Source organism: Coffea arabica, chromosome 6c (assembly GCF_036785885.1).
Source record: "Coffea arabica cultivar ET-39 chromosome 6c, Coffea Arabica ET-39 HiFi, whole genome shotgun sequence".
NCBI lineage: Eukaryota > Viridiplantae > Streptophyta > Magnoliopsida > Gentianales > Rubiaceae > Coffea > Coffea arabica.
Window position 1 is genome coordinate 20,899,962 of NC_092320.1, and position 72,089 is coordinate 20,972,050.

The 72,089-nt window shown below is 35.0% G+C and overlaps 6 protein-coding genes and 1 pseudogene across 6 annotated transcripts; 2 read left to right on the plus strand and 5 right to left on the minus strand.

Moving 5' to 3' along the window:
- The first annotated feature begins 2,018 nt into the window (after positions 1 to 2,018).
- On the plus strand, positions 2,019 to 2,666 carry LOC140008674 (uncharacterized). The gene has a single exon (XM_072053518.1). It carries the CDS (start codon positions 2,019 to 2,021, stop codon positions 2,664 to 2,666), a length of 648 nt encoding a protein of 215 aa, XP_071909619.1.
- Positions 2,667 to 15,971: 13,305 nt separating this feature from the next.
- On the minus strand, positions 15,972 to 17,456 carry LOC140008675 (uncharacterized). The gene is made up of 3 exons (XM_072053519.1): positions 16,923 to 17,456; positions 16,798 to 16,844; positions 15,972 to 16,389 (listed from the first exon to the last, which is right to left on the minus strand). The coding sequence occupies exons 1-3, from the start codon at positions 17,454 to 17,456 to the stop codon at positions 15,972 to 15,974; spliced, it is 999 nt and encodes a 332-aa protein (XP_071909620.1).
- Positions 17,457 to 20,377: 2,921 nt separating this feature from the next.
- Positions 20,378 to 26,081, plus strand: LOC113694270 (amino acid transporter AVT1A-like). The gene is made up of 11 exons (XM_072053273.1): positions 20,378 to 21,086; positions 21,631 to 21,911; positions 22,352 to 22,566; positions 23,035 to 23,058; positions 23,148 to 23,328; positions 23,431 to 23,650; positions 23,752 to 23,896; positions 24,115 to 24,271; positions 24,672 to 24,715; positions 25,310 to 25,372; positions 25,828 to 26,081. Exons 1-11 carry the CDS (start codon positions 20,890 to 20,892, stop codon positions 25,918 to 25,920), a joined length of 1,620 nt encoding a protein of 539 aa, XP_071909374.1. The 5' UTR covers positions 20,378 to 20,889; the 3' UTR covers positions 25,921 to 26,081.
- Positions 26,082 to 26,284: 203 nt separating this feature from the next.
- On the minus strand, positions 26,285 to 26,713 carry LOC113693121 (MADS-box transcription factor 23-like). Its single transcript, XM_027211698.1, has one exon. It carries the CDS (start codon positions 26,711 to 26,713, stop codon positions 26,285 to 26,287), a length of 429 nt encoding a protein of 142 aa, XP_027067499.1.
- An 11,129-nt stretch (positions 26,714 to 37,842) lies between these two features.
- LOC113691923 (uncharacterized) lies at positions 37,843 to 48,116 on the minus strand (annotated as a pseudogene).
- LOC113691924 (MADS-box protein AGL24) lies at positions 47,373 to 47,801 on the minus strand. Its single transcript, XM_027210250.2, has one exon. The coding sequence runs from the start codon at positions 47,799 to 47,801 to the stop codon at positions 47,373 to 47,375; it is 429 nt and encodes a 142-aa protein (XP_027066051.1).
- A 13,052-nt stretch (positions 48,117 to 61,168) lies between the features above and the next one.
- On the minus strand, positions 61,169 to 61,597 carry LOC113693122 (MADS-box transcription factor 23-like). Its single transcript, XM_027211699.1, has one exon. The coding sequence runs from the start codon at positions 61,595 to 61,597 to the stop codon at positions 61,169 to 61,171; it is 429 nt and encodes a 142-aa protein (XP_027067500.1).
- Between the last annotated feature and the right edge of the window lie 10,492 nt (positions 61,598 to 72,089).

Sequence of the window (72,089 nt, forward strand, 5' to 3'; positions counted from 1 at the left end):
TTTGCACCTTGCACTTTGCATATTTGCACCTGGCACTCGTTTTTACACTCAAAGACATTTTCACACACTCTTCTTTTTTTTTTTTTCATTATTACTCGAGCATTCATTTCTATTTATTCGTGACCTCTTTGAGGATTCAACATTGGCTATCACAATTCATGTGATTAGGACCAATCGAGCCTTAAAAGAGATATTTTGTTCCTTTCGAACCAATCATTAGATTTAGGTTTGCATTCATGTTAAACACATCCAAAATGCAATACATCTTTTGGGTAGAAATTAGGAAAATTGTCACTAAATTACGCAACTACCTTAGGCTAGGGTAAAAGGGTGCCTTAGACTTTGTTTTTGCCTTCCTTTTTATCAACCGTGACCCCCGAACTCGTCTCTTTGATTTTCGTAGATTAGGAGTCATCTAAAAAGGTTTTTGCTTCATTTTTTTCAAAAACTGCTTTTTGGGTAAATTGGTACACCTCAACTCAATACCCAGTGGCGACTCCTACTTTTATGTTTAAAAACATTTTTAGATTATCATTTTGGCCAAACCGTCACATTTAAAAAGTCCCATGGCCTTTCCCTTTATTTCTCACATTCACACACTTCACACATTTCATGCACACTACGCATTATGACTTCAAACAACTTTACTTGCTTTACTTTTTCTCAAAAAATGGGGCGTGACATAGACAATTAAATGGATATATTAAGATGAATACTGGTTTAATTAGGGAAATTATCTTATATCTTGAGGTCTCATTCCATGAAATCTTAGTTCAACAACTAGACTATGATCCATATAAAATTAGTGATGATGAAAGAACTGATGGCTGTGGAGTGAATAATACAGCTAATGATGACCATAGAGGGGAAGGAAATAGCAATGGAGCTGATGGGGAAAAAAACAATGAATGTGATTCAGGGAGTGAATCTTTCTTCTCTGCAGTGGATTCGGATTATAGTATGATTGATATGACTGGTGATGATGATAATGAGTTCCATGAAAATGTAGATGACATTGCAGAATGGTTAGGTGTAGATCACCATAAGATTGGTGTGCAAAATAAGACAACCGAAATTGAAAAAGATGATAGTTTGGTGATGCCCGAAGATATAGATGTTGCCCCTGATTCTGAATCTGATTTTGAGATTGTCCATGAATCAGATGAAGAAATAAATACGAGTGAAAATATTGTGTTCAACCCAAAAGACATGGATAATCCACAGTTGAAATTACAAATGTTATTTAGTAGTATAAAAGAATGCAAGTTGGCTGTGACTAATTATAGTATTAGACAAGGTAGGCCATGTAAATTTGTGAAGTAGGATAGATTAAGAGTGAGGGCTAAGTGTAGAAGTGAAGGCTGCCATTGGGAGATTTATGCAAGAAAATTGGCAGATGAGGGTAGTGTGCAAATCAAGACAATTGAGGACACTCATACATGTGGTTTTACCTATGACAATTCATTAGTAAATTCTAGATGGGTTAGTAGAAAATATGCTGAGGAGTTTAGGACTAATCCAAAGGTGAATATGGAGCACTTTAGGAAGACAGTAATGAGGGAAAATAAATGTTCTTTCTCCAAAAAACAAACATATAGAGCTAGAAATAGGGCTTTTAAGATTATTCATGGCAGTGAAAGTGATCAATATGGCAAGTTGGGAGCATACATGAATGAAATTCAGAAATCCAACCCTGGTAGCTCCATCATTTTGAAGACTGTGGATGAATCTACAAGTGTAGCAACACAACAACAGAGGTTCCAAAAGCTGTACGTGTGTTTCAATGGAGTGAAACAAGGATTTTTAGATGGTTGTAGGCCTTTGATTGGAGTTGATGGTACATTTTTGAAAGGGTCAGTTGGGGGAGTTCTATTGATAGCTGTTGGATTCGATGCTAACAACAGCATCTATCCAGTTGCATATGCCATAGTAGAGGGAGAAAACAAAGAATCTTGGGCATGGTTCTTAAATTGCTAAAGGAAGATTTAAAGATAGAGAGGGATTATGAGCTGACAATCATGAGTGACAAGCAAAAAGGCCTAATTCGGGCCTGTGACCTTGTTTTCCCAAATGCAGCTCACAGGTTTTGTGTGAAACACATGCATGCAAACTTTTCAAGTGCTGGATTCAAAGGAGAAGCTTTCAGAAAAGCGTTATGGACTGTTGCAAAGGCAACTACACTAGCTGAATTTTCCAGCAAAATAGAGGAAATGGCAGCAATTGACATTGATGCAGCTAGATGGTTTGATGATAAACCCCCAACTCAATGGAGTAGAGCCTTTTTTAGCACTTATTCAAAATGTGATATTTTATTGAATAATTTGTGTGAGTGCTTTAACAGCAAAATAGTCGATACTAGGGAGAAACTAATCATTAAAATGATGGAATTGTTGAGGCTATATTTGATGCAAAGGATGCAGCAAAATAGAGACTTGGTTAGATCAAGATGGAAAGACAATGCATACTGTCCTAGGATCGTTGATAGAATACAAAAAAGAATGGAGAAGGCCACCCAATGCTTTCCTTTCAAGTCAAGTGATGATCTGTATGAGGTTTCCTGCCCATATGGTGATCATTATGCTGTCAACATCAAGGAGCAATCTTGTTCATGCAGGAGATGGGAACTGACAGGAATTCCCTGTTCCCATGCTATATCTGCACTTTAGAGTGCAAAAAAGGATCCAATGCAGTTTGTTTCCAGCTGGTACACAGTGGAGAAATACTTGAAGTGTTATGACGACTGTGTGTCTCCAATGAGTGGAGAAATAAATTGGGAGAACATTGGTGTAAGTGGTCCAAAACTCCCCCTGTACAAGAAACTAGTTGGAAGGCCCAAGAAACAAAGAAGAAGAAATGCAGATGAAGAGGAGCCAACAAAGGAAAAGCAATATACCAAGAAGAAAATGAGTAGAGTTGGGCAAATCATCAAGTGCAGATATTGCATGCAAAAAGACCACAATATCAGGTCTTGCTAGCTTAGAAAGGATGAGCAAAATGCTACTTCTACTGAAGTAGGTCTAGCAGCCTCCCAAATTCCAGAAAATACTTCTGCAAATGTTGAAGATGACTCCAGAGAATATAATGAAGCTGAAGTACCACTCACATGTACTCCCCAAATTTGTGAAAACAACTTAGTTGACACGGTATCTAAGGTAGATATTCGTTTTGCATTTTTCTGATATTGCTGTTACTACAATCATTCTTCAACTTATTACTAGTTTGTTTCATTGATTTTGTAGAAAAGAAAGAAGAAAAGAAAGGAGGCTACAACAGGAAAAAAAAGTAAACGATTTTGCTATTTTGATTATTTCTGCATTTGGTCACCTTCCCACATAATGTTTTTGTTGCTTTGGTAGAAAATGAAGGATCAGGGGAAGGAGGATGCAACTACACCAAATGAGGTTGTTGATGGTATTGGCACAACAGCTGCTCCATCTTCACCAAATTTGTATGAGGTTTTTGGCCTAAGAAGGTCTCTAGTGAAGTATAGTCAGCCTTTACACCCAAAAAAAAAAGGATGATGTTCCTCTCAAGATAAAGTCTGGACATTTGGATATTGTAACTGGCAGTGTTGTTGGTTATTCTGGACTGAAGGGGAAAAAAATGAAATAGTCCTACATTGCATTGGCAGATGCCTTAGATTAGTCTTTTGTTGCTATTTTTTTGTGTCCATGATAATGACACAATGACATGTTAGTCTTTTGTTGCCGTAGATTAGCTTTTGGCAGATGCCTTAGATTAGTCTTTTGTTGGTGATAGACAATGACATGTTAGTATTTTATTGCTTTAGATCAACTTTTGGTTTATGTCTATAGTCCACAAACAAGTGGCAAACTTGATGTTAATTTTAGTTGTTGAAATGGAAATGATGATAATTTGTCTACATTGAATGGTTTACAACTGGATCTCTCATTCATTATTGCTGACTTGGTATTCTTCTGGAAACACAACACAAGTAAATTGCCAAAGTCAAAAGTAAGACATTGTCATTCATTACCAAATTCTGCACACTATTACAATAATTCGCCCAGTTAAACAAACAAAAACAGGGCCAATACTGCATTACATATACTACTTCTACAATCTGCCATCTGCCCAGCTATTATTTCACTCCAACCTAAGCATAAACTTTCCCTCTTTTGTATGTCGACTCTTTCCTCCAACAACTAATACAATAACAAGCATAACTAACAAGAAGATAATGCAAATCAGAATTTTTTCCCTTCTACGCTTTTTTTCAATTGTTTCCTCCATTCGATTCATCTTTCTCAGCAAACCAGGTATGATGCTCCTTCCTCTTACACAGATTGGTTTGTCCAACCATTCAAAATATTTACATCTATTCGGTTTCTGTAATACAATTACATTTGTACATTATCAGAAATCGAACGAATTTTCACAATTGTCCTCCACAAAATATCCAACAAAATAACAAAAGCTTACCGGCCATCGTGGACAACCATAAAATCTTCTTCCAGGGTTGTCATCCTACCAGCAAGTGGTCAATTTTGCTTTTAATCCACACCCACACACGACACGGCAGTTGTTGGACGAATTCGAGGAGGCTTCCGAGCTTCTGGACCTCATTTTTTAGGGCAACTACACTTGATTCAACTAAGTTCTTAGTTGTACAAGCCAATCTAATTAAACACTTTCCCCCACTTAGCTCAATTTCATCGTAGAATGCAATTTTTTAAGCTAGGGTTTTCAATTGCAACTTTTTGTCGCCGGGCAAAATATCAGAATGGAGGAGAGAATGGGAAGATGAAATTGGGGAAATTTTGTTTGATTTTGACTGTTTGACTGAGTTTTGTGTATCACTTAACGGCCATGCGCAACGCACGTGACCTTCTCCGTCCAATTTTGACAAATTAACGTTTTCTGACCAAATGTGTCCAAAAAAAATTAATTCAGAGACCAAATGTGTACCACTTGAAAGTTGAGGGACGAAATGTGTCTCTGACATAAAGTTTGGGGACGAAAAGTGGATTTTTTCCCGATGGAAAAATTAGTTGACTTCATAAATTGGCGTAGTCCCAATTTGACATGCAAGTAATGTCATACGCACGATTTATATGTAATTTGGATCAGTTCGTGGTAATAACTATAATGATGAGGTGTAACTTATCACTATCATTAGACCCTGCTTGGGTTTCATTAGGTTCATGACTAAAGAATTGTGTGTCATATTAATTTGAGAGTTGGAGAAAAAGTAGTTAATATGTAAGTAAGAGTTCGATACCTATTAGTTTAAACTTTTGGATCAAAACTGGGTTTTGAACTTACATATTGGGTTCTTTAGTGGATTCTCTTAAAATATTTCTCCCTAACAAGTTGTACCGGAGTTTCTGGTTGCAAGTCCAGGTTATTGTATCAGAGTGTTATGAGTCTGGACTACTTATGGACAAGTGGATTTTTTTTAGAGTTGGACCACTAACAATTCTCTTGATAATAAACCGAAATGTCAAGGAGTTAGCTTGACGTTGGATCAAGTGCACTATGAGTTTGGCCAGGGATCTGGTTAAAGTTAAACCAAGAAGTCAAGGGTTGGTAGTGATATAGTTGGCAAGGGTCTGAAATCCAATTTGGATGTTGAAAAAGAGTCTGTCCATAATTGAAAGAAAATGTGACCTTAGGTGCTAAGATGGGTTTGTATTGAGTATAAAAGTGGGTTTGAAAAAAAAGGTTGGGTGACTTTAGGTGTTAAGATGAGTTTGTATTAAGTATTAAAATAGGTTTGAAAAAAAAGTTTGTAAACTTAGATTTAATGTGAGAAGTTACTCATGAAGGTGGAGGTTCTTAAATTCATGAATAAAGAATTGTGTCCTACACTGGTTCAAGAGTTGGAAAAAGAGCGATTAATAGTGGGTTAATATGTAAGTAAGGGTTTGTATCTAACAGTTTAAGTTTTTGGATCAAATTTGGATTTCTAACTTATATATTGAAATTTTTGACGAACTCTCAGAGGAATTTCTTTCCAGGAAATGCTGTTGAAGTTAAATTGTAGTCCCCAAGTGCTAAGCTGTAACAAAGAAGGAAGGTGAATCCATTGTGGAACCTAGGGTGCATTCAAATCAAGTCGAATTTGAGTATTGCTTTACTCGACCTTGAATTCAATCTTTTTATGGAATACTTGAACTCAAACTTGAACTTGAACAAGCATTCAAGGTGAAAGTTAGAGCTCAATCGATAGAAAGGTAGCTAATAATGAAAGTAGTAGCAACTTAAATGTAAAAATTAATTAATTTCTTTAGAAAAGTGGAAAAGTTTGTACATAGTAGGAAATGATACTAATAGAACGGAACATTTACTAGTGAAACACTATTTCATAGAAAGAGTGTTTTTACTGTAATGGTTGTCATTTTGCTAAAAAGTAAGCTTTATATTAAAAAAAAAAAAAAGGTCAACGGATGATGAGGTAAATTTTACAATATTACCGTTTAGATTATAATATCCCAATATAATTTACTTGAAAGGTAAACTTAGGTAGCAAATGATAGGTTCTCCTTATTAGCTACAGTAAGCCATCATTAGATTTGAGAACATATTCATTCAAACTACAAAGCATTAAATAGATACCATATATATATATATATCACATAACTTCAATACCAATTATTTACACACACAAAAAAAAGAAGATTAAAGCCACAAAATTCACAAAAAAGGAATATATACCTTGGAACAAAGTTACAAACTTGTTGGAAGTAAATTTGTAAAGCCTAAGCCATCAACTCTACATCACTCACATTTTGAAAGTTCACATCATTCTGGTATCCTTCAAACTCAAATCAAGCTACCAATTAACAAGGCGTCCTTTGTGGCAAATCTATTATACGATTGATTCAATCCACCAAAATGTACTTGCATATGAGTATCATCTTTGTTGACATTAACTATGATTCTTCGTGGAATATAAGTGTTTCACGCCTCTCTAGAATACATAAGCTTTTGAATGTTAGTATTTTAGATTCATAAAGGATGCCATATTCTTCATCTATAGTCGCAACCGTAGCTGAGTGGAGAGGTTCATGGGAATTTTATTCAAAAACTATATGGTAGAAAGCACCTGGCCTGGATTGATTTTCACCAAAGATGTCAATTACAACACAACTATATTGATCCGCCCACTAATAAGTGGATTTGGATATGTAATAAGTTTTGAATGGGGCTAAATAGACACCCATTTAAACCGATTTAATTGGTGCACAGCAAGTTGACTTGACATACTCATTTTTACCCATTTAAAAATAATTATACATTTAAACTCAATTTTTAATAGGTGTTAAGTAGATATATTTCAATTTCCAACCAATCTAATAAAAATAAAATGTCGCTATTTCATGTCAAGCAACATGCAAAAAATAAATAAAATTTGAAATGAGTCACAGATAGGTAATTGGGTATACCCATACCAATTTCTAAATGGGTATAAATGGGTTGATTTATTTTGACTCATTTACTAAATGAGTATAAATGGATTGACCAAATTATATCCATTAGCCCGTTATAACCCACCCAATTTTGACCCAATTGTTGTAGATGTTGAACATTAGATGTATACAATTTTTTGCAAGTTTATACGTCATATGTTTATCTAGAACAATTGTTTGACTGGTAATTGTCTGCCTAAATCTATCGTGGATGATGTCATGTGAGTAGGAATGGTAACGAAGCTGGGTTGAAACGGGGCACGGTTGAAACGGGGCTGCCCTGTTACCAAACATCCCCCTCACCCCTATCTCACTTCCCCATAGGTGTCTGCGAGTGATAATTTGCCCAGAACTTTAACATCAAAAGAACTTCACACTTCAGAAATCAAGAAAACAAATATCTATCTCAAGTTCTATTAGTATAAATTTGGTAGGAAACCAATAAGCTAGTCCATAGATCTCCTTAATTTTCCTGTTTGGTTTGATATTTTTAAGAGTTTTAGTAGAAAAAATATATTGTAGCAATTTGATATTTGTGAGGTAAAAAAATAATTGAAAAATATATTAACAAAAAACATAAAAAATTTTTTGAAAAAAAAATCACAATTTAAACAAGGGAATGGGCAATGGGTGTTTAATATTTTAAATAAAATTAGAAATTAATACAACTGATAATTAATTCAATATTGTGTGTGTATGTCTATATATACACATATTATATATATATATTATTTAGATATATGAAATAGGGGATGGAGCAAGGATAAGGTGGGTTCCTCCCTTGTTCTAAGCCCCATTTAAAGATGGGGAGAAAAATCGTCCCGCCTGCCCCATTCCATCCATTACCATCCTTTTAGAGTGCGCATCCATTCTTATCGTGATCTCTATATGTAAAGGACACGCTAACCCAAAAAAAAAAAGAAGCCAATCCATTAAAAAGTCCAACAAATCATGAATGGCACGACAATTAACATGACATTTAGCTACTAATTTTTTTACTCACTTGCAAAGTTTCAAAGTCTAAAATATGATGAGCATGCTACTTTTTTCTGTTTTTGAGCTACACATAGTACGTCAACAAATCATATTGTACTACATTTTTCATTTTTTTTCCCGAAACGTTAGATTACTTGTATTGATCTAAAAGATGACTTTACATTTCGAGCAACAGCTCGTTAAACTGTACTGCTTGTGTTTAGCAACACAGAGGAAAAGATCCTTCCTCATCCAACAAAATGCCTAAGGCATATGAGCTAACATTAGCATTAGTGTTACTATTATCATTGCTATCTAAGCAAAAGAGCACATTCAAAACAATGATTTTAAGCAAAATATATCCTTTAGGATCGTTGTCAGTCTGCCATCAGATGATTTACCATGCATGATTTGTCTCAGCACTTCCTTGTTTTGGAGTTGTATTTTGATATTGCACCATCCTCTTGCCAGCGCTTTGCACAAGAGTAGTCTGACTGCTGAAGCTATATCCGAGATCTTGTTTCCGTAGCTTCTGTCCTTTAATGCCCAGAATTCTGCTGCATCATGTGACATTGTATTGATAGCAACTCCAATACTGATACGAACGGCACCAACCTTGTGATGCAACCCATACAAAAAGGTTTGGATCTAGAAAGTAGAGACTCATGTTGAAGACGACAAACGCAGCGGATCACCTAAACCCGTTGATCACGTGGTCAACGAACCTCGGTATTTGTAGGAGACACCACAATCTAGCGCGGTCCTAGATTAATAAATCAATTGAATACCTAAGATATTCAAGGTGCTTCAATGAAGTTTTGAGAGAATTCTCAATGTAATTTTATTAATCATCAAAAAATTGAATGTAAACAATGACTTAAGGCTATTTGTAGCCGTGACTAAGGCCTAACAAAGTTTGGAAAACATGAAGGAAATTCGGCCAACCCTTGGACTTCTCTTTGGGCCGACACTAGCGACACAACATACGTACCGTAAGCTCCAGGGGCGTTACCCCGAGCCCCCACCAGGGCGCATCGCCCCCTGAACCCTCGACTCGCTAATCGGGCAGGGAGACCCCCGAACCAACTCAGCGTAGGGACTAAGTCGTTAACTAATTAAAAGTGCTATTGGACCTACGGCCCACATGGCCTAGACCTCTTTATTATACCCTACTAAACTAGTAATGGGCCATGGACCCCCTTAGCCGAATTATGCTAATCTTTAGTGATGGCCGAGACTAGAACAACGAGCCTAACTTCGTCGAGGCCCTTGATGGCCCTTAGCTCTCTACTTGACTCTCGAGCCACACGAACCAATGTTTGTAGTGTCTTATTCAATCTCTTTACGCGAGCTCGTGTCATAGGCCCCAATAGTACCTTCACTTGCTCCACTTGGATAGCTCTCTTGACCTCCTCATCAAATACCCAATAAAGCAAGTCTCAATAAGCTCGTTGTTGTCACTCTCAGCTTTATCAAATCCTGGTCCTCTTATGCCTCTTGTACCTCCAAGTCTGGCATTGTTTCTGTTGTACTCTGATCAGTTCCCTTCCTATTTACTTCCTCCATCTCCAGCCATTCTTTATGTGCTTTTTGAATAACACAGCACGGTTGGTGTCTACCTTGGTTCTCAAATTCCCTCATGTTCCTTTCTTTCCAGATGTGCCATAAAATGTTTGCAGTGAGACCAATGTGGCTGTTACCCTCTTGCCTTGTTTTGGCTTCTGTGATCTTGCTCACCACCTTGTGAAGTTGCACCTCTGGTTTTTTGCTCCATCCCATATTACTGGAGCTACTTTCCAAACATCATTTGCTAGGGGGCATTGCAGTAGTGTGTGTTATATCGTTTCTAGCTCTTCTCCGCATCCCTTGCACATTGGATCCCCAATTGCAGCTTTCCTGTGGATTGTCTCTCTGACTGGTAATGCTCCCATTAAACACTTCCAGATAAACACCTTGACTTTGTGTTTGATGTTGAGCTTTATGACATAATGAGAGATGTTTTATGCTTCCCAAGGAGGTCTGCTGCAATATTTACATACTAGGGAAATAATTCTACATTTTTGTGTTTTTTTGTTGTAAGTGAGAGATATGAAATCTATGTTTACAATCTCTCTCACCTTATCACCAAATCCGACCCTCCGCAAAATAATTCTACTTTGGTGACACACCCATCAAACCTTTAATTGCAAGATAAACACAATTTTATGATGCGCAAAATTTCAAAAGGCAGTAGAACCTGCCTTCAACTGTTTCAATCTAAAGACATTAATAAACTATCCAGAACCAAAGTTACGTCTATTTTAACCAAGTGAAGCCCAGTAATTGGGATTGCAGGATTGCAAACATGCTTTAAAAAAAGGGATAATTTGAGAAAGTTCCATTGAGGTTTTTGACAATTTCACTCGGCTCCCTTGATGTTTTAATAATTATATAGACCTCTGTTAGTCCAATCAAATGACTAAAATGTTCTTCACTTAATAGTTAATTCATAAAGGGATATTTAAAGCTGAAAAATACTTCTTATTATTCTACTTGTCATTTCCTAAGCTAAAAAAAAATCTCCATCAATTTTCTAATTTTCATCTTTTCCTCCCTCCCCCTCTGCTTTCCTTTTTCATATTCTTTTCTCTTTTCCCTTACAACTGCTTCTTCCTCTCACCAAATATCACGCTCCATTATTACCAACCACACCATTATCTATTTTTTACCATCTCCAAAATTTATCTGTATTTTTTGTCCTCCTGTCTCTTTCTTGCTATAAAAATTTTAGACCCTTTCTTTTTTTTCCCAATAGTTTTACTCTTTATAAATGTTAGCCAATTGAAGTTACCAAATTAGCAAAGGGCAGACTGTGGATTTTATTGTCCAACTAGGGGAAGTTGAAAAATGTGGTATTGATAAAGGGAAAAAAAATGAAATTTAGAGTTGGAACATAAAAAAGTGACTATTATGTTTGTTAAGCAAAAAAAATCTAGCAATTACTCATTGGTTCTCTCTTTTATTTACCTATTGATTGTTGTTTTACTATAAAGATAGAATTTTGTCTCTATTTTTAAGAGTGCTAGAGCAATTATGAATTATGTTCTTAGAGACATGGGGGCATTTCTTAGTTTAGTATTGGTAGTAGTTGTAGTGAGTTGTATTAGGCAAGAATTAGCAAGTAGTAATGAATTTTGAGATGAATTGGAATCACCGGACTTTGTTTGTTTTAGTGAGTATGACACGTACAAGAAATTAAAGATTTAAAACTTGTTTTATTTTATCTTGTTCTCTAAAGAAGGGTATTTTAGGATATTTGTGAAAAATTTTAGGTTATTGGGTTTATATTGTTATATAAACCTTAAAAGCAAGGGAGGTAGGGATAGTTTTTGAAACTTGAGGGGAGTTCTCTGTAATTGCTAGAAACCTCAAGGGAGGTTTCTGAAATTATCCCTAAAAAAATGATTGCAGACATGTTATTTTCCCCAGTAATTCTTGATGGCAAAAACTTTAATTAGTAGCATATGAAAATTTTCACTTGGTCTGAAGATATGGTTTCATATTCCACGCCTTCTCATCATTCCATTGCGATGAAAGGAGGACTTTAGCTAGTAGTACAAAATCTAATTTCCATTAAATCTCGAAAGAAAAGCAAATAAAAAATTTATTAAAGTTCTATTCATCAATTAAAAATATCAAAATACACAATAGGTCATGATTCTTAAGACTACAAGCCTAAGAATTATATACATCATCTACTAATATCCTGACTCGTGTTATGACTTGGACAAGGAATCCCTCGATAATTGTTGCGAGGCTCAACACGGCAAAGAAAATTCATTCAGGGCAGTTTCATTATCCTTGAATCCTAATCCAATCACAAATTGGTGAGTTCTATAGTTCGAAATCGACTTGGAAACCAGTTGATGTACAAACGCGAGTTTTCTTGGTGTCTTTTTCTTCTAAGAAGTGGACTTACATTGGTGACTCCTTTGGTCCCAACATAGTACTTCTAAGTGTCAAAGCTCAAAATTTGATGCCACGGTAATTTTTTATTTTTAGGGTTAATAACACTTTGGTTCCCATGAAAGTGGCACTTTACCCATTTGAGTAGGGGTGGCAATTTCTAATATGACACGATAGTACAACATTCGAACATGATCTGAAATTAGCAGGTATTAATATGACTTGAAATCAAGCGGATCATTGTTAGGTCAACCTATTAATGATATAACGAAAAAGGAGTCGGGATGGGCCAACTTACAGGTTGACATGTTAACTTGGTAAAAAATAGTTTTTTTTTGGAATATTATAAATTGTAGAAGCAACTCTTAAAAACTAAAAACCTACAAACCAAACTAATAAATTATCAACATAATGCAGGACGACTCGTTTATTTTCCTCCAACTCATTTATCTAATTGTCTTCCTCTAAATTTGAAACCCTACACCCGTACCGCCATACTTCTTGTCTTAAAACCCAATCCCAAAATTGCAAGTTTTAAATCATAGGTTTGGACTTGCAAGTATATTGTTTGAGTAGGCATTGATCTTTTTGTACATCAAGCATGTGCAATATATTGGTCAAAAGTTAAAAGAAAAAAATTCAAAAAATAACTTGACTTGGATTCAGTTGAAATTTGTTTAACATGATTATGAATTCTATCGTGAATATTTATATTCCTACCAAATAGTAGATACATTGAGTTTGGAATTGGAGTTGTACTAATATTTTTGAAGTTTAAACTTTGGCTTAATACTAGGTTGCATGGTGACAATAATAGAATTTCGTTTTCCTTGGTTCCAAAGTGGAGACAACTGATATGTTTATATTTGTCAAGTAATATGCTTATTTTCTTTCGACAAGAACAATTGATATAACTTGAATACAAGATTTTGTATTCTTATGTATTCTCATACTATGTTGACCAAAAATATTTTTCCTGAAAACTTCTAACTTCTTTTGACATTAATTTGTCGGTGAATCTTAAGTAAAAATTTCATCTTTGTATATATAAAAAAAGAAATTACTGAGAGTATTTATCTCCAATTTACAAACCTAATCTTATAATCTATAATCAAACAATTGATATTGTATGAATTTTCTTTCTTCTCTTGATTCTTATTTCATTTAGTATTGATAAAATATTCATTTTATTGCAGGATAAAGATGGACAAGATGGTAAGCTCTATCCATTATGCTAAGGTATATCGTTTTGAAAGTAGAAATGAGACTGGGACTGGAAACATGAAACATCATCTTATTGTTTGTCCTAAATTACTCACGAAAGGCATTGGACAAGCACTTTTTTTTTTGTAAATTTTTTTTTGTAAGCAGGAGAATTCAAATTCGAAACCTCTCACTTACACTCCCTCTCCCCTACCACCCAACCCAACCCTCCCCCAGACAAGCACGTTATTGACACAAAGCATGGCTCTTTCAGAAATCCTAGACTTAACAAGAGAAGTTTAGAGAGTTATTCATTTCCTTCCTCCATGATATGCCTTTCACATTTGTTGAATATGAAGGGATTAGGGAGATTTTTGAGTACTTAAATCCAGAGGCGAAGCATATCACTAGGAATCCGACCAAAATAGATATCCTAAAAATGCATGTAATAAAGTCTAAGAAGGTGAAAATTATGCTATTTGATTGCCAAAACAGAATTTGTTTTACTTGTGATTTGTGGATGTCGGTTGCTACCGATGGCTATATTTCTCTTACGGGAAAAGAGTCCCAATGACCCTCCAACTCTTACCCAAATAAAGTTTTGGCCCTCCAACAATTAAAGATACGTTTTTGGCCCTCGATCTAACAAAATAGCATATTAGTGACCCTTCTGTCAAATCCAGCAGTTAACTATGACGGAAAGCTTCATCTCGTGAGACGCGACACCAAATATGAAGGGCATTATAGTCTCTACATGATAGTTGACCAAGCAAAGAGAGAGTAAAAAGGTTGCTTCTTCTCTTACCTTAAGTTAGAGCAACAAAAATCTCCATCCAATCAAAGTTGGAGCTGAAAATGCGAAGAATGAACAGTTCCCCTCTACCGATGTGCAGATGTGAGAAAGAGACTAGGGTGATTACTTCGTGGACTTCAAAAAATCCTGGGCGAAGGTTTGCTGTGTGTGCAGAAGGTTGCTGCGGATATTGGGCATGGATCGATGAGGAGATGTGCCGACGGGCTACAGAAATTATATCTGGCCTTCTTCGAAAGATTAATGCAACTGAAAAGGACAGAGATGAATACGAAGAAATAGCAAGAAGAAATGAAGAAAGATAACAAAATTGAAGGAAAAAGTTAAAGAATTGGAGAAAGACATTCGCAGCAAGAAATAGGTTAATAAGTTGTTGGTCAAATTCCTTTTTGTAACATGGATATTGATTTGTTTAATTTTGATGAGTTGGGGCCAAAAAAATGGAAACCTTGTCAGTTTTCGGTAAATACAAGGTGCTTGCAAACACCTGGCCCTTTCCAAGTTGAAGTTTGCAGGGGAAGAAAATGATCCAAATTGTTCATTTTAATGTAAATTTTTTATTTATAGTTGTATGATGTATCTGCAAAGCTTGTAATCAAATCTGTGTTTGTGCTGGTTCTAATGAAATATCTGCTCATCTCTTTTTATTAAATAAAAGTGTTGTAGTTCATTTGTTTGACTCAATGAATTGATTTGGTATTGTGCTTAGAAAGAAGACATGATAATGGTGTAAGAAGAAGAAGCAGATAAAGCCATGTTGTATACATCATAATAATCACTTGGCAATGAGCATAAAAAAGAACTGCTATAATACAAAGTTGCTGCTCAGCATGTATCCAACAAGCAACTGCTAGACAAAAAAAAAACAGAGAAGAACTGCTAGACGCAAAAACATGTTCTGATATGGTAATGAATTGTCATCATCAGTTTACACAACATAAGACAAAAAGAGTTTATAAAAAAAAATGGGTCTATCATGGCTGAGTTCCTCTTCTAGTGGCTGTTCCTTCTCCCATTCCTCTGGTACCTTGTCTTCCTCTACCTTTGCCTCTGCCTCTGCCTCTGCCTCTTCCACTCCATCTCCCCCTCCAGTTGCCAACTGTGAATGGGGGTTCTTTACCCAAATAAATATAGTTCGCATTGATCGCTCCTTTTTCTGCATCAGTAAGCGGCTTTGTAGCTGAGTTTTTTCTTTGCTGTGAATGATGATGTTGTTGGCTCTATTGTGGATATTGCTGTCCAGTTTCATCGCTAGCCGGTTGCGTTTGTTGTTGCAAATTTTGAGAAGACTGGCATGGTTCCTTATTCTTATCAAAATTGCAAATGACACATGTAAATACATGGTGGATGCAGAATAGTGAAAAATTAACAACAATTGCATGCACTCACTGTCCTCTCTTTTTCTACTGATTGCTGCCTCTGCTGATTACTCGGTTGAGTCTCAGATGACTGTTAGAACCTTGTTGTGCTTCTTCATTGGGAGGCTTCTTGCACGTAGCTGCGTTATGACCAACCTCACCACATTTTCTACAATGAATGACAATCCTCCTCCTCAACCTTCTACCATGATCCCTCCCCTCAGACACATCCCTTCTCCTGGCCTTTTAAGGCCTACCAGGTTGAGTAACTGGTATTAGTGGATCCAACACAGGCATGATGGATGAAGGCCAATGATCCTCGCCACTAATTGGCTGCAAAACATTCTTATAAATCTTGAAGAAGAGGCCTCTGCTATAAGAACGATCCAGATAATTGTAAGGATCCTCTTCTAGCATGAAGATAGCAGCAATTGCATGACAGCAGGGAATTCCACTAACCTCCCATAATCTGCAAGTACAATATTTTTTTTGCATATCTACTGCAAATTGGGCCCCTCTTGGACCCTTGACTTGATAGCCATGCAGTGCATTCCAAATGGGCATCCACTGACTTGAATGCTTGACCCTAGTCTGAACAATCTCATTAATTAAAGGTTCAGTAGAGCCATTGTATTTCTCCATTGCAGCTCGTTTTCTTTGAATCCTGTCCATAAGATATTCTCTTATCAGTTCCAACATTGTGATGATAGGTTGGTCCCTTGCGTCTTTAATATGGGCATTGAAGGACTCGCATAGATTATTCACTATCATATCACTCTTCACGTGAGTTGGAAAGAATGCTTTGCACTAATGTCGAGGATGAGGAGCTTTCTTGACCCATTCATATGCATCCTTATCAAAAGTTTGAAGTTCTTCTATTGCTTTGTCGTACATTTCCACTGTTGTGCAATATGCTATATTCCACATCCTATCTTTAAGAGCCAAATCAGGATATTTTTTCTTGAAATTACGGTACATATGTTGCACACAGTACTTGTTTTTACAAAGTCATTTAAGTCGCTATTAAACAATTGAAAAATTATAATGCAAAAAAAAAACTTGATAAAAATACCTGTGCTCACATCCAGGTAGAACTTCACTAAGTGCCCTGTCTAGCCCCTAAAATGAAATCATGATACACTGTTAGCTTGTACCATATTTGATTCAAATTTTGAATTTCAAAGTTTCATAACATACCTTTTGTTGATATGATATAAAAGTATAGTGGCACTGATTTTCGTTTTCCAAGTCCTCACTTAGATATTTGAGAAACCAAGTCCACTGCTCAGTTGCTTCTCTCTCCACAACTGCCCAGGCAATAGGCCACCATCCATTATTCGGATCTGCAGCAATGGCAGTTAGTAACTGTCCTCTATAAATCCCCTTTAGATGGCAACCATCCAGGCCTATTATTGGCCTACAGCCATCCTTGAATCCCTTCTTCAGTGGTCCTAAACAGCAGTATAACCTCATGAATTTAGGATTACCCCCTGGTCCTCTAAATGGAGTAAACATTATCTTCATTGTACTCCCTTCATGTGTCCTTTTTATCTCAGCACAATACTCCCAAATTTTCTTGTATTGGGTTTCAGCCGACCCCTGTATCATTTTGAGAGCCAATTTCCTCGCATTAGAAGCCACCCATTTAGAAATTTGGGTTTGATACTCCTCATGCACTGTTTGCCTAATCTCCCGAGTTGGCATGCGAGTGTTTGATCTAATTCTCTCCATATATCTATTTGATAACCAATCGGCCTTCAAATTTTTATTTTTTCAGGCATGATTACAATTTTCATGCTTGTCATACATTGTCTTCACCACCAAATCTGCTGTGCCAAGTGCCTTTTCAACTGAGGCAAACACATACCATGGACATGGATCTTTACATATGACTCTCACCCTCTCTGGTTCATTCTTCTTTGTGTATACTGGCTTTCCCATCTTAATTCCATATTTTTGGATAGCAGCTTTGAATTGGGCTCTTGACTCAAATTTCAAATCCAACTCGAACCTTGTATCAATCCTAAATTTTTCCTAGGAAAAATCTTTATACCTACCAGCATACTGCTCAGTTTCTTGATCTTCTGATGAATCAGCATCACTACTTAGATGATCTGGGATTGTATCTTCTGCCAACGCATCTACTTTTGGTGCAGAATCTTGGGTCTGCTGTTGCTGTTGTGTTTTTCTTTTTCGCCTTACTTGTTTTATTTTCTGCTGTGTTTGCTGTTGTTCTGGGGACTTTTGTGTTTCAGTTTGTTGGGTAGTAGCCTGTTTAGTAGTACAATGTTCAGTAATAGCCTGCTCAGTTGCTTCTCCTCCCTGCTGTGAAGGTCCTCCAGTTTGCACCTCTTCTAAGGTGCTTCTACACTGAGTTGGCTTCAATGTCAAATCATCAAGAAGATCCTTATCTCTACAGTATTCTACATCACCACTAAATCTGTCACATTCATTTTCTGATCCAGAATCTTCATCATCTCCTCCATTTCCTTCATTTTCATTAGGCTGTTGACACCTCAATCCTTCTTGTGCTGTATCAGTTTCTCCAACATACTGCTGGCTGTGACATGCTTGTGCATCACTACTTTATCCTCTAGTTGAAGTCACTACATGCTGCTGCTCAGGTTGCTGCTCAGGTTGCCCTACATGCTGCTCAGGTTGTTGCTCAGGTTGCTGCACATGTTGCTGCTCAGGTTGATGCTCCTCATGAATAGATGCTTGAGCATCACCACTTTGTTCACCAATATGCCGGTTCTTGGCTGTTCTTCTACTTCGACTCTGTCCTCCAGTTGAATCTCTAATTAACAGCCTCCTCTTAGGAACTAGGTGAGAAACAGATTCCTCTACTACACTACCCTCCTCATCCAACTCTTCTATCAAAATACCAGTCTTCTTTTTCTGTACTGGTTGGATCACTATGGGAGACTTGCAACTATTAATTTCTTCAACTGTTAGATGGTTACAATAGACTTCCATTACCTTGTACTTATAAGCCCAAGCACAAAATTTGTTAACGTCATTATCAGTGCACAACTCTCTTAAACCATTTGTTAGATCCTTATTTGGTTCAAGGTAGTAATACATTATGGCAGCATTACGATGTCCCATTTTCTCCACCATTTTATTTAGTCGAATGGTTGACATTCTTTCGGCATCACAAAGGTCTACATAGTCCACCTCTCCATTAGCATACCATACATACTATTCCCATATAATTCTACCCCCATGATGCATCCGAATAGTAAACCATTCAGAATCAGGCTCTACAATGGCAATTGGGATAAAACAATCAACAAAAAACACACAGAGGCTGACATATGAAATACTGAATTGGTCAGTATTCAGCCAAAAAAAATTTACCCTAAACAAATAAAGTGTCCTTTTTCAACCATTAAAATACATCACTTTCAAAACAACCTCCTTTATCCGACATTGTCAATTTACAACAAACAAAGTAGGACCACAAATTGGACCACTTAACCTCCCAACATCACCATTACCCCAACATATAAACAAATAAGTCTCATTACACATGCATGTAGTAAACAAATAAGTTTCAGTACACATTACCCAAACATATAAACAAATCTTAAACCCAAATGGGTTAGTAAACAACAATTTCAATTACCATAAACAAGGTACGGATCAAAATAGTCATCTTTCCTCCGTATTTGCCACATCATTTCTGCCTACACAACCCCTTCCATGCCGGCAATTACCCCTTTCGCTGCAGGGTCCGGATTGAGTACTCTGATTTAAGTCGCACAGGGTTTAACAGCAAAGGGGGTGAAAATTGTTGGAAGAAAAATTGTTGGTGAAACTGTTTTTACTCTGTCTTGGCAAAGAGACTATAGCGCCCTTCATATTTGGTGGCGCGTCTCATGAGATAAAGCTTCCGGTTATAGTTAACTGCTGGATTTGACAGAAAAGCCACTAATATGCTATTTTGTTAGATCGAGGGCCAAAAACATATCTTTAATTGTTGGAGGGCCAAAACTTTACCTGGATAAGAGTTGGAGGGTCATTGGGACTCTTTTCCCTTTCTCTTACAGCCAATTTCATTGACAATGAATAGAGTTTACAAAAAGAATTTTGAATTTTTCTTATATCCCTCCATCACGCTCTCTCTGGTAGTGTTTTGGCTGAGAAGATATTTAAATTGTTGTCTGGTCTAACTAGTAAATATTATCTACTATTATACTGTATTTGGTCCTAATCTACTCATAAATAGTCTTATAATTTATTGTACTATAAACTTTATTTTTCAAATTCCAACTTGTTGTTTTTAATTTGATGATGGGAAGAAACTCAAAATTTTTGTTTTTTTTTTTTTACATTTTGGAATCAGTCCCTCAAAAAAAAAACCAATTAAAAATGTCCAATTTACGACATATGGTAATCGAATGTTGGTCTTATAGAATAAAATCGATAAAATCAATAAATTTTTTAAACCGAATTTCCAATGACCAGTCGATGAATACCCTAATTTATAAAATTTTACAACAACACTTCTTTCTTTTCTTTTTTTTTTTTTTGAAAAAAAAAATATAGAGTCACATGGCCTTCATCGTAACTGCTAGAGTCGTCTACAATGTTTCAATGTTCAGCCAGAATGTTCGGAGCCACTTCAATCATTTCACGTGCTGGGAAGCACGAGAATTTTGAAATCCCATCCCATAATCCTATCCTTCATATTCCTACATTTGATACTTAGCTGGCACCCGGCAGGTTGCAAGATCAGCGTCGAACACCCTTTATCTCCAAGCCAAACCAAACCAGTCTCGCGCCCGCACCATACAGAATAATAATAATAATAATCATTCATTCAGATTTCAGAATACCACACACATTGCAATCTTTGTCCATTTTCCTTACTTTGTCAGCATCTCAATCTCTTTCAACCTTTACGTAGTTGTGGTTTTGTCGTCATAACAATAATGTTCCAATTTCAGCCATCCACATGTTCGTCGATTTCCTCCATTAATTTGGTTAGACAAATACAAGTCAGAGAAAGCATCGTATACGGCGTCGGTTTCTTGTCATTCAATCATCTGATCTCTCGCGGATATTCTGGAGGTTTAAACAAAAGCAAGCATTTATAAGGAAAAGGGTCTGAGGATTTTGGTGTCGGGTTGAGGAATTAAGCGTATTTGGAGGAGTAGCTATGACGAAAAAGGCGAAAGAGGAAGAGTTTTTGTTGGAAAGTGGGGAAGAGGATGGGGATGTAGAAGAAGGGATGGAGTCAGAAGAAGAAGAAGAAGAAGGAGACAAAAGTTTTGCTGATGTTGATAATGAAAGTGGAGGTCGTAGTTTTTCGCCTTCTTCTTCATTTATTTCTCAGCAATGGCCTCAGAGTTACAAGTAAGTTTGTAATTTATGCGAATACAGCTTCGTACAGAAGCTCTGTTTCTTTTGTGCAATAGCAATTCGAACCTGAGGATTCATGGTAGAATTGATCAATTTGAAGCCTGATTACCTGATTTAGATTTACAACTAGTGGGCATGAGTAAAGTTTTGCTTTGGTACCAGGGAAAGTGGAGGAGGGGGATTCGTTCCCTACCAATCTGGTATTCCATGGGTGCTTGCATGAACTTTCTGCGTTTAGTCTATTGGGATTGAGTTATTTGCTGATTGGATGTTCTTATAACTTCAGTATTTGCCAAAATCAGTCCATGGTTGAGTTCTATGGGCGTTGTAGTTCCAAGAAGATGGCATTTTCCATGTTTTAATACTCAAATTTGTGAGGTTATACTCTATGAGGCGCTCTGTTTTGCTTTTGAATCTTGATATATGCTTTTTAACATTTTTTTTTATGACTCGAAAAGGATTTTAGTAACGATCACGTCAATTTGATATGTTCTGCAAAGATGTTGGATGTACGTTTAATTTTTCCGTATTATTCCAGAGAAACAACGGATTTCTACTCAATTGCAGCATCGCCAAATTTCGGAAATCTTCGGCGCATATCTGGTGCATTTTATCCTGACGGTAGCAGTCAGAATAGCTTGGACATTAGTAGGAAGACATCTTTGCTTTCCGAGTACAAGAACATAAATCAGAAAGGAGAAGTAGATAGGATATCTGCAAGGCAGTCCTCTTGGCTGGAAAAGAGTTCTGTTTACCGACAACTGACTGGAGAACTTCCTATTGGTCAGGGATGTAGCTTAACACAAACTGTATTCAATGGTAGGCATATCCTTTACAAGAATAACTGGCGTTTGTTTAAAGTATGCATACGCCTGTGGTTCGTTTGATTACCTATCTATGGAATTCTTAAAATTAGATTAAAATTCAGTAACAACTTTATTTATGAATGTGTTTTTCTTGTTTCTGCTACTCTTTGACATTCAGTCTCTCGTTTTTCTGGAATTTACCTATATGTTTTGAAAAGAAATTTAAGTTTCTCTTACTGAGGCTATGGACAAACACCATAAACATGTAAAGGGGGTGGAACAAATTCATTGTGGCTTGTGTACTTACTCATTTACAAATGACATAGTGGTATAAGCATGGTTGTATGAGAGTGTTTGTTGGGATATGAGGCAACAAGGACTGAAAATATTCGTTGTTTTTCTTGCGGAATTTATCTTGTTAATAACAGCCATTTTTGTCTTGCAACGAAACAGGGATAAATGTTATGGCTGGAGTTGGACTTCTTTCTACACCTTACACTGTTAAAGAAGGTGGCTGGGCAAGTTTGTTTGTGCTTATTCTCTTTGCATGTGTCTGTTGCTATACTGCTGAACTTATGAGACACTGCTTTGAAAGCAAAGAAGGCATCTTAACCTTTCCAGACATGGGAGAGGCAGCATTTGGGAGATTTGGACGGATTTTAGTTTCTGTAAGTTTTTCTAAACTTGAACTCTAGCAGCTTTCATGCTTAATAATGACTGAGTGGTTTGATGTAGGAAACTTTAATTCTGTCGTCAACTATTCATTTGCAGTGGCATGGTTTTCTTTTTAATCTTCTTATGCTTGCCGACAAGATAGATGTCATATTTATGTAGCATCATCAGCAATTAACCAACCACACATAGAGTTCAGTAAAAATTATGAATGTGGGGTTAGTTCTGCAAGTCTAGTCCTGATAAACTTATATAGTAATTCCCACAAAGACACTGTTGTGGCACTTAAACCTTTCTTTCTACCAGGCTAATTCTGATGCTGCCACCCTCCTGTTTCAATTAAATGGAAACAAGTAGGTGGAAAATGTAAGACAGTTAACGTGAATGCATAGTAGCTAAGCAATTAATTTGAAGTTTCACTTTGAGTTTTCACTGACTGACTGCTTTCTTGGGTTTTGGTGCAGATCATCTTGTATGCGGAATTATATGTACGCAAAGCACTTGCCTTACGTGTTGATATATCCCTTTGCAAGTTTATACTATCACGGGTTTCTAACACATATTCATTGGAGTGCAGACATCATGCGTGGAGTTTATAATTCTGGAAGGAGATAACCTGTCCAGATTATTCCCTCGAGCATCCATGGATTTTTCTGGTTTTCAACTGGATTCCACGCATTTGTTTGGAATTTTAACGGTTCTTGTCATTCTACCCACTGTCTGGTTAAAAGATCTACGCTTGATCTCTTATCTTTCAGGTCTTTGCGTTGCTCTGCTATTGTTTCTTATTAAGGTTTTGTTGTTTGAAAAGTGGGCTTATAATTTCTGCTTAATGTGAATGTTGACTGTGGTTTTTGCAGCTGGAGGGGTCATTTCAACTGTAATCGTAGTTTTGTGCCTATTTATTCTTGGCACGGTAGATCATGTTGGATTTCAACATAATGGTCCATTAGTGAACTGGAGCGGTATTCCTTTTGCTATTGGGGTCTATGGGTTCTGCTATTCAGGGCACTCTGTTTTCCCAAACATCTACCAATCAATGGCTGATAAAACCAAATTTACTAAAGCAGTGGTCATATGGTAAAAAGCACTTATCTTGTGGAAGTTTCCACATAAGCACACTTATCAGGTTAACTATATTTGACGTTCTTTGAATTGCAAATGTCAACTTGCTTGTGCAGTTTCGTGCTATGTGTTGCACTATATGGTGGTTCTGCAATCATGGGATTTCTTATGTTTGGTCAAAGCACAAAATCTCAGATTACTCTGAATTTGCCAAAACATGCAGTTGGTTCGAAAATTGCATTGTGGACGACAGTGAGTAAAATCTGAAATATCTGTCTACATCTCTTTGTACAATTATACATTTTGTTGGGTGCCCAACTTCAAAGCAATGTTAATCATCTGGTTCTTTTCACTTTGTACAGGTTGTCACCCCACTCACTAAATATCCTTTGCTATAAGTTTTTGTTGTTGATAATATAAGCAATTTGTTTGTTGTGTTATCATATGTTCTCGAGAACTGCTCTGATAAATTCCTTAACGCTCTGCTTAAATATGCCCTGTTGATGAATCCCTTGGCAAGAAGTATAGAAGAGTTGCTTCCCGCTAGGTTCTCTGATAATTTCTGGTGGTTCATTTCTGTAAGGACAGCAATTGTCCTATCTTCTCTCTGTGTTGCATTTCTTCTTCCTTTCTTTGGTAAGTAGTGCTTGTCTTATTTTTGCTCCTTTTGGGGCTTGACTTTCTTTAAACGTGAGAATGGGTTGGTGAGGCTATAATTCTGGTTTGAACATCGTTTAAGCAAGTTCATCACTCTTAATATCTGCAAGGAATCCTAATGAACTCTATCATAAATTGGCCTACTACATCCTCGTCTAATTTTCTTAATGATGCAAAGTGAAGTTAGTTGATGTCAACCAGAAAATATTTTGTCAACAGAAATCTTTGTTTAGTGACATAACTAATAGGTCCCCAAGAAGAAATTACCAATTAGAGTTTCTAAATCTGTGACATGATTGTTTGCTATTAGAGAGAGTTATTCTGCTGTCGTGACACAACAACCAGATCAACTCAAGTGTGTATTTTATCTCTGTTGTAGGTCTGGTGATGGCTCTAATTGGTTCGCTCTTTAGCATTCTTATGGTAAGTCCAGTACACCTTTGTAAGCAGGAACTTAATGTTATTTGTAGAATGCCAAGTTTTCTTATGGGAGTGCTGGTCATTCACTAGCTTTATGTATTCATTAGGCATGTAAAGCTTCGTGGGAAATTATGTCAGTATTGTAAAGCACCTCACCTATATGGCTGTTCCACTTGTAACTGTTACTCAATTTTTGTCTGTAATTAGAGACTCACTAATCACTATTGGTTTAATTCTAATTTTCACCTCTTCCCATAGGCTGGAAAAGTTGTTCTTGAAGTGCCATGTATGTTGGGATGTGGAATCATACAGAGAGCTGTTTGTATTGCTTTTTCGTGTTCTAAACCAAGCTAGGTATCTTTTCAGGGTAACTGGTTACTTGCATAATTAAAGAGTTTAAAAAAAAAATAAGAGGAGAATGGCAGAAAAGGAGTTTACATTCCACTCCCACACTTCACACCTCAAAATGTTGATTCTTTTTCAATTGCTTTGACTTCTCATGTTTCTCTTTTTTTTTTTTGGCAAAAAATATTATATGCTTCAATTGTTCTGTCATTTGCTGTTACTTGTCTATATAACACATGCCACTTGATCCAGGCAATTGTAATGCCAGCACTATGCTTTGTGAAAATATTGGGGAAAAAGGCAAACAGAACTCAGGTATGAGCAAGTCCTTGCACTATTTTGCTGTTGTAACATATATGAACTGCTTCTCTGTCTATCTGGTCCTTTTTCTCTGTACAAGGTGCAAGATGTAGAACAAAATGTTGGGAGGGTTATAGACAAAACTTAGATTTTCGCCAAGATTCAGGAATCTGGATAAATTTTGTAGTCAAAACATATGTGATGAACATCTTTTTGGCAGGAAAAATTTCTTTAAGGATAAGTTTCTGAACTGTAGTAGATATGCAATATAACCACAACCTGAAGTATAACCACATGCTAAGCTAGCGATAATGGAAAGCATAGTCATTTGGGAAACCGAACAAGTTTTTGTTAACTAGTCAAGATAGCAGAAGCATGCCCCAAGTGTTTCTTGTGTTTTATGTTACCTTTATCTTGTGTTGAATATAATTGCATCTTTTCACTTGATTACATGTGGCTTTTACTTCCAGGTTGTGCTCAGTATTGCTATTGTTGCACTGGGATTGGTGAGTGCGTGCGTGGGGACTTATAATTCAGTATCAGATCTTGCCAAGAAATACTAAATTTCTGTAACATGAGAACTCATATTGTTGCCTTGTATCTGTAACATGCACTTGAAGTCCCTGTGGCTATTTTTTTTTGTAGTGGATCTAATCTCATCAAGGTGTATTTGCACACAATCTTTGTCGTTTAATGTTATTACACCATCATTGTTTAATAATTATTCACAACCTGCCATATGTTATTGACAACTCTCTGGATGAGTTGTCTTGAAAAAGATCTGCGCTCTTATCAATTTTTTTCCATGTGTTCTAACTTCTAATCATGGATATTTTAAATAGAGCTATAAAACGAATGAATGAGTGCCTCTGGAGATCAGCCCAATACACACACACACACAACAAATCTACAGAAACCCAGAAGGTTTCACCGAATCAGCCCCTGAATCGTCTCTCTAGCCGCTATCAACTGCTCTTTCATGTGCAGTAATTCCTCGATTTCAGTACAACCATCCACGTCTATCCCATTCAACCATTCTCTCAAACCGTTGCTCGTACTTGCACAAAAAGCATTCGCATCCCTCCCACCTTTCTCGAAATCGAACCCATTAAATGTAGCACCGCCAGAAGCAGGGCCGGTACCCTTGTTCAGAGCATTATCGAACAACGATACATCTCCCATCGTGTAGGGATTCCCGGCCGGCGAGAAGACAATCACGGCAACGTTGGCCCCAATTTTGGCTTGCAATTCTCCAACTTTCTTGAAAAGACCCTTGCGTCTTTTCGAGAATGTTACCATTCGGGATGATTCTTTTTCAATTTTTTTTATTTCTATCTTCTTCTTCCCGGAGCCCATCCTTGTTTGCGCGATATCCTCTGTGGGGTTTTTTTTTTCCTTCTGCCTCCTTGACGTGATAATTCAGTCGCTCTGCAATTTCTTAGGGAGTAATCTGTTTAACGGCCAGTAGGGTACTGATAATTATATAAAGGAAACAGCTATCAGAAAAAGGAAAGTCCTGCGTGGAAGCAGAGGTGATTTCCTAATTCGTCTTGGCAGCCGCGGGAAATTCACAAATTAGACCGTTGATATATTAAGTCGGGTCTTGATTTTTATTTAATTTAAATTATTTATTTATTAAAAAAAAAAAGACAGAGACTGAGAGACGGGAAAGAAAGAACAAAAATGTCTGATATGGGTCACATAGCTGGGCGGAGAAAAACAGAGGCCCGGACTGAAATAGGCTGTTAAAACGGAAAACCCTTGACACACTTCTTTTCCTTTAATTTTTTTTTTCCGTAACCTAATATTAAAATTCTTTACCTTCATATGAGTAAAAAATTCTAATACTTCATTTCTTGTCAAGCGTCAAGGCTTGGGACTCACCCAATATCTAGTTTAGATAGGATGAAAAAGAAAGGATCTATAAATTAGGTTTTATAAAAAAGAATATTAAAAATTTCCCTTTTTTCCCTGTGTGGGATTCTCATATAAGCCTTAGATAGAAACTATAAGCATAACCTTAATTCCTCTTTCTTTTTTTTTTTTTTACTTTTTTAAATTTGTTTCCCAATAGAAAAGGGTGGAACTTAAGAAACGGGAGAGTGGATAAAAGGATTTGAATCTAAAACCTCTAATTAAGCATAAAACTTAGTTCTTAGATAAGAATAATTTAGAAATTATACTTACAACTTCTCCCACCTTACCGCTCACTCTAACCCTCCCCCTATTAATATATATATATATATATATATATATATATATGTATATTAAATGATAGATTATATGTGACTTAGGTGTACTAACAAGTGCTCATGGGGTACTTGTTAGAAATATTAAAAAAGCCTTAATTTATAAATACTTTATATTTCTTATGTTTTATAGGGAATTCAATTAGTTGTTTAATACAAATAAAAATTAAAAAATGATAGAATTCATGATCAAATTAATTATTAATAGTGTAAAATAATGATATACATATTGTATACCAAATTTGAGACCAATTATGCAAAAGAGAACAAACATATGAGATATTAGTGACATGAATGAATTAAACAAAATAAAGAAGAAGAAAGATAACTTTAATTAGAATTCTTTTTATCCATTTAATACAATTTCATTCTAATTGGCACCTCATTTCATCATAAGCCCTTAATGTTATTATTTAAAATTTAGAGAAATATAATAATTCAAAATCAAAATATTGAAGACCAAAAGTGCAAATTCAAAGTTAATGACTAATGGTATTTAGATGTTGAGTGTTAGTTATTCTTGAATTTCCATTAGTTACCCTAAATGTGCCTAAAATCAGGAATTTTAGGGACCATATTTACTTTAGATTAAATATTATGGGCCAATATAGTGCACAAGTCAAATATTACAGATCAAAACTATGATTTTCTCTTATATGTATTCCTTTTCTTCTATCACCGTCGCAAAGAAGCGTGGATTCTGTGCAAGTTGCCAAAAGTAAGTTCAAGTTAATAACAAACTTTTCAAATAAAAATCATGATATTGATGATTAAATTATAAAATGCCCACCTTTGAGATATGTTTATTTCTAAACTTATGACTAAATGATAGGGAGAAATGCAATTTTGATCTCTAATGTTTTGCATATGTGCTAAATTGATTCTTAATGGTTTAACCAACAGAAATATGGTTCCCAAATTTTGGTTCTAGGCATATTTAGGAAAAAAATAAAAAATTAAAATAGTTGAAGGTCAAATCCAATTAGCCTTTGTCAAAAGTTTTAACTTTATTTATTTGTCCCATTGGCATATCCCTAACTTTAAATATTTTGTCCCAAACTTAGCCTTTCCTCAATATTCCAATTAAAAAAAATATGGTTTAAAGTTTCTGTTTTTTATTCATATTTAAGACAAATAATAAAAAAAAGGCAATAGTTAATAGTCAAAATCAAATTGGCATTTAGTCAAAAGTTTTTACTTCGTACTTTTTGTCCCTAATATTTGATGTTTTGATCTATAGTCCTTTATGTTTTAAATAGTTATATTCAAGATTTTCAAATAAAATAAAATGTGAATTGAATTAAATTTAATACAAATGTGTTGTCAAATACTTATAAAAATTCCTAAAAGCACTCCATTATCTCTCGTGTCCTCATTAAATATCCTGTAACTGAAATTTGAAACCTATGACCTAGTTCTACAATTTTTTTATACAGCTCATATAGAATATCTGAACAATTCAACAGAGTACTAGAAGTGTTGAAATTAATCTCGAAAACTAATTTGCTATTACTCCTACTAGACCACTTGGTCATTTTTTTTTTTGGAGTGATTAATTACTGAAGTTTAGGGAAATATTTCTCGAAAAAGTTTAGGAAAATATTAGGAGAAGAGAAGGGCCCTAGGAATCAAATAGCCACAAGTCAAGGCCGAGGAGGCCTTGATTTAGTGGTTCAAGTTGAGACATCTGGGAATTAGAAGTTTTGGATTCAAATCCTCTTTCCTCCTCTTTCGCTTTCTGAGTCCCATCCTCCTTTTTGCTAGAAAAAATTTAATAAACAAAAAGATCAAAATAAAATTGTGTGGACAACATCACCAAATAATATATTCCTTTTGTCCCAATTATTTTATCATGTTTTGGGAATCCAATTTTTTAAGAAATAGTGGTTTGATTGTTATGTTTGTACTTTTCTTTCAATTTTATCCCTACAAATTCAAATTTTGAATTTGAATGGTAGTATACATTAATACATATAATTGAAAAAAAGGAGGAACTATATTGAAATAAGAGACTAAAAAATATTTTGACTTTCTCAACATAACAAATATTTAAAACATTTCAATATGAAAAGTACGAACAGAAGTACTAAAAAATGCAGTAGATGTAACCAAGATCCATGGACCCCACCAGTCCCACGAGAGGTTTTACTTAACCTCAAACTTAGACCAGGAAAAATTTGTCCCATGGCCTTGATCTGCCTGCATGCTCCTTCAAATTGATAGTCTTGCTTTAGGGTCTAAATCACTTGCCATTTAACTGTTTAGTAACACTTTCTGACCGCAGACTCTGCACTAAGCAGCCTGCTTGACACTGGAGAGGCAATGGAAGCTTCACTTTTAGGATTACACCCTTCACTTTCTTTTTCTGGGAGATCCTTCATTAAGTTTTCTTTTTTCTTTTTCCTTTAACCCTCTTCTCTCAAGAGAATGCAACAACAATTCCAAAAAAGCATGGTGAATAAGAAACAACTAAAACAAGAAACTTCCAAATAAATGCTTAGTACCCTAAACAAGTAAATTACCTTAACTCCGAAAAATACTTCTACATTAAAATATAATTTCAACTTTTATCAAGTTTGATTCAATTATGTTAACAGACTCTTTTGCTATTATGTGATCATACACGGGAGATGGCGGTGTGCATTTGGCTTCATTTCCATCCTTTCGAAAGATCTCAGAGACTGCTGTTGCATTTCATTCATTAGCTGATAAGAAGAGAAAACCAGAATCTTAAAATATATTTTCATCTTGCAATTTTCAACAGTAAGAAGTTAGTTATCTAAAAACCCTAACTATTCATTTACCGTATCATAGTTTAATATAGCCTTCACAGACTTCAGGATCGAAAATTGGTTATGTACACAAATCGGAAAGTTAAACCAGGCACAGCCGTACTAAAAATTCTTGAAAACTATATATCTCGTCCTGGTACTCAAATAATCTTTGAACCTTGAACGAAAAGCTTACAAATATTGTAAACTCTAAGGTGGTTGCGGTTGTCCATATATCCATTCTTGGAACGCAGAAGTCTAGAGGTTTATAATCCAGGTTTCTGTTTTGTGTTTTTGGACATTTCCATGCACTATCATGTCGACGAGTGTCTTTTGATGTCTGGCAAAAGCGAATTTCTGCACCATAGAGTATGATCATATCATGTTTGTACAAAATCCGGTTTATAAATGGCAAAACATAAAATTTGTTGTGATTGGACTATCACTCCTGCCCCATTTTTAGAAATACTGAGGACAATATTCTATTTCAACTCAAAGAACTTCAGACAGTTCAAGAAACTAATATTTGCTACCAGATTTAATAAAAAGTTAAGCAAAATATTAGCATACTCATAAAAGTTAACCTAATGATAGAATATTCAAAGCTTAACCAATATTATAAAAGTTTTTATGGACACAGGTGTGCAGTGGTAGACTTAGCTTGTGGCTACTGTGGATTTATCCTTTTGTCGATTGGCTTTTCGGCATCCCTGAAGGTTTGAGTGTTTAGCAGCAACAAGGATCACGACCCAACAGTCACAAAACCATTGCCATGTTAGAATCAAGAAGGTTGCTTTTGTAGCAGGCAATCAGAAAATTTCAAGGTGTGAAGACTGGGGAGATTCTTAGGCAAACAAAAGCAGTACGGTACAAGGACTCTCTTTTTCCACCATACTTAAAAAGTTTTTTGGACCTTTCTCACTCCAGGTTCGTCTGTGCTCTAGCATGTTGTTTTAGTATTGACTAATTCTATTATGATTTAGATATAAAGAAAAAACTGGTTTTGATTAATCAGTAGACTTTGATTGTGCGATCTTTCAAATAATTATCTTTATGAGAATTGACAAAGTAGTAACCATCAGACACTGAATGGTTGTACCCTTCTTGGCTTGCACGGGCGCCATAAACACTACTAGTTAAAAAGACCGTTCTTGTAAATACATTGCGATGTGTATAGACTATTATCATTAGGTCATGGGGTAACACAAAAGATCTTTGCCAAAACAGGCTAAATTTATGAAATTTGTACAAAAGATAGATTTTGAATGAGCAAAATAAAATTATATGTAATGAATTAATTAAACCTGTTCGTGTGAAAGTATTTTTTTCGTTGATAATGTAGACAAGATTATGTTATAATCTAATTGTAAGGCCTGAATCCCACATCAGAACCATGAGATTTTGTGTGTATTGCTATGACTTTGAGCTCAAATGTTTCAAAACATCTAACTTTCGAGATGGATTAATTCATCGAGATTTATATCAATTGGAATCAAAGCCATCAACCCCCAAAGTGCAATCCTGCGATATATATGAGAGTGACACTGATATTGCAATGTTGGTTGAGGTCCATATGCTCGTGCAAAGCCAACCTTTGTGCCGGTGATGACTCCAATATATTCTACTGTTCATCCAAATTAAATTGGACATCTAATGCAAAGCCAGCTTATGTGGGCACCGACCGAGGCCTTGAAGCTTGTTGGTTCGTTATGGCTCAATTGTACCTATATTAAACGTATGAGATTCTGATGTAGGATTTATGTGATTTTGAACTTTCTCAAACCAACAATTAAGATTTATGTGATTTATGTCAATTCTGGTGTCTCGGTACTTATATTTTCTGTCATTAGTGCAGATTTATTTGAATGAAATGATTTTTTTATAAAATATATATATATATATATATATCAACAATTAGATTGTGGGCTGAGTTCTCACATAACTGAAATCACATTAATTTACTTAACTACTAGTTGACAAGCACCATTTGTTGCTAACATTGATTGGCAACACCTGAAAATTAGAGACCAAAAGTAAAAAATTAGTCTGTTTACTTATAAGTCTTTGGGGCATCCCTCCATGTGCACATGATTTGAGATTATGTCGACTCTCAACCTACGCAATTTCTAGTGTCATATCTATTCGGACCTATCTTCAGCATAACATACTTTCTTCGCTGTTCATGGAAAAGCAATAGAACCATTTCTCTCTACTATAATTTCCTGTCAAAGAGGCTTTTCTCAAGAATTACATATCCTTCTTAAAGAGTACATCGTTCGATAAATGTATCATTCCATTGGACACTATTTGAGATGAGAATTTCAGGTACGGGTTGCAATCGTCAAAATCGTTGGACACTATCAAACAATGGAAAACATTGCATGTTAACTTTAACTTTTAGAAGAATTCGTCCAAAATTAGCAGCCACAAGTACTCTCCCCCTCTGCCATTAGTAATGGCTTCTCCACTCTCTTCAATTTATCCCACTGTAATATTCGTTCCAACTTAAATTAATACATTTCCTCCTCTACAAAGGCGATAATGAAGTTAAATTACATAACAAAAAAAAATCTTGTCTAGATAAGGAGTCTCTTCAAAAAAAAAAAAAAAAAAAAAAGTCTCTGTAAATGGTGAAAAAAATATAATATTATGCTTCCGTTAAAAAATTTGTATTGTATTTTATTATCAATGTAAAAGAATTATTTTGTTAGATAATTTGTGAATACCCCAATCACCTAAACCTTTAATTGCCAAAAAACTAATGTTTTGAAAATCGAGTCAGACCGGCCAGCATAACTAGGAGGTTTGATTGAGTTTTACTATTTTTTTATTTTTTTAAAAAATATTTCTGTTTTATTTAAAATTTTTAATCCTAAAAATAAAGAAAAAAAATAAATTATTGAACTGGGATTAAATTGGTCAAACCGATTGAACCACAAGTCGAAGACTCTTCTGGTTCAATCCCTAGTTCAAGTTTAAAAACATTGCAAAAATAAGATTTTTAAATGTAATGTTATAGTAATATACAAACAAAAATATTTCATCCATACAATATATCAAATATTTTAAAAAATATTTATAATAAAAATTTTTAATATATATTATTATAATAAAATATTTTAAAAATATCCTAAAAAATAGCTAATCCAAACCAACCGAGGGACCTTTCTTCGACACACATGGCAACTAGGGGATAATTGCAGAAACTTCCCCTGAGATTTTTGACATTTGCACTGACCTCCCCTCTAGGTTTAGAAATTGCATTCACCTCCCCTGAACAGTAACAATTCGTTACAGAAACCTCCCTGACAGTTTGATGTCCCATTAAAAAATTATTTGTAGAAGTGAGATAAAATATTTCTTCCAATTTTGCCCTCATCTTGCTTGACAATTATTATTTGATTGACAATTGCTTAACTAATTATCTAATTAGTTAATAGTTAAGCTAATTAACTATTAACTAATTATCTAATTAACTATTAACTAATTATCTAATTAATTAATTAACTAATTAACTAATTTCTATTTATCTAATTTACTAATTATCTAATTAACTAAATCTGTTGTTTGTCTGAAACTAACAAACTATTTGCATGTTAAACTAATTAACTGCTTAACTAATTAACTAACTAACTGATTAACAGACTATTTGCATGTTAAACTATGTGCAGTACGCATTACCTATTTAAAGTATCGACTCTTTATGGGTATTTTACTTTCAACATTTAATTTATGATAAAAACATCAATGTTTGTAAGTAAAATTAAAAAAGTGTTACAGTAATATTCTTACAACAAGGGAGGGTCATAGGGCCATAAATTAAATATTTGAAAGTAAGAATATTGATATTTTTTGTAACACTTTTTGAATTTTACTTACAAATATTGATATTTTTATCATAAATTAAATATTTGAAAGTAAATACCCATAAAGAGCCGATACTTTAAATAGGTAATGTGTACTGCATATAGTTTAACATGCAAATAGTCTATTAATCAATTAGTTAGTTAATTAGTTAAACAGTTAATTAGTTAATTAGTTTAACATGCAATTAGTTTGTTAGTTTCAGACAAACAACAGTTTTAGTTAATTAGATAATTAGTAAATTAGATAAATAGAAATTAGTTAATTAGTTAATTAATTAATTAGATAATTAGTTAGTTAATTAGTTAAGCAGTTAATTAGTTAATTAGTTTAACATGCAAATAGTTTATTAGTTTCGGATAGACAACAGGTTTAGTTAATTAGATAAACAAAAATTAGTTAGTTAGTTAATTAATTAATTAGATAATTAGTTAATTAATTAGTTAAGCAGTTAATTAGTTAATTAGTTTAACATGCAAATAGTTTATTAGTTTCGGACAGACAACAGCTTTAGTTAATTGGATAATTATTTAATTAGTTAATTAGATAAATAGAAATTAGTTAATTAGATAAATAGAAATTAGTTAATTAATTAAATAATTAGTTAATAATTAATTAGTTTAACTATGCAGAAATAGTTTGATTAGTTAATAACTATTAACAATTAGATAATTAGTTATTAGTTTAACTATGAAGAAATAGTTTGATTAGTTAATTAGTTAATTAGATAATTAGTTAATTAGATAAAATAGAAATTAGTTATTTAGATAATTAGTTAATTAGTTAATTAATTTAACTATGCAGAAATAGTTTGATTAGTTTAATTTGTTTAACAAATTAAACGTTGGTTTTGATGAAAGTACTCAAACCTTTCATCTGGTAAAGTCAAATCCAATAGGGGTACTCTAGTAATTTCACACACTTTTACCTTTTAAATTAGTTCCAACTTTTTCTAGGGAAGGTTAATGCAATTTCAAAATTGATAGGGGAGGTCAGTGTAAATGTCAGAAATCTCAGGGGAGGTTTCTGCAATTATCCCTTAATTAATCGCATGTCATCTAATATTCTTGGAGGCCAATTATCTCACTCCGTTTTTTTTCCTCATGAATCTGTGTTTAAATTACCTTCTCGTATTTTTGGGTGTGTGTGCTTGTTCATCAGCTTGCTCCTGGGGTGGATAAATTAGATTCTCGTGCCATTAAGTGTATTTTCTTAGGATACGCACGAGTGCAAAAGGGGTATAGATGTTACAGTCCAATTTTAAATCGTTTTTTCACTTGTGCTGATGTTATTTTCTTTGAATCCACTCCTTATTTTATGAAGCAAGGTATGTCTTGTGAGTTAGACCAGTGTTCCTCTTTTCCTTCTCCTGTTTTGCTGGTCCCTTCACCTTTATTACCTGAGTTATCTAGTTCACCAGATTCCACAACTCGATTATCTCGTTCTAATCTTCAAGTTTATTCTCGTCGTTCTATGGTTGAGAAAGTTTCTGATATGCTACGCACTTCACCAATTAACTCTCAATCTTCAAATCCAGGTATGACGCCCTCCTGTGAGTCAGATCTTCCTATTGCTTTACATAAAGGTAAGAGACATTGAGCTTCTCATCCTATTTCTAATTTTGTTTCTTATTCTCGTCTCTCTCTGTCATATTCTTCTTTTGCTGCTTCTCTTGATTCGGTATCCATTCCTAAGTCTATTACACATGCTCTCAATGATCCTGGTTGGAGATTAGCTATGCAAGAAGAGATGCTTGCTTTGGAGAAAAATGGTACTTGGGATCTTGTTCCTCTTCCTTTTGGTAAGTCGGTTACTGGTTGTAAATGGGTGTATACTATAAAAGTACAATCTAATGGTTCTATTGATAGATTGAAGGCTCGTTTGGTAGCTAAAGGATTTGCTCAGGTGTATGGAATCGACTACTTCGAAACATTTTCTCCTGTTGCAAAGATTATCTCTGTTCGTCTTCTTATCTCTTTAGCAGCCACTTGTAATTGGTCATTGCATCAGTTGGATGTGAAAAATGCATTTTTGCATGGAGATTTGGAAGAAGAGGTATACATGGAACAATCTCCTGGATTTGTTGTTCAGGGGGAGAATCCGCGGTTGGTTTGTCGTTTGAAAAAATCCTTCTATGGATTGAAACAGTCTCCGAGGGCCTGGTTTGGCCGGTTTAGTAGTGTTGTTATGGAGTTCGATCTGACAAGATGTTGTATAGATCACTCTATATTTTATCGGCATTCTAATGCTGGTAAAATTTTATTAGTTGTTTATGTGGATGATATTGTGATTACAGGTGATGATGTTGTGGGGATCCAGAAACTTAAATCCAATCTGCAGACAAACTTTCAAACAAAGGATTTAGGTCATCTACAGTATTTTTTGGGTATTGAGGTAGCTCGGTCTAAATATGAGATTTATTTATATCAAAGGAAATATGTATTCGATATGTTGAGTGAAGTTGGGATGTTAGATTACCGACCTGTGGATACTCCTATGGATCCCAATGTGAAATTAGTAGGAGATCAAGGTGCATTACTTGATGATCCTAGGCAATATCGAAGACTTGTGGGTAAATTAAATTATCTCACTGTAACGAGACCTGACATTTCGTTTGCAGTGAGTGTTGTGAGTCAATTTCTTGATACCCCTTGTACTAGTCATTGGGATGTTGTTATACGAATTCTCAAGTATCTTAAGAGTGTTCCTGGAAAAGGGTTGCTGTATCAAAATCATGGACACACTGATATTGAAGAATATAGTGATGCAGATTGGGCTGGTTCTGCCTCAGATCGAAGATCGACCACAGGATATTGTGTGTTTGTTGGTGGTAATTTAGTATCGTGGAAGAGTAAGAAGCAAATAGTTGTCTCCAGATCAAGTGCAGAATCTGAATACCGCGTTATGACTCACACTGTGTGAGAGTTGGTTTGGTTGAAGAGCATGTTACTTGAAATTGGATTTGAGTATAAACAGCCTATGAATTTAGTATGTGATAATCAGGCGGCTGTCCATATTGCATCTAATCCAGTGTTTCATGAAAGGACAAAACATATTGAAATTGATTGTCACTTCATTCGAGAGAAATTGCTTGATGGAGTCATCAAAACATCTCATGTACCGTCTGTAGACCAATTAGCTAATTTGTTTACCAAGAGTTTAGGGGGCTCTAGGATGAAATACATTTGTAACGAATTGGGTGCTTATGATATATATGCTCCAACTTGAGGGGGGGTGTTAGGAGAATATCAATATTCTTGTAGAAAATATTAGTAAGGGTATTCCTGTAAATAGTTGGTTAGGTTTGTACTCCTATAAATACTAGTTGGTCACTCATAATACGGTGACTAAATGTTTTTCTCCCAAAATACCTGTTGACATGCATGAAGTGGTATCAGAAAATTATTAGTTAGCTTGTTGGATAATAAAAACTAACAACAGCAAAACATAAATAAGTAAATAAGGGATTTTCAAGCTTTCTGCATCATAGTCTCTTGAAACATTAAAAATGGCTACTGAAGTCTTATTGACTGTCTTCTCATTACACAACATATATTCTAAAGCAAAAAAGTGAGAGGAAAGAAGAAAAGAAGGACAACGGTAACAACTAAGCAACTCAATACAGAATCAAACGTCAAGTTTTTGATCTTTTAACCTTCATACAATGTAAATTTGGCCATGAATCAAATATAAATGCTTAAGAGCTCTCATCCTTTAAACTGCTTTCAACCTCACAAGTTTGTTTCCATATGCCTCATGACTTGGTCTGCTCCTTGCCAACTTGCAACACAGGAGTTAATGACTCTGAATTCCTAGCATCTCGTTCATCCAGCTTAGACTTCTTTTGCTTCCAGTATAACTCACAAGCTATCAAGCCACATCCCCTGAGCTTTTTTAAGGTTATTATCGGCAATTTCAAATGTTTTGAACTTGGTTTCCTTGTTGCCTCGTGATTGTACCGTATTTGATATTAACCTTCCATCTTGGCAGTGCTATATATTTCAATGAGTGGCATCTGTGCCAAGTGCTGATGCTTATCCTACCAATGTTCACATATAACCTCCCAATATAGCATCTACAGTATAGATCCTTCAATATAAGTTGTGTACAAAGAGACCAATTTGGATGATTCACCAATGGATTACGTTTTACTGCTAGGATCTTCTCATGATTGTAAATGGGAGCGCCACCCTTTCATGACGTCTTTTTTCTTGCAAACTAGCCTCAAAAGAAACTTTTGTAAATAAAAATAAATGTCTAAAAATAAAAAGAAACTTTACTAGATAAAATAAAAGGAAGAGGAAGCAAAAGAAACTTTTGTAGATAAAAATAAATGTCTCCAGACTTGTTCAAAAAATCAAATAGTCAAACACTGTTATAAATCTTATAAAATAGCTGTTCTATGTATATTCTATCCTTTGAATAGATTCAGTGAGACATTGTTTGTAAACTATTTTATAATGATCGTTAAGTTCCTCAAGACAAATTTGAAAATAGAAATCTACAATAAAGGCAATAAAACATTGACTAAATTAACATAAAATGAGTCCCAACAGAATAACCTCCATCTCTTTTCTTTCAAGCCAGATGGAAATCACCATTGAGATGAACATTTGTCTGAGACAAAGGAAAAGGCAATGATGACAGCCATTTGTCTCCTTAATGGGCAAAAACGAATTTGGGATTTTTAGATGAAAATAACTGACAGAATTACCAAAACAAAAAACAGAAAAAATTGACCAAGCCAACAAATTTTATGAATGCATTTCACCAAAGATATTAATTCTCAAAGCACTAACCTTGATGCTGAATTAGCCTCACAGTAGCTTCTTAATGGTACTGGCACACGGAAGTCCATTGTTTGATATCTGTTCACAAAGTACATCACAATCCATTGGTCAATGAGTAGGCAGTATTTAAATAGCAATAAGGCATTTCCAATGTCCCAGAAGCATATCTATTGGTGATGGAGATGAATGCATAGAATGTCCAAGAGTAATTAAAATGACAACAGCAAAATTTCTCAATGTCATTAGAAAGATCCTATTAAAAGAAAATGTGTAATAATTGATGGAAAAGCAGCAACTTTTCTACTATTAAAGAAACGAAACAACTCTATGGGGGCAAGAAAACAAAGAAAAGAAAAAGGAAATAATAAGAAGTTCCATAACTAGCTTATCCATAGGAAAAATCAGCAGTTCACTTTCCAGCTTGCAAAAGCAGGTAAAGTTAATACTTTTCTTTCACAGCATTTACTGTTTAAGTAAAATCTCCCAAGCAAGTACTGAAGGACCATCCCTGCATTCTACTTTTGATAAATACAGCAATAAAAGACAACCTTATGACTGAAGAATATCAAGCCTTGCTCCTTCTTACAAGACAAGGTTTGGCAGTTCAAAAATGGTAAGAAGAAAAATTTGGCACAGAAGAGCCTAAAAGACAGCGGCCTCCTTTGAAAGGTCCCAAATTCAACAATACAAAGAATAAAAAAGATTAAACGGAGCAAAAATTAACAAAGCTGCTCAGAACCAAAATAAATGTTCCAGGAGAGTCATGCAACAGAGGATGGAGCGAGACTTGTGAAGCTGTAGGGCAGAAGGCAATAAATTAATTTCCATAGAAGAGAAAAGCACAGAGAAACAAAATCTGTAAATGAATTGGCTCAAAAATCTCATTGTTGATCTGGGAGCAAATATGACCATGTAGCAATATTAACAAGGCTCCTTCATTACGAAACCAGTTTAATGTTGCCAGACACGTTCAGACTTGATTGCTATGGGATGACCAAAAGCTTCTTCAAGCTTCTTCAACCGTTAAATAAATTCATTCTTACGCTACTGACATAAAATTACTTGAGCTACAATAACTAGTTTAAGTTCAATTAATTAAATGAATTCGTTATTATGCTTTTGACAAACCACTAAATTTTTATATTGTATTTGATAAGAGTGATGCCAAGTTTTCTCTTTTGGTCTGAGGTTTAAGTTGACTTTTAGCTCCTATTGTAAAATGGGTCAAGGTCTTTAATGGACCTGTAATGGAGGTCTGTTAAACAGACCTCCTAGAGAAGTGGGTTCCTTAAATGTCCCTTCACGTGATCATTACCAAAAGTCTACAGTTTTCAAAGAGCTTAGTAAGCCAATTTATATTAGTTACCAATCAACCCCTAAATGAATTAGTGGAGAACCATAGTATATACCATGTTAGAGCAAGTAAACTACGAGAAGTAGTCCACAAAATTGATATGCACTTTTCCAAATTAGCCCTGAAAGATGGATTAAAAGCATCAAATTGATACATAAAAAGAACTAAATCACAAGATGTTAAGAGACTTGGGAGATGGTCTAAATCATCCTGAAGCAAATGTACCAATGAATTTTAATCACAAAAGACAGCATAGTATTGGCAATGGCCACAATCAGCTTAAATAAAAGGCTAAGTAAAAGAAGGAAAGAAGATGCCAAACTCATGAGGAATAAAAAAGTATGAGTTTTCTTATGGGACCCTCACATGCGAGACTAGGGATCTTTGCGAGGATCATATCCTTTTCTGATCCAGAATCTGCAAAATGGCCCTGTTGAAAAGTAATAAGCCGCTCTGAACAGAAGCCTGAAAGACAATGGACCAACATCAAGAGCCAAAAGAAATATTTACATGAAATTCACTGTTTAGTTCAAAGACTCAATTTCGATGTCATATAAATGACAGGATAAGATAACAAAAACCACCTTTTGAGCATGTTTTCTCCAAATTCCAGACCTTTGTCAAGCAAGTGCTCAGACAATGAATCTTTTACCCATATTGGTCGTTCATTGAACTGCTCAGCCACTGTGTTCTGCAAACCCATTGTTCTGAACCTTCAGGTATGAATTTCTCCCAGTTTACCTTTTTTGGGATCTGTTTGAACGTTAAGTGAACTAGAAATAGGAAGAATGCACCCAAATCCAAAAAGTTTAACTTCTTTTCGGCAAGAAAATTAACTTCAACAAGAATGAATCATGATTTCCTGAAAATAGATATCCTTCCACGTTCAGTATTAGTTAAACTAGCCAGAGACAACATGAAGGCACATGACTAATGGTTGACATAAATGGCGAAGATTTAACACTGACTTATCCAATGTCTGTTTTAGTATTCTTTACACTGCTCTGGATGCTTAAATGCTTGATCATGTCTTAGCTTTCGACATTTGCTTAATAAATACTAGAATTGAAGACACAGTCATCAAAATACAGTTATGATGCTCAAGGGTTCCCTGAATTTTACAAAGAAATGATCTTTCTGCAGTAACGGCAATCCAAAAAAAAAAATATCAGGTGCTATTGTACAGTTATAGTAAATGAAATGGCAGCTAACTCATTAAGGGTACAAAACTTTCATTTTGTGCACCAGAGAAAAATTTCCAACAGTAGAAGGTTTATATGTGCAACAAATGATCAGCCTAAACTTGTTATTGAGACTTAGGGCTATAAATGCTGAGAGACACAAGTCAAGACCCTCAACTTTTCCCTTCTAGCTCTGTCTCCTGCCAATCCTTAAAAAAGGGCTAAAGTCTCTCTGGAGTCATAACACAACTTCAAAGGAGTGATATCATCCATCTGAAATTACTCCTCTCACTTCCAAAACCAAAAGCTACTAATGTTTTCATGGTAAGTGGTCAAGCAAACTCACATTTTAACAATTTCAGCATTTATATTACACGAACAACTGTAATGTCCAACACCAATTTTTCAGAGAAGAATGGCCAAAGGTAATAAAAGACAGAACTGGATCCTATAGACTATAGAACTTCAAGTTACACAGATAATCATGATTAGGATATCTTCAATATCAATATCAAGTGCTAGACTTGGCTCCATATTCCTCTGCATCAACAAAATGAAGTTAGTGGTAAAAAAAAAAAAAAAAAACCTTAAACCTAATAGAAGATACACAGGAAAGACGAGTACACTAAGTAAATAGAGTCATTAGTACAACAGAAGGAATGAGTCAGACAACTACTGCCATCGTAAGAGGAAAGAGATTATATAAAAAAAAATCTCTGAATCAACAATGCTTTACTTTTTAATAATAAGTTCCCAACAGGTCAATCTATGTGCCACTGAACTTGAGATCCAACACATGAAAAATGATCACCATATCTTATCTAGCACAATGCAACAAATGAATGACACCAACACCACACTAGCTTAGAGTGATTAGCAATTCCTCAAACTGGAAAAGAGGGGTTAGGGATTACTTAAAAATCCAGGGCCTAACCCAGAAAGAAAAAAGGAAGAAGTTCAAACTGCAAACTATTAAAGTTGGAAACAGCACAAAGAGGGAGAGAAAGGATCACAGATCTGAAGCTTCTAGCAACTTTACTGCCAGCTTCTGATAGATTTTCCACTTTGAAATGAAATATTAAAATCTTCTCCTTTCTTAAAACTAAAACTTAAAAATCAGTACATGGGTTTGTACAGATAGGAGGCAGAGAAAACATTTGATGAATTATCTTAACAAAGTCATACCTCAGTGTTGATACCTTGCCTACATCCATGCTCCTTATCCCTTCATAAGTTTTAGGTCCACAAATCTGAAGCTTCTAACCACTTTTCTGACAGCTTCTGATTGGTTTTCCACTTTGACAATAAAATATTAAAATTCTTCTCTTTTCACAAAATATTAAAATTCTTCTCTTTTCACAAATCTGAAGCTTCTAACCACTTTTCTGACAGCTTCTGATCGGTTTTCCGCTTTGACAATAATATTTTTAAATAAGTTTATGGGCTTATACAGATAAGAGGCAGAGAAAACAGTTGATGTATTCTCGGAACAAGTCATGCCCAGTATTGATGCCTTGCTTACATCCATGCTTCTTATCCTTCATAAATTTTATTAACTATTTAGACTATCCGACTACCAATTTTCCAAGAATCCCTTTCATGGGTATATTAAAAAAGAAAAAAAATCTCGAATCACCCATCATCTGATATAAATAATAAAGGTATCAGCAGCCAGCTTGTGCCAGCATCTATTATTGCTGAAGTATTTAGTAAATATTAGGACTAGGCAAAAAGCAGTTGCTCTTCCTTTTAAAGCAAGCATTGATACTTGTGCAACTTTTCAACCTACAAAAACGTGGTTCACATGCAAATAGAAGATGAACATCAAAATCAGATATAATCATCCTTGGAAAGATTAGGCTACCTCCTGATGATGCTGGTTCATATCCTCTTGTTTTGTTTTCGAGCTGCTATGCATACATGGTTTTAACCTGCAATGCAATTTGACTTGAATTATGCCAACTTCTAAGTTCATTCCTCCTCAGATTGCATGCGCATGTGATGTCAGACATCCAAACAATTTCAAACTCATGGTGATCTTCAAAAGCCATAAGACGAAAGGGTACAGTAACTGTTAAAATTTGGACTTAAAAGCAACAAAAGAAACCTATTAGAAGAAATCCCTTTCATAGTTAACTTTATCGGCAATTGAGGAATTCACTCATCCTGTAATAGTTAAGTAGTGTTAAGTGAAAGATGTGGAGGAAGTAAAAATAAAAAGCTGCAGGTAATAATGCAGAAAATAATCTTAATGAGAGAAGTCAGGCCTAAAACCATTTAGAAACAAAACAAAATCTGGTGGAAATCGAAATCATGAGAAACTTGTACTTTTAAAGGAATCACAAGTTTTAGTGGTCCCTTGAATATGCTTTAGAAGAAACACGTTTTTCTTTTTTGAATGTTATATTCACGGCGTTCTACATACTTTATTATGGATCAGAACCTCCCACTGGCAACACGATGACAATTCTGTGTCCATAGATTTATGGAATGATACCAATGTGGAACATACTGAACCATTTTTCTGCAGTATCTTCACTGTATAATTTTTGTACAATAAGCACATCAAATACGTAGAATTAAAAAGTTTCTAATGCACAACTTTCTGCCTCGCTGACTCAAGTTCCTCCACTATTAAGCAATAAGGCTCCTTCCCAGTTACAATAAGTACTCAGATGACAAGCCTTTTCATTGACATCAACACGTGCTAAAATGCAGGACATGAAAACATGTTGCATCTACAAATGATGTATAGGTAAACAGCTAAAAGGTGACATCTTACACTATTTTTTCTGGTCTATCCTTCAGCGAGAACAGCGGTGGTACTAGGATCATCAAATCATCCTGATCAACATCCATAAGGCCACCCTTCTCTACTAATTATGCATAAAAGAAGATCAAGCTGAATAAGAACTGAAAATCAAGTTAAATAAGAAAACAGTTTTATCTAATTTACTTCAAATTCTGATAAAATAAAGTAAGCCTGACCAAATTCAGCCCAATTTCTCTTCTTTCGTCTGGCAACGTCAGCATGCTGGTAATCCACCATTCCTAAAAAAGCATGTATACAATAAAGAGAAATGTCATGTCATCCTAGGTGATAGATACAGAGGAATTGAAAAAATCAAAACAACATGAATGAACTTTCAAACCATTAAAATGATAAGCTTCTCCTATGCAAGCAACAATATCAGCAGAAAGATGTTCTTGCCGTTCCTCAACAACCTGGGACTCAGCTTCTGCTGTAGTTTCTATCGATCCAGAACAGGATTCATGTTGTTCAAGACTAACAGGATCAGCAGAAGAACTGCTTGATACCCTCTTTCTAAGCTCAGGATCTTGGGCATTGCTTACTCTGTCCTTTGATATTCTCAATAAAAAATTGTTGCAAGTATGAAGTTCTCCAAAGGCAGGGTGTGAATACGGATCTTCTGGGTGGAAGTGGAGTTCCAACTTATTTGACTCTGAACTACGAGCCTGAAACAAAGCCAAGAGGGCATTTCACATGCAAGCCAAAAATTCTAACCATTTAGGAATATACTAAAGGTTCAAATTTTAAGCAGAAGTTGACAACTTCAAGAATACCAAAAGCAATACCAACTCTCACTATTCGAGGTAAGCAGGGTGGACCATTCTTCTCTACTTGGTAATTTGTCAAATTCTTGATATTCCAATGAGATAAAAATATCACAAAAAAAAAAGCCGCTATCCTTGCCAACTCTAATATCTCTTTATAGAGCAATGGATCAACTAATCAACTAAGGAAAGAAAATAAGAGACAATAAGCAAAGAGCCTGAAATTCCTCTTCCAAATACAGATTAAACCTATGTTACGCATACTCAGGGATGGGAGTCCCACTGCTCATTGCTGGTATTTGTTAGAAAAAAGAATGCAGTCAGTTGAGTCCTCCAATAACTCCAAATCATCCCCAAGTATTGTTTCATACTGAGTGGTGGACACCGACATGTTTTACAGGAAAACTAGAGCATTCTACCTGGGCAAAAGCACAAAGAAACTTCCATGAACACATAGGCTCTAATAAGAAACAAGGCATTAGCATTCCCACTGTAAGATAATGAGCCAATTTTCGGATAGTTCCCAAGAACCTAAAACTGTTGAGGTCCTTGCCATATTGTGAACCTTAATGTGGCTTAACCAAAATAACCAATGAAGCTTCAAAGCAATTAATCAATCTAGTGCTTCCTCAATGCAATCTGATCTAGCATATATTCCACTGTTAATAAGTTCTGAGTCCAGTTTATTGAAGTCCAGGAACCCACCATCAGAATCAACATCCATCAATAAAAGCAAACTGATCATCGAATAGATTCCCAGGAGAAAGACATTAAACCCAACTAATCTGTTTCATCTCATTACCTCTACACTGGTGAATAACTAGTCTGTTTCATCCTTCTACAACAACTGAACTTTTGAAGAAAACGAATCAAATGTTCAAATATATTCAACAGTTATCATGAATGCGTGCTGTTGAGTACTAAACAGAAGGCCTACAAATCCATGCCTTATGGAGTCGAAGTAGAGCAACCTATACCATTAACTAACTTTATCCCTCGAGCTAGCCCAGTAGCCATTTTATTATCTTTGCAAAAACTTTAACACTTGGGGAACAATAATTTTACCACTTGAACCAACCATATCACAACAATCAATTACAATAACAGACATAAATAATCAAACTTGTTAAGAATGTTCATCACAAAATCAATTGCGAATTCAAATACAGGACAGACCCAGAACACTATCATGAAAACGCAACGTAGAATTCCTAAATAACCAAAAAAAAATATTGTACATATCAAGATTACAAGTACCAAGCAGAACAAAATACGCATTCAGAGTGTGTATATTTGTGATTTAAACAGAATACTAACATGCCAATTGAATAATAGGACGATCCCAGAACACTATCATGACAACACGCAACGTAGTATTGTTAAATAACCAAAAAAAAATAATGTAATTATCAATGCTAGTAATAACAAGTAGAACAAAAAAAACGCACAATCAAGTGTGTGAGTGCGTGTTTTTTGTAGTTTAAAGACTGAACCTTGGCAATGGCTTCAGTGCCGCCGAGAGTCTCGACGGCGCGGGCGATGGAAGAAGGGTAAGCCGGGTAGTTTACAGCGAAGGCCGCCGTGTTGGCGGGCCAATTGCCTGAGATTGTACCGTCTTTTATGATTCCCATTGCTATTTGCTGTGGCAGTTTGCCCTTTGCTGCAGCTGCAACAGCTAACGGCTAACAAAAATCAACAATTGCACACTATATCTATTTAGAAGTTAAAGCTCGTGACTTTTTACCAGACCTTTTACCAGAAGTTGTCAAAACATATTAGCTTCTTAATTTTGAATTTGGAATCGTTTCGGAGTGATGAAAGCTGATAAGTTTCTTGGCATAAGTGTAACTTGAACATGCAAGAGAGGAGTATTAGTAAGCCTGGTCTTTAAACTTAAATTTTAGCACTTCATTGTTGATAAATAAAAGGAGTTAATTCTTGGTATGAGAAGAAATGTAAAGAATGAATCGAGTCAAGGGATCAACACAGGAAACGGGTAAACCTGTTGAACTAAAATTGTTGCAGAATGGCAAGGGCCTTTTTGTTGATTGTTGAATGCTCTTCAACTCTGTACCATTGGGTAAACAAAGTATAGTCACAGGCGAAGGAAGTGAAAACCAACAAACTATTTCTTTTCTGTATCCTTTTCTTAACTAATCTAAAACTGTAACTATCGCCCAATCCAAAAAATAAAAAAAAAATAAAAAAATCTACAGAAACTAAGAAGGTTTCATCGAATCAGCCCCTGAATCCTCTCTCTAGCCGCCAGCAACTGCTCTTTCATGTGCAGTAATTCCTCGATTTCAGCACAACCATCCACGTCTATCCCATCCAACCACTCCCTCAAACCATTGCTGGTACTTGCACAAAAAGCATTCGCATCCTTCCCACCTTTCTTGAAATCGAACCCATTAAATGTAGCACCACCGGAAGCAGGGCCGGTACCCTTGTTCAGAGCATTATCGAACAACGATATATCTCCCATCGTGTAGGGATTCCCGGCCGGCGAGAAGACAATCACGGCAACGTTGGCCCCAATTTTGGCTTGCAATTCTCGAACTTTCTTGAAAAGACCCTTGCGTCTTTTCGAGAATGTTACCATTCGGGATGATTCCTTTTCAATTTTTTTGATTTCTATCTTCTTCTTTCCGGAGCCCATCCTTGTTTGCACGATATCCTCCGTGGGTTTTTTTTTCTCCTGCCTCCTTGACGTGATAATTCAGTCGCTCTGCAATTTCTTATTAGGGAGTAATCTGAATCTGTTTAACGATCAGTAGGGTACTGATAATTATATAAAGGAAACAGCTATCAGAAAAAGGAAAGTCCCGCGTGGAAGCAGAGGTGATTTCCTAATTCGTCTCGGCAGCCGCGGGAAATTCACAAATTAGACCGTTGATATATTAAGTCGGGTCTTGATTTTTATTTAATTTAAATAAACAAATTAATTAATTAATTATTAAAAAAAAGGATAGAGACTGAGAGACGGGAAAGAAAGAACAAAAATGTCTCATATGGGTCATATAGCTGGACGGAGATTGACACGCTTCTTTTTCTTCAATGCTTTTTTTTTCCATAACCTAATATTAAAATTCTTTACCTTCATATGAGTGAAAAATTCTAATACTTCATTTCTTGTCAAGCGTCAAAGCTTGGACTCACCCAATATCTAGTTTGGCTAGGATGAAAAAGAAAGGATCTATAAATTAGGTTATGTAAAAAAGAATTTTAAAAATTTCCTTTTTTCGTGTGTGGGATTATCGTATAAGCCTTAGATAGAAACTATAAGTATAAACTTAATTCTTCTTCCTTTTTTTTTACACTTTTAATTTTTTTTCCCAATAGAAAATGATGGAACTTAAGAAACGGGAGAGTGGGTAGAGAGATTTGAATCTAAGACCTCTAGTTAAGCATAAAACTTAGTTCTTAAATAAGAATAATTTAGAAATTATTCTTACAATCTCTCCCACCTTAACACCCAACCCTCCCCCTATTAATATATATATATAGATATATATTAGATTATATGTGATTTAGGTGTATTAACAAGTGCTCATGGGGTACTTGTTAGAAATATTAAAAAAGCCTTAATTTATAAATACTTTATATTTCTTATGTTTTATAGGGAATTCAATCAGTTGTTTAATACAAATAAAAAAAATAATAGAAACTCACTATCAAATTAATTATTAGTAGTGTAAAATAATGATATACATATTGTATACCAAATTTGAGGCTAATTATGCAAAAGAGAACAAGTATATGAGATATTAGTGACATGAATGAATTAAACAAAATAAAGAAGAAGAAAGATAAATTTAATTAAAATTCATTTTACCCATTCAATACAATTTCAATCTAATTGGCACCTCATTTCATTATAAGCCCTTAACATTATTATATAAAATTTAGAGAAATACAATAATTCAAAATCAAAATATTGAGAATCAAAAGTGCAAATTCAAAGTTATTGACTAATGGTATTTAGAGGTTGAGTGTTAGTTATTCTTGAATTTCCATTAGTTACCCTAAATGTGCCTAAAATCAGGAATTTTAGGGACCATATTTACTTTAGATTAAATATTATGGGCCAATATAGTGCACAAGTCAAATATTAGAGACCAAAACTATGATTTTCTCTTATATGTATTCCTTTTCTTCTATCACCGTCGCAAAGAAGCGTGGATTCATTGCAAGTTGTCAAAAGTAAGTTCAGTTAATAACAGACTTTTCAAATAAAATTCACGATATTGATGATTAAATTATAAAATTCCCACCTTGAACTTGTTAGAATCCAAACACAGAACAAACAACTATTGAAATATTAAGTATATAACAATTTAATGATAAATAAGTCACAAGTATGAAAGATAAACGATACACAATATTTAACGTAGTTCTGCTCCACTATTGAGCCTACGTCCACGGAGAGAAACCCATTCTTTATTATGAGAGGAATACCCTATACAAGAATACAATTTGAATCCAAACCTAATCCTTATATACCATTTCTCATCTCCCAAGTACCCTCTCTCAGCACTCATGTATAAGACTAGGGATGGCAGCTGGGTGGGGTTGGGGCGGGGCTACAAACTCCCCCCGCCCTCGCCCCATCCCCCGTCCCCCGCTCCCCCCGCCCCGTCCCCGTTCCGCCCCGCTTCCCCCGCAGGTGCCCTAGTAGGACTAATAAAAATTTGTTATATAATTTTATTGTGGTTAAATTTTAGCAAATAATCAAGTACTAAAATATCAACACATCATCAAATTATTATTCATTATAATTTTACAATTGAAACTTATAAAAAAAATCAAATAAAAATTATTTGAATACAATCCAACATGATGAAATAAATATAACTAAAGTAGTCAAGTTTTCACTTTTGGCACAAATACAATCACTAATTCATTATTGTGCTTGTGCTTTTTTTAAGAAAAAAATGTTATTGTATTTTGTGTAATTAGGGATTTAGTATAAATGTATTAGTAAATTTAGTATAACCAATTAATAATTTGTTTTAGTACACATATATAATTATTAGTATAATTAATAATATCAATTATAATATATATACTAATAGACATTATATAATACATATAACTAATAATATTATTATCATAAGTTTGTAACTGATTAAATTATATATTATATATATAATTATATACATGTATTTTATATATTTAATTTTTTAAAGCGGGTGGCGGGCGGGGGTATACTCCCCCGCCCCGTTTCTAAGCGGGGCGGCCCCGCCCCACCCCCTTCCCCATTAGCCCCCCTCGAGGCGGGTGCCGTGGTCACTCGCCCCCATTGTCATCCCTATATAAGACTACATGTCGTCTCTTGTACGCTCTTATGTGTCTCTTGTGCAGTATATTAACCCACTTATTTATAGGAAACATTGTCTGGCCAAAACCCAAATAACAACAGAAAATCAATACTAATTCCTAAATTTGTACAGAATAGGAAATGACTTTTAAATCCTAAACAAAATAGGAAATTCCTTGGCTACTATTTCAAATAACTAAAACCAATTAAGAAACTAGTTACTTCCACACAAAACAAGAAACCTATCTAAAAGAAATTAAGCCAATTTCCTAACAAAATTGTTCTTTACTTTTGGTGCTTTGGGAATTCTAGAATATGATGCTTTATAGTGTGTTTCCTGATGCTAATCCAATGGTGAATGACTCAAGAATTGAGTATGTGATTTGCCATGGACGGTGTTTTTTGGACTTACCAAAGTGAGTCGGTCCTTTCCTTCCTTTTCTGACTATTGAAATTCCTGTATTTGGAAGTTTTCAGACTAAATTGGTGTTTTACATGTTATGTGATGGAATTTCTCTCTTTTTCCTTACCGTTTTAGTTTCGATATTGGGTCCAGGAACTAGACATTTTCTTTGTCATTATTCTACATTTAAAGTTTAGACACTTCAGTATTGGCTGATGCTTTGGGAGTTCAAAGAATGTGTGTCACAGTCGTTTTCAACCTTTATACAGAAATTACAAGCATTGTTTATTTCGAGTGGAATGACAGGTGTACATATCCTATAATACTTGCAATTTTTGTCATTCTAGACCATGGTTCAAAGCCGCGGTCACGGCCTGGACCATTCCACATCGGTCTCGGCATATCGGCCTCGGTCTCGGCGAGACGCGAATTTTTAAAATATTTAATATTTTAAAATTTGTAAAAAATATGATAAACAAAAATAATTAAAAATTTTGTAAAAATAATAAAAAATCGAGTTGATTCGAGATGACTCGGAGTGACTTGGTGAGACTCGGCCGTTTCAACCCTTCACGGTGACGTCTCGGCGAGTCACGTATCTCGGTATCGTTTCGTCGCGGTCTCGTCTCGGACTAAACCGAGACGGTGACAACTCGGCCGAGTGTTTGAACCATGTTCTAGACTGCATTCCATTCTCACTTAAAGTACGATTTGTCCGGCCACTTCTATATTAAAAAGAAGCAGGAAAAAAAATAAATTAGAAGACAAAATCAGCCTTTTGAAATACATTTAATCAAGTTTAAAGATTTGTTTCTTTTCTGTTTTTATAGGAAACCATGAATGTATCTTTTTGTTTTTTGTTGGTACTGATATCCTAAATGAATTGCCTCTCTTTTGCAGGAGACCTTCAATTTGATAGCTGCTCTCAGGTTGAATTTTGTGCGTCATCCCATAAGGCAAGCAAAACTTTGAATCTTAGGCGCTTAAGTTCATGCTGTACTTTAAGCACTCAACCACTGAATAACTGGCTTACTATCACAGATTCCCTCATTTCTTTTGTTTCTATAGAATGGAATGTTAGGGTGGTAATTTATATTAACCACTGGTGAAAGCCATCACCTATTAAACCTAAAATCGATATGGCGATTATTAAGAAATAATTAACTGTAAAATAGCGGAAGCGTACCTGAATCCATATCGATAAACTTGATACTTGAATCCCTAGAGATTTGGGGTGGCCTTCCAGGTCAACAGGTATTCACCGATCCTTTGAGAGATGCCTTTAGTTTCTCTCTGGTATCTCTCCTGACGATGGGATATCAGGGAAGAGGTATTTTGTGGTATTAGAAAATACGACAACTAAAACGATGCCTATGACCTGGGGACCATAACCCTATTTATAGGTAACATTCCTGTTACCTTTGGAGCCCTATTTCAGCCCATCATTGAAATAGGAGCCCATAATTTTCTACACATAAAAGGGCCCACATCCTATTAGATACATTAAACCCAAACTATATTTGATCACTTTAATTGGGTTTAACCTTAATTGACAGTTTGCAATACATAATTATTCACATATAAGTCCAATGTTGGATTAAGGATCCAACAATCTCCCACTTGGACTATATGTGTAACCTTATAATTATGTTTTGCAATTAACCGTATGAGCTCAACTTTACTGTCATTATCACAATGTATCTGTAACCAATTCGGTCCATCAATTACACCAATATAGGATCAAAGCGGCCTTTGTTACAATTTCGTAACTCGACCCATCAATGGTCACATATATCAATGCAATTGAATGACATGAATTATGATGTGGATGTGTAGCATGAAAATTTCATGTAATGTGATCAAAACATGCCTAGCTATTTCCAACTGGTCTACCTTAAATTTTATGAGATCAAACCACACCAAAGTTAGAGTGCAAATAAATCCAGACTTTATTTATGCATAAAATATCCTTAAACCCTTAATAACTGAAAAAGTATCATAAGAGCATTTAAAATAACAAACTCCCACTAAAACTGTACATCATTTAATACGACACCCATATGAGCAGTATGCTCATGAAACATTTTGGGTGGCAATCCTTTAGTAAGCGGATCCGCAACCATGGAGTTTGTCCCGATGTGCTCTATTGATAACTGTCCATTTTGCACTCTTTCTTTAACAGTCAGGAACTTGATATCTATATGTTTAGATTTGGTCGAGCTCTTGTTGTTATTGGAATATAAGACTGCTGACTTAATGTCACAGAATAATTTGAGTGGTCTTTCAATGCCATCCACTACACGTAATCCCGTGACGAAATTTCGCAGCCAAATTCCTTGGTTGGATGCCTCATAGCAAGCTATAAACTCTGCAGCCATAGTGGAAGATGCTATGAGGGACTGTTTAGCACTCTTCCAGGATATGGCACCTCCAGCCAACAAGTAGACATAGCCTGACGTTGACTTCATAGTATCTTTGCATCCAGCATAATCGAAATCAGTATACCCAATGATCTCCAACTCATCTGACTTCCGATACGTGAGCATGTAGTCTTTTGTTTTCTGTAGATACCGTAAGACCCGTTTGGTTGCTTTCCAATGATCTAATCCAGGATTACTCAAATATCTACCCAACATTCCAGTAATGTACGCAATATCCGGACGCGTACATACTTGAGCATACATTAGACTCCCTACTGCTGAGGCATAAGGAATCTTTTGCATCTCTCTTTCCTCAAAAGCATTCTTGGGACACTGTTCAAGACTAAATTTGTCTCCTTTAGCCACAGGGGTGTCACCTGGTTTACAATTTTGCATGCCATACCTTTTAAGGACATTTTCGATATAGCCCTTTTGTGATAGTCCTAAAATACCCCGAGAGCGATCACGGTGTATTTGTATGCCTAACACAAAAGATGCATCACCAAGATCTTTCATCTCAAAATTTTTAGTTAGAATTTCTTGATTTCATGCAATAGACCAATATCGTTGCTGGCAAGTAAAATATCATCAACATACAATACCAGAAAAATATATTTGCTCCTACAGAACTTATGGTATATGCAATCATCTACTAGATTCATCTCAAGACCAAATGAGATAATCACTTGATGAAATTTGAAATATCATTGTCGAGACGCTTGTTTGAACCCATAGATGGATTTTTTAAGTTTGCAAACCATATTCTTTGGATCTCCTGATACAAAATTTTCTGGTTGCACCATATAAATCGTCTCATCAATGCTACCATTGAGAAACGCTGTCTTTACATCCATCTGATGTAATTCAAGATCAAAATGTGCCACTAATGCCATGATAATTCTAAAGGAGTCCTTTGAAGAGACTGGAGAGAAGGTTTTTTTATAATCGATACCTTCCTTTTGTGTAAATCCCTTAGCGACAAGACGAGCTTTGTATCTTTCTACATTGCCTTTCGAATCCCTCTTGATTTTAAATATCCATTTACAACCAATGGGTTTCGCTTCTTCTGGCAATGGGACAAGATCCCAAACGTCGTTGTCCTTCATGGATTTAATCTCCTCATTCATGGCATCGATCCACTTTTGAGAATTTGAACTTTTCATGGCTTGACGGAAGTTGATTGGATCATCTTCCATCAATCCAGAGGCATCCTCATGTTCTTGGAGAAAAACAATGTAATCATCTGGCACTGCACTTCTCCTTTCTCTAGTGGATCTTCTTAATGGCACTGGTTCTTGAAAAGGAAGAGTTTGTTCTTCTATAATAGTTTGCTCTTCAACATTGTCTTGATTTGTCATGTCATGATCAAGTTCAGAAATAGGGTCCTGAGCAAGAGTAATGACACTGTGGGAATATTAATATATTCCTCTTTAAAGACAATGTCCCTTACTGTATTTTCTCCCCCAAACTCGACATCCTCAAAGAACCGAGCATTTCCTGTCTCATAAATTGATTTGGCTGTGGGATCATAAAACTTGTAACCCCTAGATCTTTCAGAGTATCCAATAAAATAACAACTAATCGTTCTTGAGTCCAGTTTCTTTTCATTAGGCCTATAAGGCCTTGTCTCAGCTGGACATCCCCAAATGTGTAGATGCTTTAAACTGGGCTTTTTTCCAGTCCAAAGCTCATAAGGGGTTTTGATAGTTGCTTTAGTTGGAACCCTATTAAGGATATATGCTGCAGTCATAAGTGCTTCACCCCAGAGTGACTCTGGTAAGGTGGAATGACATATCATACTCCTTACCATGTCTTTAAGTGTTCTATTTCGTCTTTCAGCTACACCATTCATAGTGGGTGAACCCGGCATAGTGTACTGTGGGACGATACCGCACTGCTCTAGGTATTTAGCAAATGGTCCTGGACGTTGTTCACGTGAACCGTCATATCTGCCATAGTACTCACCACTACGGTCAGATCTGACGCTTTTAATTCTTTTGTTGAGTTGATTATCAACTTCAGCCTTAAAATTTTTGAACACGTCCAGTGACTGTGATTTTTCAGAAATGAGATATATGTAGCCATATCTTGAAAAATCGTCTATGAACGTTATAAAATATTGTTGACCATTCCAAGCAGATGTAGGAAATGGTCCACAAATATCTGTATGTATAAGTTCTAAGACATCTGAGGACCTATTGGCTTCAAATCTCCTTTTATTGGTTTGTTTCCCCTTTATACAGTTAATGCAATCATGAAAATCTGTAAAATTAAAGGGGTCGAGAATTTCATTTGACACAAGCCTTTCCATTCTCCGTTTGGAGATATGTCCCAATCTCTTGTGCCATAATGCAGCTGAATTCTCATTGGTTAATTTTCTTTTAACTCCTCTAGTACTCAAATGCAGAGATTCATTAAATGAGGCAATCGTATCAATTCAATATAGATTATCGTAATGCATTAAAGAATCAGAACCAACCAATTTTGAATCATGAAACAATTCAAAATTTTCATTTCCAAATGAACAAAAATAACCAAATTTGTCCAAAGCAGAAATAGAAATTAAATTCCGTCTAAAAGACGGTACAACAAATGTCTCATAGAGATCCAAATAAAATCCGGTCTTTAACAATAATCTAAAAACTCCAATTGCCTCAATTTGAACTGTTTTGCCATCGCCCATGTAGATATATCTTTCATTATCATTAGGCTTTCGGCAATTCAGGCAACCCTGCATTGACACACTGATGTGAGTTGTTGCACCAGAATCTAACCACCATGTGTGTCTAGATACCGAAGTTAAATTAACCTCAGAACAAACCAAATTAAGAAACATACCTTTCTTAGCACGCCAAGCGTGATAGTTGGTGCAATGCTTCTTTTGATGCCCTTCAGCTCCACAGAAGAAACAACTATTCTTTCCTTGATCATTTGATTTCTTTTGTTGTTTCTTTTGTGGTGTTGTACCTGCAGCTCCTTTTTCCTTCTTTCTTTTTAGTCCCTTACTTTTGTTATTAGTGGTTGACACCAGATGGGCACTTTCTGTCTGCTCTTGCTTCAACCTTTCCTCTTCCTCTACACAGTGTGAGATGAGTTCATTTAGAGACCAAATCTCCTTTTGACAGTTGTAACTCACCTTAAACTGGCTAAACTGTGTAGGTAGAGATATTAAAATCAAATGCACTAGTAACTCTTCTGAGAGTTTCAACTTAAGTGCATTTAATTTCGAAGCAAGATGAGACATCTCCATGATATATTCTCTGATGTTGCCTTTACCACTATATTTCATTGAAACTAGGCGTGTCAAGAGCGTATTAACTTCAGCCTTTTCGTTCTTGACAAACCTTTTTTCAATGTCCTGAAGGAACTCTTTAGCGGTTACAGTCGTTTCTGACATTGTTCCCCTGAATGCTTCTGGAACGGCCTTTTTAATGATCATCAGACACAAGCGATTTGATCTCTCCCACCTCTCATTATTTCTCTTTTCATCAGAGGTACTTTGATCTGTAAGAGGTGGGGGAGAATCATCCCTTAATGCAAGGTCGAGATACATTACTCCAAGTACTATCAAGAGATTTTCTTTGCAGGACTTGAAGTTTGTGCCATTCAGCATAGGAATATTATTGATGTTGGAAGTAATATTTGTAAGATCATTAGCAACTGAACAGAAAACATAACATAATTAAAACAAATTCACATAAATCAAAACAATAATAAATTCAAATAATGGCAGTCCCATCTCAAGATATCGATATTCCATTAATATTTCGTCTTTGGACAATAATATTAACTTCTGAGTGATATCTTGGTGCAGTAATAAATACTGATAATAATAACATGTCGAAAATAAATTTTCCTTTGGGCCAATTTATAAATCACATGTAAAATCCAAATAATTATCACGTATTTATTACCACAAGTGCACATGTAATTTCATTAAATATTGACCTTCCTTTGGGCCGATCAATATTCATAAAATTACTAGTGCCCAACTAATTATATTTTAAAATAAATTAATTTCCATAATAGAGGTCACTTTGGTGGCATATTATTTCAATTAATTTATTCTAAAATATATATAATCATACCAATATTCAAATTTAAAATTATCCAAAATTAAATAAAATTTTGATCAAAGTCAACTTTGGTCAACTTTGGTCAAAATGTGATCAAACATGGTCAAATCAATCAAATTAAATCATGACTTATTGGACCAAAGGTCCATATCCATAATTTGACCCAAAATTAACATTTAAGCCCAAAAATTTTCTTGAAATCCATAAGTACTTTATAAAAAAAAAAAACTACATATTTAATGGGTCACACATATGGATTTTATAGGGCTTAAATGTCCTATTTAACTTTATTAGGGCTCATTTAAATTAAAGAAACCCTAATATCCTTAACATAAAAATATATTCTGATATGGAAATGGTTATTTGGGGTCGCATGGATTAAATTTAAAATTAATATATGTTCTGATATGGGCGGGGCTTGCTTGAGGGCCATTGTAATCATGGTTCGAAGTCTCGGCCGAGTCGTCACCGTCTCGGCCCCTACCGATACGATACCGTGACGAAACGATACCGAAATACTTGACTCGCCGAGAAATCGGTCGAGTCGTCACCGCGACGGATTGATTCGGCCGAGTCACACCGAGTCACTCCGAGTTATCCCGAGTCAAGACGAGAAATCAGTCGAGTCACACCGCGACGGATTGACTTGGCCGTTTCTTTTACTATTTTTTAACTATTTTTATTTAGCATCCCTTTTTATATTATTAACAATTTTTAGAATATTAAATACTTTAAAATTTGCGTCTCACCGAGACCGCGACCGATATGCCGAGACCGATGTGGAACATTCCGGGCCGTGACCGCGACCGCGACCGTGACTTTGAACCATGATTGTAATTGATTTTTAGATATTTTTTGTTATCTGGAATGCTTAAACATTTATTACTTGCTTCTAGGAATCTAACTATTGCTTGATTTTACCCTTATTTTTGTATCATCTGTTTCTTACCTTATTTTGCTGCTATTGGCTGTTCGCACATCATGGGGCCTTTGCGACTTTTTCGTCTTTATGGAATCATCCAGTTTTCTGAAATGAGCCGATAGAATAACTGGAGGATGTTATTCATGTTTACTTCAATTTTTTTCCCTGACTTCAGATATGCTGAATTGATTTTTCCATTACATGACATTGGATCTAGGATTGATTGCATAATTTCACCAATCTTGTTAAATTTCTGAAATCTAAACATGATATGCAAGCCTAGAAGATATTTGGGAACAGATGGACAAAAATCGCAAGATTGTTTTTAGGCAAGTATTGATGCAAGGTGATCAGATCTACTTTTTCAGTATTTCAATAATTCTGAGCAGTCTATACTTAGTTATAAAAGGTATTCATCGGCATGGCCTAATTTTCGTGTGTACAAATAGAAGTGATAATGCTGTGAAGAGTTGAGTCTCTACCATGTAAGAAGAAAGCAAAACATAAACCAGCAAGCTAATAGCACAACCTTCATACATCCATTTGAATAACAAAAAGAGCTCTCTCTCCAAGTCGTCTCAATACAGATTAGTATCCAGGAAACTGCAGGACCCCTTGAAGAGATGAGATATTTCTAGTCACATTTTTAGACTAACATCACGATCAAATTTAGGTACCAATGGTTTGTTATTGTGATTCAGTGCTTGAACCATGAAGCAAATTTGTTAGGCGTCTTCTTGTTATTGTTATTGTGTTTCGCCTGAAGTGCCGTCGGTGGTATATGCGTGTGTAGTTGTGTTCTATTAGAGTCCTATATTTGCTGTCCGGTTGACAATGCAAAAATGAACTATTTATTTGGCAGTTTTCCTGTCTACCTTGCATCAAATTTTCCTGTGCTTCATGATGGTCAAGCTAAGGATCCTTTTGGGATTAGCTTACTTGGAGAATTAAGGAAAGCGAGTGAAGCCGGTGGTGGACTGTGTCAGCAGTGGTCTCAGCAAATTAATACAGTTCGAATTTGGGTATTGGTGAAAGCAAACTTTGATGGAGCTGTACTTGTTAACTTGGAGGCACGTGGAATTGATGTGATTGTTAAGGCAAGCTTATAGTGGTTATGTATATATGGCGAAAAGGTTTGAAGGAAAATCCTGCCTAGAGCTGGGGAAAATGGAGGCAACAGTGGAGTTGTGTGCAGTACCAATGGATGAATTGTGTTATGGAGAATGATCCATTGAAAGTTACAAGGCAAGTTAATTTTTTTTTTTTCCAAACGATCTCGAGGTTAGTTATTTTACATCAAGTCGAGCTCGAGTCCAGTCACTACTCGAGCTCGATTGGACTCGAACGCAGCCCTAAACTAATCTGCTTGTCAATGTAAAATTAGTTGTCATGTTAGCTACTAGAGTACTATTTAAGTTTAGGATAAATGCTTTTCTTATCAAGATATATATAAAAAAATAGACTTTTTAGAATTATTTGCTTTAGACAAGTTTCATTCTTGTGAATCGTTTACCTATACCATTTACCCATTTATTGGCTTCGAGGTTGCATCCATCTTTTGCTAAGATGCTTCATTATAGTACTCCATCATACTTTCCTAACACCTAAAGCATGTATGCAATTTATTTTCAACTACTAAATTATACTACTAAAAAGTATATATTTAATTATTTAAAACATTTTTCCAAAAAAAAAAAGAAGAAATTTTTTCATGGATAACTAAATTCTCCTTAACAAATTAACAACTAATTAAGCACAATTTTTATCATTATTAATCAATACTGGGCATATTTAAAAATATTTTGCGCATGACCATATTTTGCTAGTAGATGTAAAACAAGAAACAGAGAACTTAAAATCAAACCCAAAAATTGATTACATATTAACTTTAAGAATCCACAAATACTAACTCCTCTCTATCCACAAAGTGATTTTGTTATTAAAGAAACATAAAGGTGTAGGCGTGAGCAATTGAGCATTACATAAGATCTCATAATTTTTAGCAAAAACATATTGAAATTTAGGATTTTAAGTTTGTTATTGATAACTTTATTGCTTAATTTTGTTGTGATTTATTTGAATATGATTTTAATTTGGTATGCTATATATTGTATTTATTAATAATACACACACACACACACACATATATATATATGTGTAATTTTAATAGTAGTACTGTCTTTTTTTGTATTTTTTAAATATAAAAAAATTCGAATTTTGTGGGGTTTACACTGATGACTCTCGTCCTAACTAGTTGAACATATAATATTTGTCTAACGTCTTCGCCTTGGTTCAATATGATAATGCACTTTTGTGAAAGAAGAGGTCATTTTGTGACAGGAACGCTAAAGGATCAACCAAATGCTCCAATGCATTTATTTGTCCCAAAATTCAAATATATTATGATTTGAATAATCAAAAGCTTCATTTAGGTTAGGATTACCAACCTAATGGCAGACAAGCATGGGTTCTTAGAATCATAATCATTAATTTGCACAAATTGTTTGATATGTATTCTTTTTTTTTTTTTTCAAAAAAAAATGCACCATCAACCATTCTGAAACTTGAGCCCACCAAATACAGTTGTTCCAGATAGATGGGGCTCCATGTCCATGGTCGAGAAACGTTATTCACGATGTCAATTTATTTCTCAAAACCAATAACTCTTTAGTCGCACAAAGAGATATAGATACAGATGAACGATAAGCTAGAGGGACTTCCCTTCCCCTAAGAACAAATTTTTGTACTTTACCAGTGGAATTTACGGGCAATTCCCCCAAGTAAACACTCTTAAAGTTAATATGAAATAGAACAAAACAGTAACTATCACCCAATACCACAAAAAAAAAAGTAAAATAAAAAATTCTACAGAAACGAAGAAGGTTTCACCGAATCAGCCCCTGAATCCTCTCTCCAGCCACCAGCAACTGCTCTTTCATGTGCAATAATTTCTCGATTTCGGAACAACCATCCACGTCTATCCCATTCAACCATTCTCGCAAACCGTTGCTCGTACTTGCACAAAAAGCATTCGCATCCTTCCCACCTTTCTCGAAATCGAAACCATTAAATGTAGCACCACCAGAAGCAGGGCACGTACCCTTGTTCAGAGCATTATCGAACAACGATACATCTCCGATCGTGTAGGGATTCCCGGCCGGCGAGAAGACAATCACGACAACGTTGGCCCCAATTTTGGCTTGCAATTCTCGAACTTTCTTGAAAAGACCCTTGCGTCTTTTCGAGAATGTTACCATTCGGGATGATTCTTTTTCAATTTTTTTTATTTCTATCTTCTTCTTCCCGGAGCCCATCCTTGTCTGCACGATATCCTATGTGGGTTTTTTTTTTCTCCTGCCTCCTTGACGTGATAATTCAGTCGCTCTGCAATTTCTTAGCGAGTAATCTGTTTAACGACCAGTAGGGTACTGATCATTATATAAAGGAAACAGCTATCAGAAAAAGGAAAGTCCCGCGTGGAAGCAGAGGTGATTTCCTAATTCGTCCCGCAGCCCCGGGAAATTCACAAATTAGACCGTTGATATATTAAGTCGGGTCTTGATTTTTATTTAATTTAAATAAAATATATATATAAAAGATAAACTGAGAGACGGGAAAGAATCTCATATGGGTCACATAACTGGGTCGAGAAAAACTGAGGCCCGAACTGAAATAGGCTATTAAAACGGAAAATCCTTGGCACGCTTCTTTTCCTTCAATGCTTTTTTTTTCCCGTAACCTAATATTAAAATTCTTTACCTTCATATGAGTAAAAAATTCTGATACTTCTGTAGACACCAAAATTTTATCATTTTATTTATTCATTTTTAGTTAAATTTTATTTTATTTTATTTATTTTGTTTCATTTCTATTTCTTGATAAAAATCACTCTTTTTTGAAAAATCAGGAAAAGAAAAAAAAAGAGAAAAATGAAAAGTGAAAAAAATCAGTTTTTGTAAGAAAAAAAAAAGAAGGGAAAACCCTCGTGCGCTGGGTTTCTCCTCTTCTTCGTACAAGAAACTCCGCTGCAAAATTCCATCCCATTTTTCACTCATCTTCTTCCATTTTTTTCCTCCATTTGATCGCTTCGATACGCGGCCACCTGGCCTTGATCCAAACATCAAGAATCTTCTGGATTAACAGCCATCTAGTGGCTCTAATTTGCTATGAAAAACCTCAACTCATCCTCACCTTTGAAGGAAGGGTTTGAGATTTTGGGTTTGATATAAAAGCAAAAGGAAAGGCTGGAGAAGGGAGGAGGACAACAAGAGATAAAGAGGGAGGCGGCTGCCAAAGGGAAAGGAAGGAAAAACAACAAAAAAGGAGAGAAAATCGAGAGAAAAAGTGCAGAGAAAAATTCTGGAAAAAGTGAGCCAAGGTTGGAAGGGTGGCTGGGTTCAAACGACATTTTCTCCTTCATATTGGCTTCTTTTAGATCGAATCTTAGTTTCTGGATACTCTATGATGCAGTAGAAGAGTTTTTGCATGGAAGGTTGCTTGAAAAAACACTTCCAGAACCTTCAAAATCGGGCCTAAAGTCACCCATTTCTCAACTCTTAAACTTCTGCAATATGGAGTGATTTGTCTCACTTTCGGAATCTGAACACATTTCATCACAATTTTTCGCATCTATTCAAGTTCCCTAGCTTCCTCAAGTAATTTTAACCCTTGCTTCTTAGTTGTTCTAACGCTTTTCATGTGTTTTAAGTCATTATATAAGTTTTCTAAGGTTTTGCATCTTAGATCTTCTTTTTCTCATGATTTTGTTGTTTAAATGATGATATTTGGTGTCTAAAAGAACTCAATAGATTGTAAAGACTATATTTATGTCAAGATCTGGTTTTAAAAAAAGCCAAAAAATGGATTCCGGCAATTTTCTGGCCAAGATGGCAGGAATTTTTCCAGGTTACCCGCCGGAATCTTCATCCAAACGGGTTGACCTGCCGGAAGTTCTTGGTTCTGTTCCAACGATTTTTGTTTGGCTTTATGAAGTTTGATCCATTTGGGCTGTTTGATGGTGAAAGAGACATGTTTTTGGGTTAAATAATTGGACCAAGAAGTTGATTTTCGTGTTGGGTCGTCTGTGGGTTTTGTTGTTTAAGTCTACCATTTTTGGCTGGGTTTGATTTAGAAAATAAGTGGGCTGGTCCACTCCTTTTCATTAGGACTTTGGATTGGATCTGGGAGTGTTGGCCCAAGGACATAATAATATGGTTCAATGGGCCGTTCTCTTAAGGAAATTTTAATGCCCTGGAGTTTTGATTAATTATACTAAGGCCCTAAACCTTTGATTTCTTTTAATTAGATCCTTATTTTAATTTCCATTTGGTCCATAAACGTTATTTTTCTTTAATTTTGAGCCCTAATCTTTGTGATAATTACAATTTAACCCTAAAAATTTTCTTAAATTTTGCAATTAGGTCCCTAACAGTTTTTATTCCTTAAATACAAGTTGCTTTTCTTCTTTAATTGTTAATTATACTTCATTTAAGTACTTTGATTGGTAGATTTCATGATTATTTCAATTTATTTATAATTAAATTGGTGTCTTGATTATTTTGTTGATTTTAGAGTATAATTAAGGCAAATTTCACCTCATTTAACCACAACTTCAAGGGAGGTAATCTCTTTTATTATTTTAAATTCTTTATGTGCTCCAATGTATTTTATGTGCATTGCATGTTTTGAGTGCTTATATTTTAACTTGTTATTGACTTGTTTTATGTGCTCCTCTTTACGGTCAATATTGATTTGTTATTACCCATATGAACCTACTTCATGGGATCACCAATCACATAGGTTGGGTTACTATCTCTATTGACTATTTGTTGGTCGAAATCCCATTTCTTTTGAAGTTTGAAGAATCAATTTTCTTCCTACGAGTTTAGTCAGAGGATTGGCCAAATTCAGTTCTGACGTCACAAAATTAATGGAAATAATTCCATTTCTAAACAGTTGCTTTACGACATCATGTCTCAATCTCATGTGTCGACTTTTACAATTATACGATCTAATTTTAGCAATAGTAATAGCCGCTTGACAATCACTATGTATAGGCACGGGAGGCAATGGATCCTTATTTGAAGGAATATTGGCTAAGAAATTCCTTAATCAATCAGCCTTAGTACCAGTCAACTCCAGAGCTATTATCTCTGACTCCATAGTTGACCTAGCAATAACTGTCTGCCTGGCTGACTTCTACGCTACTGCACCGCCACCAATGGTGAACACATAACCACTAGTGAATTTTGTATCATTTGAATCAGAGATCCAATTAGCATCACTGTATCCTTCTAGTACCGTGGGAAATCCACTATATAAAATAGCATAATTTATGGTACCTTTCAAATATTTCATTAGTCTGACCAATGCAAACCAATGCTCACGATTGGGATTATGAGTATATCTACTCAGTCTACATACAGAATAGGCTATATCTGGTCTTGTAAAATTCATTAAATACATCAGACTCCCAATAATCTGTGCATATTTTGACTGAGCAACCGGGTCACTATTATTTTTCTTTAATTGAGTGTTAGCATCAGAGGGATTGATTACAGGTGTCACATCATAATTTTGAAACTTCTTAAGAAGTCTCTCTGTATGATGTTCTTGTGACAACATTATACCATCATCTCTCCTTATGATTTTAACACCCAATATCATTTTAACTTCACCCATATCTCTCATATCAAAATTGGAAGATAAAAATTCTTTAGTACTATTGACAATATATAGACTAGTACCAAATATAAGCATGTCATCCACATACAAACTAATTATCACATATTGATTATTTACAATTTTAATATATGCACATTTATCCACTTCTAAAGATGAAAATCCGTCTTTGAGCAATACTTGATCAAATTTCTCATGCCACTGTTTAGGAGCATGTTTTAGACCATATAGAGATTTAGTTAATTTACAAATCTTATTTTCTTGTCCAAAAATGATACATCCCTCAGGTTGGATAATGTATATTTCTTTTTCTAAATCACCATTTAAAAAGGTTGTTTTGACATCCATTTGATGAACAAAAAGTTTATGAATAAAAATGAGAGCAAATAAAACACGAATAGAGGAAATTCTTGTTACTGGTGCAAATGTATCAAAATAATCAAAATATTATTTTTGAGAAAATCCCTTAGCTACTAAATGAGTTTTGTATTTATCAATAGAGCCATCAGGATTATATTTTCTTTTAAAAATTCATTTGCAACCAATAAGTTTTGCACCAGGTGGTAAGTCTACCAAAATCCAAGTTTTATTTTTCATAATAGAGCCAATTTCAGTTTTAATTGCTTCTTTTCAAAATTTGCTATCAGAAAAAGAATAGCATCAAAATAAGTTAAAGGATCATTATCAACAAAAAAGGTTTGAAAATCATTTCCATAGGAAAATTCTTTTCTTGTCCTTTTACTCCTTCTCAATTCCTCATTAGAGGTTATTTCTTTATTTATTTCAACAGGTGCATGAGAAATTTTATTAGACATTGGAAAAATATGTTCAAAAAATTCAGCATTCTTTGTCTCAATGATTGTATTACAATCAAGTACATCACTTCTTAAAACAAGAAATCTATATGCAGCACTATGTTCAGCATATCCAATAAACATACAATCAGAAGTTTTAGAACTTAATTTTCTTTTCTTAGATTCAAGCAATAATACGTTAGCTAAACACCCCCACACTTTCAGATATTTCAAATTAGGTTTATAATTTTTTCATAACTCATAAGGTATTTTGCCAGTTCTTTTATGTGAAATTCTATTTTGTAAATGACAAGCAGATAAAATAGCTTCCCCCCCCACAAATTATCAGGAGCATGAAAACTAACTAACATGGAGTTCATCATTTCTTTTAGTGTTCTATTTTTCTTTTCAGTTACACCATTAGATTGTGGTGAATATGGTGGTGTTACTTCATGTATTATACCTTTATGTTCACAAAAGCTATCCAAAACTAAATATTCACCTCCTCTATCTGATCTAATTCTTTTTATCATTTTATTAAGTTGATTTTCTACTTCAGACTTATAGGATAAAAAGGCATTATGAGTATCATCTTTATTTCTAAGTAAATAAAGTTTAGTGTATCTAGAGTAATCATCTATAAAAGTAACATAATGTCTTTTGCCTCCTCTAGTCATAGTTTGTTTCAAATCACCTAAGTCTGTGTGAATTGAACTTAATAATTCAGTTTCTCTTTGGACACTTACACAACTTTTCTTTGTTATTTTGGTTTCTGCACATATTTCACATTTGTCCATTTTATCATTAATACCAGAAATTAGGCCACTAGATTGCATTTTCTTTATATAACCTGTATTAACATGTCCTAATCTAGCATGCCATAAAGAAATTGAATCAACAATAAAAGTAGAAAAAGAAGCATTCTCATTAAGAACATTTGAAATTTAAGTACAAAAAGTCCCTGGTTACAATAGTATTTCCCACAAATACATTATTTTTTGTCATTAAAATCTTATCAGATTCGAATGACACTTTCATCCCAACTTTTTCTAGCAATGCTACAGAAACCAGATTTGCCCGAATGTTTGGCACATGCAGCACATCAATAAGAGCCAAAGTTTTTCCTGAAGTGAGTTTCAAGAGCACTTTGCCCTTACCCAGAACTTTAGCAGTTCGTGAGTCTCCAAGGTAGACTACTTTTTCATCATCCCCTATTGAAGTATAGAAGGAAAACGCTTCTCGATTTGCACATATGTGCCGAGTAGCCCCAGAGTCTACCACCCATTCTTTCACATTAGCTGCAATGTTCATTTGAGAGATGACTGCAGCAATTATTTCATCTCTTTCGGTTAAATTAACTTTAGGAGGATTAGCATTTATTTTGTCACCTTTATTGTATCTACACTGGGCAACATAATGTCCTGGTTTTTCACAATAATAGCAGTTGCCTTTCTTTTTCTTAAAATTGGGAATATTGGGCTTGTAGTTGGGATTTTTTGGTCCATTATACTGGGACTTATTGGCGTACCTTTGATTGTTGTTTTGGACTAGATTAGCTCTGAAGCTCATTTCCTTTGCATTGGCAGCTCTTAACTCCTTTCTGTTTGAATCTTCAACCAGGATGTATTTCATGAGCTCATCAATGGTGTAATTTTTCTCCTTATGCTTCAAGTTATTTTTGTAGTTACCCCATGACTCAGGCAGTTTTTCAATTAGCATGCCTGCAGCAAATTTCTCAGGCAGCATGATGTCTTCATTTTTCAAGTCCTCGAGTAGCATTTGGTATTCCATGATTTGGGTTTTCATTTCTTTGTCGTCAGTCATTTGCTACTGCTTGTACTTTCCTACGATGAATTTTTGTTTGGTTGTATTTTCGACGATAACTTTGTTACCAAAGCTTCCCAAATTGTCTTGGCTTGCTTGTAGCTACAATACACGTCAAATATTTCATTTGAGAGTGTTTGTAAAATAGTATGACGACATACCTTATTGACATATTGTCATGATTCTTGTATCTTAATATCCACGATCGCAGCAAGTTGGGATTCTATCAGTGCTTAATCCACTGCATGAATGTTGAGTAGGGAGTGTACACATTCTTGCCACCTTTTGAAATTTTTATTTGCAAAAATTTCAATTTTGGAGACGTCAGAAAAAGGCTTAGCAAATGGTATTGCGACTACTGTTGCTGCGGATGAAGGTTGTGTGGTGTTAACACTGTCGGAGGCTATAGTTTCTTAGATTGTTGTGGGAACGGCCACAACAATGTTAACACTATGGTTTGAGTCGTTTGTAGCACTGTCCTAAGAAACTATTTCATGAAATTGAAATGTCTCCCCAACATTAAACAAGCCTTCTTCTTGTTGCGAACAAGAAAGACAGGCTTTCTTCTTGTTGCAAACTAGAAGGACCAAAACTAGCAAATTAAACCAGCAGATATAGAGAGAGAAGATGAGAACAAAATTGTCAGGAAGGTATCGACTGACAGAAATAAAAGAGATAGAGAGAGTCCGAGCAGCTATTAGGAAGGTATCAATTGAAGCTGTCGAAGTGCCTTTTTGAGGAGGGAATAGGTGCTATTTATAGATTTTAGAATGAGGTGCAACCCTTCTCACTTCCGATGTGGGACAAAGACTGCAATTCTTCTCATTTTTCGATGTGGGATAGAGAAAGCAATCCTTCTCATTTTTCGATGTGGGACAAAACTTTTGAAATATACTTATATTTTACAACACAAAATTCCCCTCTTAGATTGTAGCTAGGGCCCCGAATGTAATAGTTAGACTCTTATTTGCATGACTTGTAGAAATGGGTTAGTCCAAAACTAGACCCTTAGAAACTATCCACTCGCTAAATCATGTTTGCGTGACGTGACAATCACTACATTTCATGCATATTTTCTTCTTTTTAGGAACTTTACCATTTTGCATGATATTTCTCTATAAGTATATCTTTTATCCCTATGTGCGTAACATGACATTTAGACTTGCATTCCATTTAAGAAAAATTAGAAATATGTTAGTTCATTTACTTGATTAGATTAGGGAGCACCCTTTAAATATGGAAAACGAACGAATATGGTTATTTGGTCTTAGCACGCTCGTATCCCCTCTATAAAAAGAAAAATCGAGTCACGAATGTTAGTCCCCCGCACCCGTTATGTTGCATTCCTCCCTTTTAGGTCACGTATATTCATATATTATAATTTTTTTTCCTTTGGGCCTCATATTGTATATTCGTGATCTCTTCAAAGAGTCATTCTTTGGCGTCGCAATTAATTCGATTGACACCAATTAAATTTTGAAGAGATATTCTGAGCCCCCGATATCCTCCTAAGTTTAGATTTTGCATCCATGTAGAAACATTCGAATATGATAAGTTTTATAGGTTATATTAAGAAAATTTTTGACTAAATCACACAACTAGTTTTGGTTAGGTTGAAAGGGTGTCTTAGATCAAATCTTTGTATTCTCTTTTTTCAACCGTGACTCTCGAACTCTTTTCTCTTGTTTTTCGAAAACCTATAATCTTCTAAAAAGGGTTTTGTTTATTTTTATTAAAAAAACATATTTTTAGGTGATTTGGTACATTTAAACTCGATATCAAGTGGCGACTTCTATTTTTTTTAAAAATCCTTTTTAGACTATTATTTTGGGCCAAAATCATTGCACTTTTTAAATCCTATGTTAGGCCATTTTTCTTTATTTATTCTCTAAAAATCAAACTCATTTTCACTCAAAAATCAAAAGTTCATTTTTTATAACCCGTAATTTTTATTTCAAAAAAAAAGGGCACGATAGTTGGCGACTCCACTGGGGATTTTTAGAGAATTCGAGCACTTGATTTAGTCAATCCGTTTCTTTTTCTAACCTTTTTACATATCACATTAGAATGTTTTAGATTGCATTTTTTTTCTTTTTAGGGTTTCTTGCATTTCACACGTGCAATCGTCTCGATATCCGTGTATATGATGCATAGTTTGTTTATTTACTTTCATTTACTTATGTTTATGTATTTATATCACGCTTTGCATCTTGGGAAGGGGGTATAGCCGACTTAGAACCATAACCTATATTTGATGGTATTTAATCCCTCCCCTCAAAGGAACACTTCATACGTGCATACGCTATTTATTTATAACCCTTCATCTTTTTTTTTTTAGTTGTTGTCACACCACTCCTCTCTATTAGGATTAGGATCGATTCACTTGGACATGTGGCCGTGGCACGACGTGCACGTAGCAATGTCTGAGGGATCACTCGAACCACCTACTGGAGGCTTTGGGATTGATGACCTTTCGCCTCTTGGTCTGAAAGTTTGAGAATCTGAAACCTTATCGAGTCTAGATGTATTAGTGAACCCAATCTCATGGATCCATACTAGAAATTGTCTAGGATAGGGTCAATCTTACCCAACTAGGAACACTAGACACAAGGGGAGGGATTTTACCCCTCTTTCTTTACCTTACATTTTTGTATCATTTTCTTACTCTAACGTGTTATGTATTATTTGTTAAACTAACCTTCCTTTTTTTCTCTTGCATCCACTAATTTCAGAAAATAAGAGTCCAGCATGGTACTCTTTTTAGAGCCCATAAATAGATTCTCACATATATAAATTACAAGTTATTGCATTTTAGTGCCATAACATTGTACTTCATCTTATGCCTAGCCTGGCATATAAAAAGGGTTCTTTCAGGTCATGTTTGATTTTCATTATCGCATATATTTACTCGTTTTAATAAATTGGCATCATGCATCAACCTTAGAAGGGAATGCCATATAAGGAATCCTATGTTAGGGATAAACTACCTTGTATCTCGGATATATAATTCAATAAGACTTACATGTTTATATTTCTTGTACCATCCAAAGAGGTAGCGCAAGAGGTAAGGTAGAATCCGATTTTTCATGATATTGACATCATTGATGATAGAACAACTTTCACACATTAGAATATGAGCATCTAATAATCATTTTTTGACCATCATATCAGAGTTGGTAAAATTCCATGGCGTAAATGACACTAAATTAAAAAAAATTTACAAATAATTCCTCATTGTTGAAATAATAAATATATCGAGGCCAAATCTTGATTTTAGAATACTCATAGATTAATGCAATGCAACAAAATTTGTGAAATTTCAAACTACAAATGGGCGGACGATACAGTCAATTTTTTGAAATAATCGTCAAATCCATTCAATTCGTTTGACCTGTTTGTTCACTTTTAAGACAACCCAATTAATTTTTAAATAAACCGTCAATTTCATTCAATCCTTTTGACCAATTTATTCATTTTTAGGACAATCCAATCAATTTTGAATAAAACGTCAATCCATTTTATCTATTTGACCAACCAGTTAATTTTGAATAAATCATCAATTTCATTCGATCCATTTGATCAATTTATTTTTTTTAGGGTTTCAATCTATCGTTTACTAAAAAAACTAGTCGAGACATTGCAATATTTTCAAAAATAGCTTCTTTCATGCTAAATTGACTTTTAACATCACCTTATGTGTTAATCAAAGCAATCAATCCATTCGCACTTTGTCCTCATCCTATTAGATCAAATGTCTTCTGTCACTCCAATTAGTCAAATTTTTTTTCAAATTATTTTTCATTCGAATATTAATAAATTGATCGGATCCATCAGATATTGTATGATGCTTACCCCAGAAGATTACATTTTTTATACTAGACCTACCCTTGACATAAAAAGATTCCTCCATAGGACATGTATACCGATTTTACAGTTTTACTTACTAACTCTAGGTATTTTTTTTTATTTTTCCCCCACCCCTGCATTTGTAAAGGATATTTCAATAAGGTAAAAATATTTTTTCTATATCCGATAACAATTTTGGTTTGATAAATTTTAAAAAATAACAAGTATTACTTGATTTTTGGACAGATCCTACAATGTAAAAACATGAAGAATCCATCTGGAAGCTCTAGGCTAAAGCATCTAAGAGACTTCATAATTGTTTGTAAAAAAAATCGTGTTTATTTGATTTGTTAATACATTTTGTTCCAAAAGAAAAAGGAGACAAAAAGTGTGTATATATGAAAGTGGAGCTCTTTAGAGATTTTTTTTTCTCTTTTGTATTATAGTTGAACAAGAAATTTTGTTTCAACATTTCCAGCAATAAAGTTTTTCATATAGACAATTATTGTTGTATATAATCATGTATATTTCATTCTTGATTGGCTAATTAAGGGATTTCATGATGAATTTTAAGAAATAAGACTAAGTTTAGCTTTTCAACTTCTTCTCTGAAAATTCACAAGTGCATGTTTAATTGTCTAAAATCTTTACATGCATAAGA

Coding starts and splice junctions, on each gene's coding strand:
- LOC113691924 (XM_027210250.2), bottom strand. CDS start 47,801: ATGGGCTCCGGAAAGAAGAAGATAGAAATCAAAAAAATTGAAAAGGAA.
- LOC113694270 (XM_072053273.1), top strand. CDS start 20,890: ATGACGAAAAAGGCGAAAGAGGAAGAGTTTTTGTTGGAAAGTGGGGAA. Junction 21,087..21,630: donor CAATGGCCTCAGAGTTACAA/GTAAGTTTGTAA, acceptor GTATTATTCCAG/AGAAACAACGGATTTCTACT. Junction 21,912..22,351: donor AACACAAACTGTATTCAATG/GTAGGCATATCC, acceptor GCAACGAAACAG/GGATAAATGTTATGGCTGGA.
- LOC140008674 (XM_072053518.1), top strand. CDS start 2,019: ATGAGTGACAAGCAAAAAGGCCTAATTCGGGCCTGTGACCTTGTTTTC.
- LOC113693122 (XM_027211699.1), bottom strand. CDS start 61,597: ATGGGCTCCGGGAAGAAGAAGATAGAAATAAAAAAAATTGAAAAAGAA.
- LOC113693121 (XM_027211698.1), bottom strand. CDS start 26,713: ATGGGCTCCGGGAAGAAGAAGATAGAAATAAAAAAAATTGAAAAAGAA.
- LOC140008675 (XM_072053519.1), bottom strand. CDS start 17,456: ATGGAGAGAATTAGATCAAACACTCGCATGCCAACTCGGGAGATTAGG. Junction 16,845..16,922: donor TTATATCATATCAACAAAAG/GTATGTTATGAA, acceptor ATTTCATTTTAG/GGGCTAGACAGGGCACTTAG. Junction 16,390..16,797: donor CTACCTGGATGTGAGCACAG/GTATTTTTATCA, acceptor TCTTATGGACAG/GATTCAAAGAAAACGAGCTG.